Source organism: Mytilus trossulus, chromosome 11, assembly GCF_036588685.1.
Source record: "Mytilus trossulus isolate FHL-02 chromosome 11, PNRI_Mtr1.1.1.hap1, whole genome shotgun sequence".
NCBI lineage: Eukaryota > Metazoa > Mollusca > Bivalvia > Mytilida > Mytilidae > Mytilus > Mytilus trossulus.
Genome location: NC_086383.1, coordinates 53,177,512 through 53,249,600, shown reverse-complemented (window position 1 = coordinate 53,249,600; position 72,089 = coordinate 53,177,512). Strand labels below are relative to the sequence as shown.

Here is a 72,089-nt window from a genome sequence, read left to right as displayed (position 1 = left end):
TGTTTGTCTCATGAATGAGAGCACCCCCTGTATAAGGAACACATCGTGTTACTGCATGGGTTGTTTGTCTCATGAATGAGAGCACCCCCTGTATAAGGAACACATCGTGTTACTGCATGGGTTGTTTGTCTCATCAATGAGAGCACCCTCTGTATAAGGAACACATCGTTATACTGCATGGGTTGTTTGTCTCATCAATGAGAGCACCCCCTGTATAAGGAACACATCGTGTTACTGCATGGGTTTTTTGTCTCATCAATGAGAGCTCCCCCTGTATAATAAACACATCGTGTTACTGCATGGGTTGTTTCTCTCATCAATGAGAGCACCCCCTGTATAAGGAACACATCGTGTTACTGCATGGGTTGTTGGTCTCATCAATGAGAGCACCCCGTGTATAAGGAACACATCGTTATACTGCATGTGTTGTTTGTCTCATCAATAAGAGCAACCCCTGTATAAGGAACACATCGTGTAACTGCATGGGTTGTTTGTCTCATCAATGAGAACACCTCCTGTATAAGTAACACATCGTGTTACTGCATGGGTTGTTTGTCTCATCAAGGAGAGCACCCCCTGTATAAGGAACACATCGTGTTACTGCATGGGTTGTTTGTCTCATCAATGAGAGCACCCCCTGTATAAGGAACACATCGTGTTACTGCATGGGTAGTTTGTCTCATTAATGAGAGCACCCCCTGTATAAGGAACACATCATGTAACTGCATGGGTTGTTTGTCTCATCAATGAAAGCACCCCCTGTATTAGGAACACATCGTGTTACTGCATGGGTTGTTTGTATCATCAATGAGAGCACCCCCTGTATAAGGAACACATCGTACTACTGCATGGGTTGTTTGTCTCATCAATGAGAGCACCCCTTGTATAAGGAACACATCGTGTTACTGCATGGGTTGTTTGTCTCATCAATGAGAGCACCCCCTGTATAAGGAATACATCGTGTTACTGCATGGGTTGTTGGTCTCATCAATGAGAGCACCCCCTGTATAATAAACACATCGTGTTACTGCATGGGTTGTTGGTCTCATCAATGAGAGCACCCCCTGTATAAGGAACACATCGTGTTACTGCATGGATTGTTGGTTTCATCAATGAGAGCACCCCCTGTATAAGGAACACATCGTACTACTGCATGGGTTGTTTGTCTCATCAATGAGAGCACCCCTTGTATAAGGAACACATCGTGTTACTGCATGGGTTTTTTGTCTCATCAATGAGAGCTCCCCCTGTATAATAAACACATCGTGTTACTGTATGGGTTGTTGGTCTCATCAATGAGAGCACCCCGTGTATAAGGAACACATCGTTATACTGCATGTGTTGTTTGTCTCATCAATAAGAGCAACCCCTGTATAAGGAACACATCGTGTAACTGCATGGGTTGTTTGTCTCATCAATGAGAACACCTCCTGTATAAGTAACACATCGTGTTACTGCATGGGTTGTTTGTCTCATCAAGGAGAGCACCCCCTGTATAAGGAACACATCGTGTTACTGCATGGGTTGTTTGTCTCATCAATGAGAGCACCCCCTGTATAAGGAACACATCGTGTTACTACATGGGTTGTTTGTCTCATCAATGAGAGCACCTCCTGTATAAGGAACACATCGTGTTACTGCATGGGTTGTTTGTCTCATCAATGAGAGCACCCCCTGTATAAGGAACACATCGTGTTACTACATGGGTTGTTTGTCTCATCAATGAGAGCACCCCCTGTATAAGGAACACATCGTGTTACTGCATGGGTTGTTTGTCTCATCAATGAGAGCACCCCCTGTATAAGGAACACATCGTGTTACTGCATGGGTTGTTTGTCTCATGAATGAGAGCACCCCCTGTATAAGGAACACATCGTGTTACTGCATGGGTTGTTTGTCTCATCAATGAGAGCACCCCCTGTATAAGGAACACATCGTGTTACTTCATGGGTTGTTTGTCTCATCAATGAGAGCACCCTCTGTATAAGGAACACATCGTTATACTGCATGGGTTGTTTGTCTCATCAATGAGAGCACCCCCTGTATAAGGAACACATCGTGTTACTGCATGGGTTTTTTGTCTCATCAATGAGAGCTCCCCCTGTATAATAAGCACATCGTGTTACTGCATGGGTTGTTTCTCTCATCAATGAGAGCACCCCCTGTATAAGGAACACATCGTGTTACTGCATGGGTTGTTTGTCTCATCAATGAGAGCACCCCCTGTATAAGGAACACATCGTGTTACTGCATGGGTTGTTTGTCTCATCAATGAGAACACCTCCTGTATAAGTAACACATCGTGTTACTGCATGGGTTGTTTGTCTCATCAAGGAGAGCACCCCCTGTATAAGGAACACATCGTGTTACTGCATGGGTTGTTTGTCTCATCAATGAGAGCACCCCCTGTATAAGGAACACATCGTGTTACTGCATGGGTAGTTTGTCTCATTAATGAGAGCACCCCCTGTATAAGGAACACATCATGTAACTGCATGGGTTGTTTGTCTCATCAATGAAAGCACCCCCTGTATTAGGAACACATCGTGTTACTGCATGGGTTGTTTGTATCATCAATGAGAGCACCCCCTGTATAAGGAACACATCGTACTACTGCATGGGTTGTTTGTCTCATCAATGAGAGCACCCCTTGTATAAGGAACACATCGTGTTACTGCATGGGTTGTTTGTCTCATCAATGAGAGCACCCCCTGTATAAGGAATACATCGTGTTACTGCATGGGTTGTTGGTCTCATCAATGAGAGCACCCCCTGTATAATAAACACATCGTGTTACTGCATGGGTTGTTGGTCTCATCAATGAGAGCACCCCCTGTATAAGGAACACATCGTGTTACTGCATGGATTGTTGGTTTCATCAATGAGAGCACCCCCTGTATAAGGAACACATCGTTATACTGCATGGGTTGTTTGTCTCATCAATGAGAGCACCCCCTATATAAGGAACACATCGTGTTACTGCATGGGTTGTTTGTCTCATCAATGAGAGCACCCTCTGTATAAGGAACACATCGTGCTACTGCATGGGTTGTTTGTCTCATCAATGAGAGCACCCCCTGTATTAGGAACGCATCGTGTTACTGCATGGGTTGTTTGTATTATCAATGAGAGCACCCCCTGTATAAGGAACACATCGTACTACTGCATTGGTTGTTTGTCTCATCAATGAGAGCACCCCCTGTATAAGGAACACATCGTGTTACTGCATGGGTTGTTTGTCTCATCAATGAGAGCACCCCCTATATAAGGAACACATCGTGTTACTGCATGGGTTGTTGGTCTCCTCAATGAGAGCACCCCCTGTATAATAAACACATCGTGTTACTGCATGGGTTGTTTGTCTCATCAATGAGAGCACCCCCTGTATAAGGAACACATCGTGTTACTGCATGGGTTGTTGGTCTCATTAATGAGAGCATCCCCTGTATAAGGAACACATCGTTATACTGCATGGGTTGTTTGTCTTATCAATGAGAGCACCCCCTATATAAGGAACACATCGTGTTACTGCATGGGTTGATGTCTCATCAATGAGAGCACCCTCTGTATAAGGAACACATCGTGTTACTGCATGGGTTGTTTGTCTCATCAATGAGAGCACCCCCTGTATAAGGAACACATCGTGTTACTGCATGGTTTGTTTGTCTCATCAATGAGAGCACCCCGTGTATAAGGAACACATCGTGTTACTGCATGTGTTGTTTGTCTCATCAATGAGAGCACCCCCAGTTAAGGACCACATCGTGTTACTGCATGGGTTGTTTGTCTCATCAATGAGAGCACCCCGTGTATAAGGAACACATCGTGTTACTGCATAGGTTGTTTGTCTCATCAATGAGAGCACCCCGTGTATAAGGAACACATCGTGTTCCTGCATGTGTTGTTTGTCTCATCAATGAGAGCATCCCCTGTATAAGGAACACATCGTGTTACTGCATTGGTTGTTTGTCTCATCAATGAGAGCACCCCGTGTATAAGGAACACATCGTGTTCCTGCATGTGTTGTTTGTCTCATCAATGAGAGCATCCCCTGTATAAGGAACACATCGTGTTACTGCATGAGTTGTTTGTCTCATCAATGAGAGCACCCTCTGTATAAGGAACACATCGTGTTACTGCATGGGTTGTTTGTCTCATCAATGAGAGCACCCCCTGTATAATGAACACATCGTGTTACTGCATGGGTTGTTTGTCTCATCAATGAGAGCACCCTCTGTATAAGGAACACATCGTTATACTGCATGTGTTGTTTGTCTCATCAATAAGAGCAACCCCTGTATAAGGAACACATCGTGTTACTGCATGGGTTTTTTGTCTCATCAATGAGAGCTCCCCCTGTATAATAAACACATCGTGTTACTGCATGGGTTGTTTCTCTCATCAATGAGAGCACCCCCTGTATAAGGAACACATCGTGTTACTGCATGGGTTGTTGGTCTCATCAATGAGAGCACCCCGTGTATAAGGAACACATCGTTATACTGCATGTGTTGTTTGTCTCATCAATAAGAGCAACCCCTGTATAAGGAACACATCGTGTAACTGCATGGGTTGTTTGTCTCATCAATGAGAACACCTCCTGTATAAGTAACACATCGTGTTACTGCATGGGTTGTTTGTCTCATCAAGGAGAGCACCCCCTGTATAAGGAACACATCGTGTTACTGCATGGGTTGTTTGTCTCATCAATGAGAGCACCCCCTGTATAAGGAACACATCGTGTTACTACATGGGTTGTTTGTCTCATCAATGAGAGCACCCCCTGTATAAGGAACACATCGTGTTACTGCATGGGTTGTTTGTCTCATCAATGAGAGCACCCCCTGTATAAGGAACACATCGTGTTACTACATGGGTTGTCTGTCTCGTCAATGAGAGCACCCCCTGTATAAGGAACACATCGTGTTACTGCATGGGTTGTTTGTCTCATCAATGAGAGCACCCCCTGTATAAGGAACACATCGTGTTACTGCATGGGTTGTTTGTCTCATGAATGAGAGCACCCCCTGTATAAGGAACACATCGTGTTACTGCATGGGTTGTTTGTCTCATCAATGAGAGCACCCCCTGTATAAGGAACACATCGTGTTACTGCATGGGTTGTTTGTCTCATCAATGAGAGCACCCTCTGTATAAGGAACACATCGTTGTACTGCATGGGTTGTTTGTCTCATCAATGAGAGCACCCCCTGTATAAGGAACACATCGTGTTACTGCATGGGTTTTTTGTCTCATCAATGAGAGCTCCCCCTGTATAATAAGCACATCGTGTTACTGCATGGGTTGATGTCTCATCAATGAGAGCACCCTCTGTATAAGGAACACATCGTGTTACTGCATGGGTTGTTTGTCTCATCAATGAGAGCACCCCCTGTATAAGGAACACATCGTGTTACTGCATGGTTTGTTTGTCTCATCAATGAGAGCACCCCGTGTATAAGGAACACATCGTGTTACTGCATGTGTTGTTTGTCTCATCAATGAGAGCACCCCCAGTTAAGGACCACATCGTGTTACTGCATGGGTTGTTTGTCTCATCAATGAGAGCACCCCGTGTATAAGGAACACATCGTGTTACTGCATAGGTTGTTTGTCTCATCAATGAGAGCACCCCGTGTATAAGGAACACATCGTGTTCCTGCATGTGTTGTTTGTCTCATCAATGAGAGCATCCCCTGTATAAGGAACACATCGTGTTACTGCATTGGTTGTTTGTCTCATCAATGAGAGCACCCCGTGTATAAGGAACACATCGTGTTCCTGCATGTGTTGTTTGTCTCATCAATGAGAGCATCCCCTGTATAAGGAACACATCGTGTTACTGCATGAGTTGTTTGTCTCATCAATGAGAGCACCCTCTGTATAAGGAACACATCGTGTTACTGCATGGGTTGTTTGTCTCATCAATGAGAGCACCCCCTGTATAATGAACACATCGTGTTACTGCATGGGTTGTTTGTCTCATCAATGAGAGCACCCCCTGTATAAGGAATACATCGTTATACTGCATGGGTTGTTGGTCTCATCAATGAGAGCACCCCCTGTATAATAAACACATCGTGTTACTGCATGGGTTGTTGGTCTCATCAATGAGAGCACCCCCTGTATAAGGAACACATCGTGTTACTGCATGGATTGTTGGTTTCATCAATGAGAGCACCCCCTGTATAAGGAACACATCGTTATACTGCATGGGTTGTTTGTCTCATCAATGAGAGCACCCCCTATATAAGGAACACATCGTGTTACTGCATGGGTTGTTTGTCTCATCAATGAGAGCACCCTCTGTATAAGGAACACATCGTGCTACTGCATGGGTTGTTTGTCTCATCAATGAGAGCACCCCCTGTATTAGGAACGCATCGTGTTACTGCATGGGTTGTTTGTATTATCAATGAGAGCACCCCCTGTATAAGGAACACATCGTACTACTGCATTGGTTGTTTGTCTCATCAATGAGAGCACCCCCTGTATAAGGAACACATCGTGTTACTGCATGGGTTGTTTGTCTCATCAATGAGAGCACCCCCTATATAAGGAACACATCGTGTTACTGCATGGGTTGTTGGTCTCCTCAATGAGAGCACCCCCTGTATAATAAATACATCGTGTTACTGCATGGGTTGTTTGTCTCATCAATGAGAGCACCCCCTGTATAAGGAACACATCGTGTTACTGCATGGGTTGTTGGTCTCATTAATGAGAGCACCCCCTGTATAAGGAACACATCGTGTTACTGCATAGGTTGTTTGTCTCATCAATGAGAGCACCCCGTGTATAAGGAACACATCGTGTTCCTGCATGTGTTGTTTGCCTCATCAATGAGAGCATCCCCTGTATAAGGAACACATCGTGTTACTGCATGGGTTGTTTGTCTCATCAATGACAGCACCCCGTGTATAAGGAACACATCGTGTTCCTGCATGTGTTGTTTGTCTCATCAATGAGAGCATCCCCTGTATAAGGAACACATCGTGTTACTGCATGAGTTGTTTGTCTCATCAATGAGAGCACCCTCTGTATAAGGAACACATCGTGTTACTGCATGGGTTGTTTGTCTCATCAATGAGAGCACCCCCTGTATAATGAACACATCGTGTTACTGCATGGGTTGTTTGTCTCATCAATGAGAGCACCCTCTGTATAAGGAACACATCGTTATACTGCATGGGTTGTTTGTCTCATCAATGAGAGCACCCCGTGTATAAGGAACACATCGTGTTCCTGCATGTGTTGTTTGTCTCATCAATGAGAGCACCCCCAGTTAAGGACCACATCGTGTTACTGCATGGGTTGTTTGTCTCATCAATGAGAGCACCCCCTGTATAAGGAACACATCGTGTTACTGCATGGGTTGTTTGTCTCATCAATGAGAGCACCCCGTGTATAAGGAACACATCGTGTTACTGCATGTGTTGTTTGTCTCATCAATGAGAGCACCCCCAGTTAAGGACCACATCGTGTTTCTGCATGGGTTGTTTGTCTCATCAATGAGAGCACCCCGTGTATAAGGAACTCATCGTGTTACTGCATAGGTTGTTTGTCTCATCAATGAGAGCACCCCGTGTATAAGGAACACATCGTGTTCCTGCATGTGTTGTTTGTCTCATCAATGAGAGCATCCCCTGTATAAGGAACACATCGTGTTACTGCATGGGTTGTTTGTCTCATCAATGAGAGCACCCCGTGTATAAGGAACACATCGTGTTACTGCATGTGTTGTTTGTCTCATCAATGAGAGCACCCCCAGTTAAGGACCACATCGTGTTACTGCATGGGTTGTTTGTCTCATCAATGAGAGCACCCCCTGTATAAGGAACACATCGTGTTACTGCATGGGTAGTTTGTCTCATTAATGAGAGCACCCCCTGTATAAGGAACACATCATGTAACTGCATGGGTTGTTTGTCTCATCAATGAAAGCACCCCCTGTATTAGGAACACATCGTGTTACTGCATGGGTTGTTTGTATCATCAATGAGAGCACCCCCTGTATAAGGAACACATCGTACTACTGCATGGGTTGTTTGTCTCATCAATGAGAGCACCCCTTGTATAAGGAACACATCGTGTTACTGCATGGGTTGTTTGTCTCATCAATGAGAGCACCCCCTGTATAAGGAATACATCGTGTTACTGCATGGGTTGTTGGTCTCATCAATGAGAGCACCCCCTGTATAATAAACACATCGTGTTACTGCATGGGTTGTTGGTCTCATCAATGAGAGCACCCCCTGTATAAGGAACACATCGTGTTACTGCATGGATTGTTGGTTTCATCAATGAGAGCACCCCCTGTATAAGGAACACATCGTTATACTGCATGGGTTGTTTGTCTCATCAATGAGAGCACCCCCTATATAAGGAACACATCGTGTTACTGCATGGGTTGTTTGTCTCATCAATGAGAGCACCCTCTGTATAAGGAACACATCGTGCTACTGCATGGGTTGTTTGTCTCATCAATGAGAGCACCCCCTGTATTAGGAACGCATCGTGTTACTGCATGGGTTGTTTGTATTATCAATGAGAGCACCCCCTGTATAAGGAACACATCGTACTACTGCATTGGTTGTTTGTCTCATCAATGAGAGCACCCCCTGTATAAGGAACACATCGTGTTACTGCATGGGTTGTTTGTCTCATCAATGAGAGCACCCCCTATATAAGGAACACATCGTGTTACTGCATGGGTTGTTGGTCTCCTCAATGAGAGCACCTCCTGTATAATAAACACATCGTGTTACTGCATGGGTTGTTTGTCTCATCAATGAGAGCACCCCCTGTATAAGGAACACATCGTGTTACTGCATGGGTTGTTGGTCTCATTAATGAGAGCACCCCCTGTATAAGGAACACATCGTTATACTGCATGGGTTGTTTGTCTTATCAATGAGAGCACCCCCTATATAAGGAACACATCGTGTTACTGCATGGGTTGATGTCTCATCAATGAGAGCACCCTCTGTATAAGGAACACATCGTGTTACTGCATGGGTTGTTTGTCTCATCAATGAGAGCACCCCCTGTATAAGGAACACATCGTGTTACTGCATGGTTTGTTTGTCTCATCAATGAGAGCACCCCGTGTATAAGGAACACATCGTGTTACTGCATGTGTTGTTTGTCTCATCAATGAGAGCACCCCCAGTTAAGGACCACATCGTGTTACTGCATGGGTTGTTTGTCTCATCAATGAGAGCACCCCGTGTATAAGGAACACATCGTGTTACTGCATAGGTTGTTTGTCTCATCAATGAGAGCACCCCGTGTATAAGGAACACATCGTGTTCCTGCATGTGTTGTTTGTCTCATCAATGAGAGCATCCCCTGTATAAGGAACACATCGTGTTACTGCATTGGTTGTTTGTCTCATCGATGAGAGCACCCCGTGTATAAGGAACACATCGTGTTCCTGCATGTGTTGTTTGTCTCATCAATGAGAGCATCCCCTGTATAAGGAACACATCGTGTTACTGCATGAGTTGTTTGTCTCATCAATGAGAGCACCCTCTGTATAAGGAACACATCGTGTTACTGCATGGGTTGTTTGTCTCATCAATGAGAGCACCCCCTGTATAATGAACACATCGTGTTACTGCATGGGTTGTTTGTCTCATCAATGAGAGCACCCTCTGTATAAGGAACACATCGTTATACTGCATGGGTTGTTTGTCTCATCAATGAGAGCACCCCGTGTATAAGGAACACATCGTGTTCCTGCATGTGTTGTTTGTCTCATCAATGAGAGCACCCCCAGTTAAGGACCACATCGTGTTACTGCATGGGTTGTTTGTCTCATCAATGAGAGCACCCCCTGTATAAGGAACACATCGTGTTACTGCATGGGTTGTTTGTCTCATCAATGAGAGCACCCCGTGTATAAGGAACACATCGTGTTACTGCATGGGTTGTTTGTCTCATCAATGAGAGCACCCCCTGTATAAGGAACACATCGTGTTACTGCATGGGTAGTTTGTCTCATTAATGAGAGCACCCCCTGTATAAGGAACACATCATGTAACTGCATGGGTTGTTTGTCTCATCAATGAAAGCACCCCCTGTATTAGGAACACATCGTGTTACTGCATGGGTTGTTTGTATCATCAATGAGAGCACCCCCTGTATAAGGAACACATCGTACTACTGCATGGGTTGTTTGTCTCATCAATGAGAGCACCCCTTGTATAAGGAACACATCGTGTTACTGCATGGGTTGTTTGTCTCATCAATGAGAGCACCCCCTGTATAAGGAATACATCGTGTTACTGCATGGGTTGTTGGTCTCATCAATGAGAGCACCCCTGTATAATAAACACATCGTGTTACTGCATGGGTTGTTGGTCTCATCAATGAGAGCACCCCCTGTATAAGGAACACATCGTGTTCCTGCATGTGTTGTTTGTCTCATCAATGAGAGCACCCCCAGTTAAGGACCACATCGTGTTACTGCATGGGTTGTTTGTCTCATCAATGAGAGCACCCCCTGTATAAGGAACACATCGTGTTACTGCATGGGTTGTTTGTCTCATCAATGAGAGCACCCCGTGTATAAGGAACACATCGTGTTACTGCATGGGTTGTTTGTCTCATCAATGAGAGCACCCCCTGTATAAGGAACACATCGTGTTACTGCATGGGTAGTTTGTCTCATTAATGAGAGCACCCCCTGTATAAGGAACACATCATGTAACTGCATGGGTTGTTTGTCTCATCAATGAAAGCACCCCCTGTATTAGGAACACATCGTGTTACTGCATGGGTTGTTTGTATCATCAATGAGAGCACCCCCTGTATAAGGAACACATCGTACTACTGCATGGGTTGTTTGTCTCATCAATGAGAGCACCCCTTGTATAAGGAACACATCGTGTTACTGCATGGGTTGTTTGTCTCATCAATGAGAGCACCCCCTGTATAAGGAATACATCGTGTTACTGCATGGGTTGTTGGTCTCATCAATGAGAGCACCCCCTGTATAATAAACACATCGTGTTACTGCATGGGTTGTTGGTCTCATCAATGAGAGCACCCCCTGTATAAGGAACACATCGTGTTACTGCATGGATTGTTGGTTTCATCAATGAGAGCACCCCCTGTATAAGGAACACATCGTTATACTGCATGGGTTGTTTGTCTCATCAATGAGAGCACCCCCTATATAAGGAACACATCGTGTTACTGCATGGGTTGTTTGTCTCATCAATGAGAGCACCCTCTGTATAAGGAACACATCGTGCTACTGCATGGGTTGTTTGTCTCATCAATGAGAGCACCCCCTGTATTAGGAACGCATCGTGTTACTGCATGGGTTGTTTGTATTATCAATGAGAGCACCCCCTGTATAAGGAACACATCGTACTACTGCATTGGTTGTTTGTCTCATCAATGAGAGCACCCCCTGTATAAGGAACACATCGTGTTACTGCATGGGTTGTTTGTCTCATCAATGAGAGCACCCCCTATATAAGGAACACATCGTGTTACTGCATGGGTTGTTGGTCTCCTCAATGAGAGCACCCCCTGTATAATAAACACATCGTGTTACTGCATGGGTTGTTTGTCTCATCAATGAGAGCACCCCCTGTATAAGGAACACATCGTGTTACTGCATGGGTTGTTGGTCTCATTAATGAGAGCACCCCCTGTATAAGGAACACATCGTGTTACTGCATAGGTTGTTTGTCTCATCAATGAGAGCACCCCGTGTATAAGGAACACATCGTGTTCCTGCATGTGTTGTTTGTCTCATCAATGAGAGCATCCCCTGTATAAGGAACACATCGTGTTACTGCATGGGTTGTTTGTCTCATCAATGAGAGCACCCCGTGTATAAGGAACACATCGTGTTCCTGCATGTGTTGTTTGTCTCATCAATGAGAGCATCCCCTGTATAAGGAACACATCGTGTTACTGCATGAGTTGTTTGTCTCATCAATGAGAGCACCCTCTGTATAAGGAACACATCGTGTTACTGCATGGGTTGTTTGTCTCATCAATGAGAGCACCCCCTGTATAATGAACACATCGTGTTACTGCATGGGTTGTTTGTCTCATCAATGAGAGCACCCTCTGTATAAGGAACACATCGTTATACTGCATGGGTTGTTTGTCTCATCAATGAGAGCACCCCGTGTATAAGGAACACATCGTGTTCCTGCATGTGTTGTTTGTCTCATCAATGAGAGCACCCCCTGTATAAGGAACACATCGTGTTACTGCATGGGTTGTTTGTCTCATCAATGAGAGCACCCCGTGTATAAGGAACACATCGTGTTACTGCATGTGTTGTTTGTCTCATCAATGAGAGCACCCCCAGTTAAGGACCACATCGTGTTACTGCATGGGTTGTTTGTCTCATCAATGAGAGCACCCCGTGTATAAGGAACTCATCGTGTTACTGCATAGGTTGTTTGTCTCATCAATGAGAGCACCCCGTGTATAAGGAACACATCGTGTTCCTGCATGTGTTGTTTGTCTCATCAATGAGAGCATCCCCTGTATAAGGAACACATCGTGTTACTGCATGGGTTGTTTGTCTCATCAATGAGAGCACCCCGTGTATAAGGAACACATCGTGTTACTGCATGTGTTGTTTGTCTCATCAATGAGAGCACCCCCAGTTAAGGACCACATCGTGTTACTGCATGGGTTGTTTGTCTCATCAATGAGAGCACCCCGTGTATAAGGAACTCATCGTGTTACTGCATAGGTTGTTTGTCTCATCAATGAGAGCACCCCGTGTATAAGGAACACATCGTGTTCCTGCATGTGTTGTTTGTCTCATCAATGAGAGCACCCCTGTATAAGGAACACATCGTGTTACTGCATGGGTTGTTTGTCTCATCAATGAGAGCACCCCCTGTATAAGGAACACATCGTGTTACAGCATGGGTTGTTTGTCTCATCAATGAGAGCACCCCGTGTATAAGGAACACATCGTGTTCCTGCATGTGTTGTTTGTCTCATCAATGAGAGCACCCCCTGTATAAGGAACACATCGTGTTACTGCATGGGTTGTTTGTCTCATCAATGAGAGCACCCTCTGTATAAGGAACACATTGTTATACTGCATGGGCTGTTTGTCTCATCAATGAGAGCACCCCCTGTATAAGGAACACATCGTGTTACTGCATGGGTTGTTTGTCTCATCAATGAGAGCACCCCCTGTATAAGGAACACATCGTGTTACTGCATGGGTTGTTGGTCTCATCAATGAGAGCACCCCGTGTATAAGGAACACATCGTTATACTGCATGTGTTGTTTGTCTCATCAATAAGAGCAACCCCTGTATAAGGAACACATCGTGTAACTGCATGGGTTGTTTGTCTCATCAATGAGAACACCTCCTGTATAAGTAACACATCGTGTTACTGCATGGGTTGTTTGTCTCATCAAGGAGAGCACCCCCTGTATAAGGAACACATCGTGTTACTGCATGGGTTGTTTGTCTCATCAATGAGAGCACCCCCTGTATAAGGAACACATCGTGTTACTACATGGGTTGTTTGTCTCATCAATGAGAGCACCCCTGTATAAGGAACACATCGTGTTACTGCATGGGTTGTTTGTCTCATCAATGAGAGCACCCCCTGTATAAGGAACACATCGTGTTACTACATGGGTTGTTTGTCTCATCAATGAGAGCACCCCCTGTATAAGGAACACATCGTGTTACTGCATGGGTTGTTTGTCTCATCAATGAGAGCACCCCCTGTATAAGGAACACATCGTGTTACTGCATGTGTTGTTTGTCTCATCAATGAGAGCACCCCCAGTTAAGGACCACATCGTGTTACTGCATGGGTTGTTTGTCTCATCAATGAGAGCACCCCGTGTATAAGGAACTCATCGTGTTACTGCATAGGTTGTTTGTCTCATCAATGAGAGCACCCCGTGTATAAGGAACACATCGTGTTCCTGCATGTGTTGTTTGTCTCATCAATGAGAGCACCCCTGTATAAGGAACACATCGTGTTACTGCATGGGTTGTTTGTCTCATCAATGAGAGCACCCCCTGTATAAGGAACACATCGTGTTACAGCATGGGTTGTTTGTCTCATCAATGAGAGCACCCCGTGTATAAGGAACACATCGTGTTCCTGCATGTGTTGTTTGTCTCATCAATGAGAGCACCCCCTGTATAAGGAACACATCGTGTTACTGCATGGGTTGTTTGTCTCATCAATGAGAGCACCCTCTGTATAAGGAACACATCGTTATACTGCATGGGCTGTTTGTCTCATCAATGAGAGCACCCCCTGTATAAGGAACACATCGTGTTACTGCATGGGTTGTTTGTCTCATCAATGAGAGCACCCCCTGTATAAGGAACACATCGTGTTACTGCATGGGTTGTTGGTCTCATTAATGAGAGCACCCCGTGTATAAGGAACACATCGTTATACTGCATGTGTTGTTTGTCTCATCAATAAGAGCAACCCCTGTATAAGGAACACATCGTGTAACTGCATGGGTTGTTTGTCTCATCAATGAGAACACCTCCTGTATAAGTAACACATCGTGTTACTGCATGGGTTGTTTGTCTCATCAAGGAGAGCACCCCCTGTATAAGGAACACATCGTGTTACTGCATGGGTTGTTTGTCTCATCAATGAGAGCACCCCCTGTATAAGGAACACATCGTGTTACTACATGGGTTGTTTGTCTCATCAATGAGAGCACCCCTGTATAAGGAACACATCGTGTTACTGCATGGGTTGTTTGTCTCATCAATGAGAGCACCCCCTGTATAAGGAACACATCGTGTTACTACATGGGTTGTTTGTCTCATCAATGAGAGCACCCCCTGTATAAGGAACACATCGTGTTACTGCATGGGTTGTTTGTCTCATCAATGAGAGCACCCCCTGTATAAGGAACACATCGTGTTACTGCATGGGTTGTTTGTCTCATGAATGAGAGCACCCCCTGTATAAGGAACACATCGTGTTACTGCATGGGTTGTTTGTCTCATCAATGAGAGCACCCCCTGTATAAGGAACACATCGTGTTACTGCATGGGTTGTTTGTCTCATCAATGAGAGCACCCTCTGTATAAGGAACACATCGTTATACTGCATGGGTTGTTTGTCTCATCAATGAGAGCACCCCCTGTATAAGGAACACATCGTGTTACTGCATGGGTTTTTTGTCTCATCAATGAGAGCTCCCCCTGTATAATAAACACATCGTGTTACTGCATGGGTTGTTTCTCTCATCAATGAGAGCACCCCCTGTATAAGGAACACATCGTGTTACTGCATGGGTTGTTGGTCTCATCAATGAGAGCACCCCGTGTATAAGGAACACATCGTTATACTGCATGTGTTGTTTGTCTCATCAATAAGAGCAACCCCTGTATAAGGAACACATCGTGTAACTGCATGGGTTGTTTGTCTCATCAATGAGAACACCTCCTGTATAAGTAACACATCGTGTTACTGCATGGGTTGTTTGTCTCATCAAGGAGAGCACCCCCTGTATAAGGAACACATCGTGTTACTGCATGGGTTGTTTGTCTCATCAATGAGAGCACCCCCTGTATAAGGAACACATCGTGTTACTGCATGGGTAGTTTGTCTCATTAATGAGAGCACCCCCTGTATAAGGAACACATCATGTAACTGCATGGGTTGTTTGTCTCATCAATGAAAGCACCCCCTGTATTAGGAACACATCGTGTTACTGCATGGGTTGTTTGTATCATCAATGAGAGCACCCCCTGTATAAGGAACACATCGTACTACTGCATGGGTTGTTTGTCTCATCAATGAGAGCACCCCTTGTATAAGGAACACATCGTGTTACTGCATGGGTTGTTTGTCTCATCAATGAGAGCACCCCCTGTATAAGGAATACATCGTGTTACTGCATGGGTTGTTGGTCTCATCAATGAGAGCACCCCCTGTATAATAAACACATCGTGTTACTGCATGGGTTGTTGGTCTCATCAATGAGAGCACCCCCTGTATAAGGAACACATCGTGTTACTGCATGGGTTGTTTGTATCATCAATGAGAGCACCCCCTGTATAAGGAACACATCGTACTACTGCATGGGTTGTTTGTCTCATCAATGAGAGCACCCCTTGTATAAGGAACACATCGTGTTACTGCATGGGTTTTTTGTCTCATCAATGAGAGCTCCCCCTGTATAATAAACACATCGTGTTACTGTATGGGTTGTTGGTCTCATCAATGAGAGCACCCCGTGTATAAGGAACACATCGTTATACTGCATGTGTTGTTTGTCTCATCAATGAGAGCACCCCCTGTATAAGGAACACATCGTGTTACTGCATGGGTTGTTGGTATCATCAATGAGAGCACCCCGTGTATAAGGAACACATCGTTATACTGCATGTGTTGTTTGTCTCATCAATAAGAGCAACCCCTGTATAAGGAACACATCGTGTTACTGCATGGGTTTTTTGTCTCATCAATGAGAGCTCCCCCTGTATAATAAACACATCGTGTTACTGCATGGGTTGTTTCTCTCATCAATGAGAGCACCCCCTGTATAAGGAACACATCGTACTACTGCATGGGTTGTTTGTCTCATCAATGAGAGCACCCCTTGTATAAGGAACACATCGTGTTACTGCATGGGTTGTTTGTCTCATCAATGAGAGCACCCCCTGTATAAGGAATACATCGTGTTACTGCATGGGTTGTTGGTCTCATCAATGAGAGCACCCCCTGTATAATAAACACATCGTGTTACTGCATGGGTTGTTGGTCTCATCAATGAGAGCACCCCCTGTATAAGGAACACATCGTGTTACTGCATGGATTGTTGGTTTCATCAATGAGAGCACCCCCTGTATAAGGAACACATCGTTATACTGCATGGGTTGTTTGTCTCATCAATGAGAGCACCCCCTATATAAGGAACACATCGTGTTACTGCATGGGTTGTTTGTCTCATCAATGAGAGCACCCTCTGTATAAGGAACACATCGTGCTACTGCATGGGTTGTTTGTCTCATCAATGAGAGCACCCCCTGTATTAGGAACGCATCGTGTTACTGCATGGGTTGTTTGTATTATCAATGAGAGCACCCCCTGTATAAGGAACACATCGTACTACTGCATTGGTTGTTTGTCTCATCAATGAGAGCACCCCCTGTATAAGGAACACATCGTGTTACTGCATGGGTTGTTTGTCTCATCAATGAGAGCACCCCCTATATAAGGAACACATCGTGTTACTGCATGGGTTGTTGGTCTCCTCAATGAGAGCACCCCCTGTATAATAAACACATCGTGTTACTGCATGGGTTGTTTGTCTCATCAATGAGAGCACCCCCTGTATAAGGAACACATCGTGTTACTGCATGGGTTGTTGGTCTCATTAATGAGAGCACCCCCTGTATAAGGAACACATCGTGTTACTGCATAGGTTGTTTGTCTCATCAATGAGAGCACCCCGTGTATAAGGAACACATCGTGTTCCTGCATGTGTTGTTTGTCTCATCAATGAGAGCATCCCCTGTATAAGGAACACATCGTGTTACTGCATGGGTTGTTTGTCTCATCAATGAGAGCACCCCGTGTATAAGGAACACATCGTGTTCCTGCATGTGTTGTTTGTCTCATCAATGAGAGCATCCCCTGTATAAGGAACACATCGTGTTACTGCATGAGTTGTTTGTCTCATCAATGAGAGCACCCTCTGTATAAGGAACACATCGTGTTACTGCATGGGTTGTTTGTCTCATCAATGAGAGCACCCCCTGTATAATGAACACATCGTGTTACTGCATGGGTTGTTTGTCTCATCAATGAGAGCACCCTCTGTATAAGGAACACATCGTTATACTGCATGGGTTGTTTGTCTCATCAATGAGAGCACCCCGTGTATAAGGAACACATCGTGTTCCTGCATGTGTTGTTTGTCTCATCAATGAGAGCACCCCCTGTATAAGGAACACATCGTGTTACTGCATGGGTTGTTTGTCTCATCAATGAGAGCACCCCGTGTATAAGGAACACATCGTGTTACTGCATGTGTTGTTTGTCTCATCAATGAGAGCACCCCCAGTTAAGGACCACATCGTGTTACTGCATGGGTTGTTTGTCTCATCAATGAGAGCACCCCGTGTATAAGGAACTCATCGTGTTACTGCATAGGTTGTTTGTCTCATCAATGAGAGCACCCCGTGTATAAGGAACACATCGTGTTCCTGCATGTGTTGTTTGTCTCATCAATGAGAGCATCCCCTGTATAAGGAACACATCGTGTTACTGCATGGGTTGTTTGTCTCATCAATGAGAGCACCCCGTGTATAAGGAACACATCGTGTTACTGCATGTGTTGTTTGTCTCATCAATGAGAGCACCCCCAGTTAAGGACCACATCGTGTTACTGCATGGGTTGTTTGTCTCATCAATGAGAGCACCCCGTGTATAAGGAACTCATCGTGTTACTGCATAGGTTGTTTGTCTCATCAATGAGAGCACCCCGTGTATAAGGAACACATCGTGTTCCTGCATGTGTTGTTTGTCTCATCAATGAGAGCACCCCTGTATAAGGAACACATCGTGTTACTGCATGGGTTGTTTGTCTCATCAATGAGAGCACCCCCTGTATAAGGAACACATCGTGTTACAGCATGGGTTGTTTGTCTCATCAATGAGAGCACCCCGTGTATAAGGAACACATCGTGTTCCTGCATGTGTTGTTTGTCTCATCAATGAGAGCACCCCCTGTATAAGGAACACATCGTGTTACTGCATGGGTTGTTTGTCTCATCAATGAGAGCACCCTCTGTATAAGGAACACATTGTTATACTGCATGGGCTGTTTGTCTCATCAATGAGAGCACCCCCTGTATAAGGAACACATCGTGTTACTGCATGGGTTGTTTGTCTCATCAATGAGAGCACCCCCTGTATAAGGAACACATCGTGTTACTGCATGGGTTGTTGGTCTCATCAATGAGAGCACCCCGTGTATAAGGAACACATCGTTATACTGCATGTGTTGTTTGTCTCATCAATAAGAGCAACCCCTGTATAAGGAACACATCGTGTAACTGCATGGGTTGTTTGTCTCATCAATGAGAACACCTCCTGTATAAGTAACACATCGTGTTACTGCATGGGTTGTTTGTCTCATCAAGGAGAGCACCCCCTGTATAAGGAACACATCGTGTTACTGCATGGGTTGTTTGTCTCATCAATGAGAGCACCCCCTGTATAAGGAACACATCGTGTTACTACATGGGTTGTTTGTCTCATCAATGAGAGCACCCCTGTATAAGGAACACATCGTGTTACTGCATGGGTTGTTTGTCTCATCAATGAGAGCACCCCCTGTATAAGGAACACATCGTGTTACTACATGGGTTGTTTGTCTCATCAATGAGAGCACCCCCTGTATAAGGAACACATCGTGTTACTGCATGGGTTGTTTGTCTCATCAATGAGAGCACCCCCTGTATAAGGAACACATCGTGTTACTGCATGTGTTGTTTGTCTCATCAATGAGAGCACCCCCAGTTAAGGACCACATCGTGTTACTGCATGGGTTGTTTGTCTCATCAATGAGAGCACCCCGTGTATAAGGAACTCATCGTGTTACTGCATAGGTTGTTTGTCTCATCAATGAGAGCACCCCGTGTATAAGGAACACATCGTGTTCCTGCATGTGTTGTTTGTCTCATCAATGAGAGCACCCCTGTATAAGGAACACATCGTGTTACTGCATGGGTTGTTTGTCTCATCAATGAGAGCACCCCCTGTATAAGGAACACATCGTGTTACAGCATGGGTTGTTTGTCTCATCAATGAGAGCACCCCGTGTATAAGGAACACATCGTGTTCCTGCATGTGTTGTTTGTCTCATCAATGAGAGCACCCCCTGTATAAGGAACACATCGTGTTACTGCATGGGTTGTTTGTCTCATCAATGAGAGCACCCTCTGTATAAGGAACACATCGTTATACTGCATGGGCTGTTTGTCTCATCAATGAGAGCACCCCCTGTATAAGGAACACATCGTGTTACTGCATGGGTTGTTTGTCTCATCAATGAGAGCACCCCCTGTATAAGGAACACATCGTGTTACTGCATGGGTTGTTGGTCTCATTAATGAGAGCACCCCGTGTATAAGGAACACATCGTTATACTGCATGTGTTGTTTGTCTCATCAATAAGAGCAACCCCTGTATAAGGAACACATCGTGTAACTGCATGGGTTGTTTGTCTCATCAATGAGAACACCTCCTGTATAAGTAACACATCGTGTTACTGCATGGGTTGTTTGTCTCATCAATGAGAGCACCCCCTGTATAAGGAACACATCGTGTTACTGCATGGGTTGTTTGTCTCATCAATGAGAGCACCCTCTGTATAAGGAACACATTGTTATACTGCATGGGCTGTTTGTCTCATCAATGAGAGCACCCCCTGTATAAGGAACACATCGTGTTACTGCATGGGTTGTTTGTCTCATCAATGAGAGCACCCCCTGTATAAGGAACACATCGTGTTACTGCATGGGTTGTTGGTCTCATCAATGAGAGCACCCCGTGTATAAGGAACACATCGTTATACTGCATGTGTTGTTTGTCTCATCAATAAGAGCAACCCCTGTATAAGGAACACATCGTGTAACTGCATGGGTTGTTTGTCTCATCAATGAGAACACCTCCTGTATAAGTAACACATCGTGTTACTGCATGGGTTGTTTGTCTCATCAAGGAGAGCACCCCCTGTATAAGGAACACATCGTGTTACTGCATGGGTTGTTTGTCTCATCAATGAGAGCACCCCCTGTATAAGGAACACATCGTGTTACTACATGGGTTGTTTGTCTCATCAATGAGAGCACCCCTGTATAAGGAACACATCGTGTTACTGCATGGGTTGTTTGTCTCATCAATGAGAGCACCCCCTGTATAAGGAACACATCGTGTTACTACATGGGTTGTTTGTCTCATCAATGAGAGCACCCCCTGTATAAGGAACACATCGTGTTACTGCATGGGTTGTTTGTCTCATCAATGAGAGCACCCCCTGTATAAGGAACACATCGTGTTACTGCATGTGTTGTTTGTCTCATCAATGAGAGCACCCCCAGTTAAGGACCACATCGTGTTACTGCATGGGTTGTTTGTCTCATCAATGAGAGCACCCCGTGTATAAGGAACTCATCGTGTTACTGCATAGGTTGTTTGTCTCATCAATGAGAGCACCCCGTGTATAAGGAACACATCGTGTTCCTGCATGTGTTGTTTGTCTCATCAATGAGAGCACCCCTGTATAAGGAACACATCGTGTTACTGCATGGGTTGTTTGTCTCATCAATGAGAGCACCCCCTGTATAAGGAACACATCGTGTTACAGCATGGGTTGTTTGTCTCATCAATGAGAGCACCCCGTGTATAAGGAACACATCGTGTTCCTGCATGTGTTGTTTGTCTCATCAATGAGAGCACCCCCTGTATAAGGAACACATCGTGTTACTGCATGGGTTGTTTGTCTCATCAATGAGAGCACCCTCTGTATAAGGAACACATCGTTATACTGCATGGGCTGTTTGTCTCATCAATGAGAGCACCCCCTGTATAAGGAACACATCGTGTTACTGCATGGGTTGTTTGTCTCATCAATGAGAGCACCCCCTGTATAAGGAACACATCGTGTTACTGCATGGGTTGTTGGTCTCATTAATGAGAGCACCCCGTGTATAAGGAACACATCGTTATACTGCATGTGTTGTTTGTCTCATCAATAAGAGCAACCCCTGTATAAGGAACACATCGTGTAACTGCATGGGTTGTTTGTCTCATCAATGAGAACACCTCCTGTATAAGTAACACATCGTGTTACTGCATGGGTTGTTTGTCTCATCAAGGAGAGCACCCCCTGTATAAGGAACACATCGTGTTACTGCATGGGTTGTTTGTCTCATCAATGAGAGCACCCCCTGTATAAGGAACACATCGTGTTACTACATGGGTTGTTTGTCTCATCAATGAGAGCACCCCTGTATAAGGAACACATCGTGTTACTGCATGGGTTGTTTGTCTCATCAATGAGAGCACCCCCTGTATAAGGAACACATCGTGTTACTACATGGGTTGTTTGTCTCATCAATGAGAGCACCCCCTGTATAAGGAACACATCGTGTTACTGCATGGGTTGTTTGTCTCATCAATGAGAGCACCCCCTGTATAAGGAACACATCGTGTTACTGCATGGGTTGTTTGTCTCATGAATGAGAGCACCCCCTGTATAAGGAACACATCGTGTTACTGCATGGGTTGTTTGTCTCATCAATGAGAGCACCCCCTGTATAAGGAACACATCGTGTTACTGCATGGGTTGTTTGTCTCATCAATGAGAGCACCCTCTGTATAAGGAACACATCGTTATACTGCATGGGTTGTTTGTCTCATCAATGAGAGCACCCCCTGTATAAGGAACACATCGTGTTACTGCATGGGTTTTTTGTCTCATCAATGAGAGCTCCCCCTGTATAATAAACACATCGTGTTACTGCATGGGTTGTTTCTCTCATCAATGAGAGCACCCCCTGTATAAGGAACACATCGTGTTACTGCATGGGTTGTTGGTCTCATCAATGAGAGCACCCCGTGTATAAGGAACACATCGTTATACTGCATGTGTTGTTTGTCTCATCAATAAGAGCAACCCCTGTATAAGGAACACATCGTGTAACTGCATGGGTTGTTTGTCTCATCAATGAGAACACCTCCTGTATAAGTAACACATCGTGTTACTGCATGGGTTGTTTGTCTCATCAAGGAGAGCACCCCCTGTATAAGGAACACATCGTGTTACTGCATGGGTTGTTTGTCTCATCAATGAGAGCACCCCCTGTATAAGGAACACATCGTGTTACTGCATGGGTAGTTTGTCTCATTAATGAGAGCACCCCCTGTATAAGGAACACATCATGTAACTGCATGGGTTGTTTGTCTCATCAATGAAAGCACCCCCTGTATTAGGAACACATCGTGTTACTGCATGGGTTGTTTGTATCATCAATGAGAGCACCCCCTGTATAAGGAACACATCGTACTACTGCATGGGTTGTTTGTCTCATCAATGAGAGCACCCCTTGTATAAGGAACACATCGTGTTACTGCATGGGTTGTTTGTCTCATCAATGAGAGCACCCCCTGTATAAGGAATACATCGTGTTACTGCATGGGTTGTTGGTCTCATCAATGAGAGCACCCCCTGTATAATAAACACATCGTGTTACTGCATGGGTTGTTGGTCTCATCAATGAGAGCACCCCCTGTATAAGGAACACATCGTGTTACTGCATGGGTTGTTTGTATCATCAATGAGAGCACCCCCTGTATAAGGAACACATCGTACTACTGCATGGGTTGTTTGTCTCATCAATGAGAGCACCCCTTGTATAAGGAACACATCGTGTTACTGCATGGGTTTTTTGTCTCATCAATGAGAGCTCCCCCTGTATAATAAACACATCGTGTTACTGTATGGGTTGTTGGTCTCATCAATGAGAGCACCCCGTGTATAAGGAACACATCGTTATACTGCATGTGTTGTTTGTCTCATCAATGAGAGCACCCCCTGTATAAGGAACACATCGTGTTACTGCATGGGTTGTTGGTATCATCAATGAGAGCACCCCGTGTATAAGGAACACATCGTTATACTGCATGTGTTGTTTGTCTCATCAATAAGAGCAACCCCTGTATAAGGAACACATCGTGTTACTGCATGGGTTTTTTGTCTCATCAATGAGAGCTCCCCCTGTATAATAAACACATCGTGTTACTGCATGGGTTGTTTCTCTCATCAATGAGAGCACCCCCTGTATAAGGAACACATCGTACTACTGCATGGGTTGTTTGTCTCATCAATGAGAGCACCCCTTGTATAAGGAACACATCGTGTTACTGCATGGGTTGTTTGTCTCATCAATGAGAGCACCCCCTGTATAAGGAATACATCGTGTTACTGCATGGGTTGTTGGTCTCATCAATGAGAGCACCCCCTGTATAATAAACACATCGTGTTACTGCATGGGTTGTTGGTCTCATCAATGAGAGCACCCCCTGTATAAGGAACACATCGTGTTACTGCATGGATTGTTGGTTTCATCAATGAGAGCACCCCCTGTATAAGGAACACATCGTTATACTGCATGGGTTGTTTGTCTCATCAATGAGAGCACCCCCTATATAAGGAACACATCGTGTTACTGCATGGGTTGTTTGTCTCATCAATGAGAGCACCCTCTGTATAAGGAACACATCGTGCTACTGCATGGGTTGTTTGTCTCATCAATGAGAGCACCCCCTGTATTAGGAACGCATCGTGTTACTGCATGGGTTGTTTGTATTATCAATGAGAGCACCCCCTGTATAAGGAACACATCGTACTACTGCATTGGTTGTTTGTCTCATCAATGAGAGCACCCCCTGTATAAGGAACACATCGTGTTACTGCATGGGTTGTTTGTCTCATCAATGAGAGCACCCCCTATATAAGGAACACATCGTGTTACTGCATGGGTTGTTGGTCTCCTCAATGAGAGCACCCCCTGTATAATAAACACATCGTGTTACTGCATGGGTTGTTTGTCTCATCAATGAGAGCACCCCCTGTATAAGGAACACATCGTGTTACTGCATGGGTTGTTGGTCTCATTAATGAGAGCACCCCCTGTATAAGGAACACATCGTGTTACTGCATAGGTTGTTTGTCTCATCAATGAGAGCACCCCGTGTATAAGGAACACATCGTGTTCCTGCATGTGTTGTTTGTCTCATCAATGAGAGCATCCCCTGTATAAGGAACACATCGTGTTACTGCATGGGTTGTTTGTCTCATCAATGAGAGCACCCCGTGTATAAGGAACACATCGTGTTCCTGCATGTGTTGTTTGTCTCATCAATGAGAGCATCCCCTGTATAAGGAACACATCGTGTTACTGCATGAGTTGTTTGTCTCATCAATGAGAGCACCCTCTGTATAAGGAACACATCGTGTTACTGCATGGGTTGTTTGTCTCATCAATGAGAGCACCCCCTGTATAATGAACACATCGTGTTACTGCATGGGTTGTTTGTCTCATCAATGAGAGCACCCTCTGTATAAGGAACACATCGTTATACTGCATGGGTTGTTTGTCTCATCAATGAGAGCACCCCGTGTATAAGGAACACATCGTGTTCCTGCATGTGTTGTTTGTCTCATCAATGAGAGCACCCCCTGTATAAGGAACACATCGTGTTACTGCATGGGTTGTTTGTCTCATCAATGAGAGCACCCCGTGTATAAGGAACACATCGTGTTACTGCATGTGTTGTTTGTCTCATCAATGAGAGCACCCCCAGTTAAGGACCACATCGTGTTACTGCATGGGTTGTTTGTCTCATCAATGAGAGCACCCCGTGTATAAGGAACTCATCGTGTTACTGCATAGGTTGTTTGTCTCATCAATGAGAGCACCCCGTGTATAAGGAACACATCGTGTTCCTGCATGTGTTGTTTGTCTCATCAATGAGAGCATCCCCTGTATAAGGAACACATCGTGTTACTGCATGGGTTGTTTGTCTCATCAATGAGAGCACCCCGTGTATAAGGAACACATCGTGTTACTGCATGTGTTGTTTGTCTCATCAATGAGAGCACCCCCAGTTAAGGACCACATCGTGTTACTGCATGGGTTGTTTGTCTCATCAATGAGAGCACCCCGTGTATAAGGAACTCATCGTGTTACTGCATAGGTTGTTTGTCTCATCAATGAGAGCACCCCGTGTATAAGGAACACATCGTGTTCCTGCATGTGTTGTTTGTCTCATCAATGAGAGCACCCCTGTATAAGGAACACATCGTGTTACTGCATGGGTTGTTTGTCTCATCAATGAGAGCACCCCCTGTATAAGGAACACATCGTGTTACAGCATGGGTTGTTTGTCTCATCAATGAGAGCACCCCGTGTATAAGGAACACATCGTGTTCCTGCATGTGTTGTTTGTCTCATCAATGAGAGCACCCCCTGTATAAGGAACACATCGTGTTACTGCATGGGTTGTTTGTCTCATCAATGAGAGCACCCTCTGTATAAGGAACACATTGTTATACTGCATGGGCTGTTTGTCTCATCAATGAGAGCACCCCCTGTATAAGGAACACATCGTGTTACTGCATGGGTTGTTTGTCTCATCAATGAGAGCACCCCCTGTATAAGGAACACATCGTGTTACTGCATGGGTTGTTGGTCTCATCAATGAGAGCACCCCGTGTATAAGGAACACATCGTTATACTGCATGTGTTGTTTGTCTCATCAATAAGAGCAACCCCTGTATAAGGAACACATCGTGTAACTGCATGGGTTGTTTGTCTCATCAATGAGAACACCTCCTGTATAAGTAACACATCGTGTTACTGCATGGGTTGTTTGTCTCATCAAGGAGAGCACCCCCTGTATAAGGAACACATCGTGTTACTGCATGGGTTGTTTGTCTCATCAATGAGAGCACCCCCTGTATAAGGAACACATCGTGTTACTACATGGGTTGTTTGTCTCATCAATGAGAGCACCCCTGTATAAGGAACACATCGTGTTACTGCATGGGTTGTTTGTCTCATCAATGAGAGCACCCCCTGTATAAGGAACACATCGTGTTACTACATGGGTTGTTTGTCTCATCAATGAGAGCACCCCCTGTATAAGGAACACATCGTGTTACTGCATGGGTTGTTTGTCTCATCAATGAGAGCACCCCCTGTATAAGGAACACATCGTGTTACTGCATGTGTTGTTTGTCTCATCAATGAGAGCACCCCCAGTTAAGGACCACATCGTGTTACTGCATGGGTTGTTTGTCTCATCAATGAGAGCACCCCGTGTATAAGGAACTCATCGTGTTACTGCATAGGTTGTTTGTCTCATCAATGAGAGCACCCCGTGTATAAGGAACACATCGTGTTCCTGCATGTGTTGTTTGTCTCATCAATGAGAGCACCCCTGTATAAGGAACACATCGTGTTACTGCATGGGTTGTTTGTCTCATCAATGAGAGCACCCCCTGTATAAGGAACACATCGTGTTACAGCATGGGTTGTTTGTCTCATCAATGAGAGCACCCCGTGTATAAGGAACACATCGTGTTCCTGCATGTGTTGTTTGTCTCATCAATGAGAGCACCCCCTGTATAAGGAACACATCGTGTTACTGCATGGGTTGTTTGTCTCATCAATGAGAGCACCCTCTGTATAAGGAACACATCGTTATACTGCATGGGCTGTTTGTCTCATCAATGAGAGCACCCCCTGTATAAGGAACACATCGTGTTACTGCATGGGTTGTTTGTCTCATCAATGAGAGCACCCCCTGTATAAGGAACACATCGTGTTACTGCATGGGTTGTTGGTCTCATTAATGAGAGCACCCCGTGTATAAGGAACACATCGTTATACTGCATGTGTTGTTTGTCTCATCAATAAGAGCAACCCCTGTATAAGGAACACATCGTGTAACTGCATGGGTTGTTTGTCTCATCAATGAGAACACCTCCTGTATAAGTAACACATCGTGTTACTGCATGGGTTGTTTGTCTCATCAAGGAGAGCACCCCCTGTATAAGGAACACATCGTGTTACTGCATGGGTTGTTTGTCTCATCAATGAGAGCACCCCCTGTATAAGGAACACATCGTGTTACTACATGGGTTGTTTGTCTCATCAATGAGAGCACCCCTGTATAAGGAACACATCGTGTTACTGCATGGGTTGTTTGTCTCATCAATGAGAGCACCCCCTGTATAAGGAACACATCGTGTTACTACATGGGTTGTTTGTCTCATCAATGAGAGCACCCCCTGTATAAGGAACACATCGTGTTACTGCATGGGTTGTTTGTCTCATCAATGAGAGCACCCCCTGTATAAGGAACACATCGTGTTACTGCATGGGTTGTTTGTCTCATGAATGAGAGCACCCCCTGTATAAGGAACACATCGTGTTACTGCATGGGTTGTTTGTCTCATCAATGAGAGCACCCCCTGTATAAGGAACACATCGTGTTACTGCATGGGTTGTTTGTCTCATCAATGAGAGCACCCTCTGTATAAGGAACACATCGTTATACTGCATGGGTTGTTTGTCTCATCAATGAGAGCACCCCCTGTATAAGGAACACATCGTGTTACTGCATGGGTTTTTTGTCTCATCAATGAGAGCTCCCCCTGTATAATAAACACATCGTGTTACTGCATGGGTTGTTTCTCTCATCAATGAGAGCACCCCCTGTATAAGGAACACATCGTGTTACTGCATGGGTTGTTGGTCTCATCAATGAGAGCACCCCGTGTATAAGGAACACATCGTTATACTGCATGTGTTGTTTGTCTCATCAATAAGAGCAACCCCTGTATAAGGAACACATCGTGTAACTGCATGGGTTGTTTGTCTCATCAATGAGAACACCTCCTGTATAAGTAACACATCGTGTTACTGCATGGGTTGTTTGTCTCATCAAGGAGAGCACCCCCTGTATAAGGAACACATCGTGTTACTGCATGGGTTGTTTGTCTCATCAATGAGAGCACCCCCTGTATAAGGAACACATCGTGTTACTGCATGGGTAGTTTGTCTCATTAATGAGAGCACCCCCTGTATAAGGAACACATCATGTAACTGCATGGGTTGTTTGTCTCATCAATGAAAGCACCCCCTGTATTAGGAACACATCGTGTTACTGCATGGGTTGTTTGTATCATCAATGAGAGCACCCCCTGTATAAGGAACACATCGTACTACTGCATGGGTTGTTTGTCTCATCAATGAGAGCACCCCTTGTATAAGGAACACATCGTGTTACTGCATGGGTTGTTTGTCTCATCAATGAGAGCACCCCCTGTATAAGGAATACATCGTGTTACTGCATGGGTTGTTGGTCTCATCAATGAGAGCACCCCCTGTATAATAAACACATCGTGTTACTGCATGGGTTGTTGGTCTCATCAATGAGAGCACCCCCTGTATAAGGAACACATCGTGTTACTGCATGGATTGTTGGTTTCATCAATGAGAGCACCCCCTGTATAAGGAACACATCGTACTACTGCATGGGTTGTTTGTCTCATCAATGAGAGCACCCCTTGTATAAGGAACACATCGTGTTACTGCATGGGTTTTTTGTCTCATCAATGAGAGCTCCCCCTGTATAATAAACACATCGTGTTACTGTATGGGTTGTTGGTCTCATCAATGAGAGCACCCCGTGTATAAGGAACACATCGTTATACTGCATGTGTTGTTTGTCTCATCAATGAGAGCACCCCCTGTATAAGGAACACATCGTGTTACTGCATGGGTTGTTGGTATCATCAATGAGAGCACCCCGTGTATAAGGAACACATCGTTATACTGCATGTGTTGTTTGTCTCATCAATAAGAGCAACCCCTGTATAAGGAACACATCGTGTTACTGCATGGGTTTTTTGTCTCATCAATGAGAGCTCCCCCTGTATAATAAACACATCGTGTTACTGCATGGGTTGTTTCTCTCATCAATGAGAGCACCCCCTGTATAAGGAACACATCGTGTTACTGCATGGGTTGTTGGTCTCATCAATGAGAGCACCCCGTGTATAAGGAACACATCGTTATACTGCATGTGTTGTTTGTCTCATCAATAAGAGCAACCCCTGTATAAGGAACACATCGTGTAACTGCATGGGTTGTTTGTCTCATCAATGAGAACACCTCCTGTATAAGTAACACATCGTGTTACTGCATGGGTTGTTTGTCTCATCAAGGAGAGCACCCCCTGTATAAGGAACACATCGTGTTACTGCATGGGTTGTTTGTCTCATCAATGAGAGCACCCCCTGTATAAGGAACACATCGTGTTACTACATGGGTTGTTTGTCTCATCAATGAGAGCACCCCCTGTATAAGGAACACATCGTGTTACTGCATGGGTTGTTTGTCTCATCAATGAGAGCACCCCCTGTATAAGGAACACATCGTGTTACTACATGGGTTGTTTGTCTCATCAATGAGAGCACCCCCTGTATAAGGAACACATCGTGTTACTGCATGGGTTGTTTGTCTCATCAATGAGAGCACCCCCTGTATAAGGAACACATCGTGTTACTGCATGGGTTGTTTGTCTCATGAATGAGAGCACCCCCTGTATAAGGAACACATCGTGTTACTGCATGGGTTGTTTGTCTCATCAATGAGAGCACCCCCTGTATAAGGAACACATCGTGTTACTGCATGGGTTGTTTGTCTCATCAATGAGAGCACCCTCTGTATAAGGAACACATCGTTATACTGCATGGGTTGTTTGTCTCATCAATGAGAGCACCCCCTGTATAAGGAACACATCGTGTTACTGCATGGGTTTTTTGTCTCATCAATGAGAGCTCCCCCTGTATAATAAGCACATCGTGTTACTGCATGGGTTGTTTCTCTCATCAATGAGAGCACCCCCTGTATAAGGAACACATCGTGTTACTGCATGGGTTGTTGGTCTCATCAATGAGAGCACCCCGTGTATAAGGAACACATCGTTATACTGCATGTGTTGTTTGTCTCATCAATAAGAGCAACCCCTGTATAAGGAACACATCGTGTAACTGCATGGGTTGTTTGTCTCATCAATGAGAACACCTCCTGTATAAGTAACACATCGTGTTACTGCATGGGTTGTTTGTCTCATCAAGGAGAGCACCCCCTGTATAAGGAACACATCGTGTTACTGCATGGGTTGTTTGTCTCATCAATGAGAGCACCCCCTGTATAAGGAACACATCGTGTTACTGCATGGGTAGTTTGTCTCATTAATGAGAGCACCCCCTGTATAAGGAACACATCATGTAACTGCATGGGTTGTTTGTCTCATCAATGAAAGCACCCCCTGTATTAGGAACACATCGTGTTACTGCATGGGTTGTTTGTATCATCAATGAGAGCACCCCCTGTATAAGGAACACATCGTACTACTGCATGGGTTGTTTGTCTCATCAATGAGAGCACCCCTTGTATAAGGAACACATCGTGTTACTGCATGGGTTGTTTGTCTCATCAATGAGAGCACCCCCTGTATAAGGAATACATCGTGTTACTGCATGGGTTGTTGGTCTCATCAATGAGAGCACCCCCTGTATAATAAACACATCGTGTTACTGCATGGGTTGTTGGTCTCATCAATGAGAGCACCCCCTGTATAAGGAACACATCGTGTTACTGCATGGATTGTTGGTTTCATCAATGAGAGCACCCCCTGTATAAGGAACACATCGTTATACTGCATGGGTTGTTTGTCTCATCAATGAGAGCACCCCCTATATAAGGAACACATCGTGTTACTGCATGGGTTGTTTGTCTCATCAATGAGAGCACCCTCTGTATAAGGAACACATCGTGCTACTGCATGGGTTGTTTGTCTCATCAATGAGAGCACCCCCTGTATTAGGAACGCATCGTGTTACTGCATGGGTTGTTTGTATTATCAATGAGAGCACCCCCTGTATAAGGAACACATCGTACTACTGCATTGGTTGTTTGTCTCATCAATGAGAGCACCCCCTGTATAAGGAACACATCGTGTTACTGCATGGGTTGTTTGTCTCATCAATGAGAGCACCCCCTATATAAGGAACACATCGTGTTACTGCATGGGTTGTTGGTCTCCTCAATGAGAGCACCCCCTGTATAATAAACACATCGTGTTACTGCATGGGTTGTTTGTCTCATCAATGAGAGCACCCCCTGTATAAGGAACACATCGTGTTACTGCATGGGTTGTTGGTCTCATTAATGAGAGCACCCCCTGTATAAGGAACACATCGTTATACTGCATGGGTTGTTTGTCTTATCAATGAGAGCACCCCCTATATAAGGAACACATCGTGTTACTGCATGGGTTGATGTCTCATCAATGAGAGCACCCTCTGTATAAGGAACACATCGTGTTACTGCATGGGTTGTTTGTCTCATCAATGAGAGCACCCCCTGTATAAGGAACACATCGTGTTACTGCATGGTTTGTTTGTCTCATCAATGAGAGCACCCCGTGTATAAGGAACACATCGTGTTACTGCATGTGTTGTTTGTCTCATCAATGAGAGCACCCCCAGTTAAGGACCACATCGTGTTACTGCATGGGTTGTTTGTCTCATCAATGAGAGCACCCCGTGTATAAGGAACACATCGTGTTACTGCATAGGTTGTTTGTCTCATCAATGAGAGCACCCCGTGTATAAGGAACACATCGTGTTCCTGCATGTGTTGTTTGTCTCATCAATGAGAGCATCCCCTGTATAAGGAACACATCGTGTTACTGCATGGGTTGTTTGTCTCATCAATGAGAGCACCCCGTGTATAAGGAACACATCGTGTTCCTGCATGTGTTGTTTGTCTCATCAATGAGAGCATCCCCTGTATAAGGAACACATCGTGTTACTGCATGAGTTGTTTGTCTCATCAATGAGAGCACCCTCTGTATAAGGAACACATCGTGTTACTGCATGGGTTGTTTGTCTCATCAATGAGAGCACCCCCTGTATAATGAACACATCGTGTTACTGCATGGGTTGTTTGTCTCATCAATGAGAGCACCCTCTGTATAAGGAACACATCGTTATACTGCATGGGTTGTTTGTCTCATCAATGAGAGCACCCCGTGTATAAGGAACACATCGTGTTCCTGCATGTGTTGTTTGTCTCATCAATGAGAGCACCCCCAGTTAAGGACCACATCGTGTTACTGCATGGGTTGTTTGTCTCATCAATGAGAGCACCCCCTGTATAAGGAACACATCGTGTTACTGCATGGGTTGTTTGTCTCATCAATGAGAGCACCCCGTGTATAAGGAACACATCGTGTTACTGCATGGGTTGTTTGTCTCATCAATGAGAGCACCCCCTGTATAAGGAACACATCGTGTTACTGCATGGGTAGTTTGTCTCATTAATGAGAGCACCCCCTGTATAAGGAACACATCATGTAACTGCATGGGTTGTTTGTCTCATCAATGAAAGCACCCCCTGTATTAGGAACACATCGTGTTACTGCATGGGTTGTTTGTATCATCAATGAGAGCACCCCCTGTATAAGGAACACATCGTACTACTGCATGGGTTGTTTGTCTCATCAATGAGAGCACCCCTTGTATAAGGAACACATCGTGTTACTGCATGGGTTGTTTGTCTCATCAATGAGAGCACCCCCTGTATAAGGAATACATCGTGTTACTGCATGGGTTGTTGGTCTCATCAATGAGAGCACCCCCTGTATAATAAACACATCGTGTTACTGCATGGGTTGTTGGTCTCATCAATGAGAGCACCCCCTGTATAAGGAACACATCGTGTTACTGCATGGATTGTTGGTTTCATCAATGAGAGCACCCCCTGTATAAGGAACACATCGTTATACTGCATGGGTTGTTTGTCTCATCAATGAGAGCACCCCCTATATAAGGAACACATCGTGTTACTGCATGGGTTGTTTGTCTCATCAATGAGAGCACCCTCTGTATAAGGAACACATCGTGCTACTGCATGGGTTGTTTGTCTCATCAATGAGAGCACCCCCTGTATTAGGAACGCATCGTGTTACTGCATGGGTTGTTTGTATTATCAATGAGAGCACCCCCTGTATAAGGAACACATCGTACTACTGCATTGGTTGTTTGTCTCATCAATGAGAGCACCCCCTGTATAAGGAACACATCGTGTTACTGCATGGGTTGTTTGTCTCATCAATGAGAGCACCCCCTATATAAGGAACACATCGTGTTACTGCATGGGTTGTTGGTCTCCTCAATGAGAGCACCCCCTGTATAATAAACACATCGTGTTACTGCATGGGTTGTTTGTCTCATCAATGAGAGCACCCCCTGTATAAGGAACACATCGTGTTACTGCATGGGTTGTTGGTCTCATTAATGAGAGCACCCCCTGTATAAGGAACACATCGTGTTACTGCATAGGTTGTTTGTCTCATCAATGAGAGCACCCCGTGTATAAGGAACACATCGTGTTCCTGCATGTGTTGTTTGTCTCATCAATGAGAGCATCCCCTGTATAAGGAACACATCGTGTTACTGCATGGGTTGTTTGTCTCATCAATGAGAGCACCCCGTGTATAAGGAACACATCGTGTTCCTGCATGTGTTGTTTGTCTCATCAATGAGAGCATCCCCTGTATAAGGAACACATCGTGTTACTGCATGAGTTGTTTGTCTCATCAATGAGAGCACCCTCTGTATAAGGAACACATCGTGTTACTGCATGGGTTGTTTGTCTCATCAATGAGAGCACCCTCTGTATAAGGAACACATCGTTATACTGCATGGGTTGTTTGTCTCATCAATGAGAGCACCCCGTGTATAAGGAACACATCGTGTTCCTGCATGTGTTGTTTGTCTCATCAATGAGAGCACCCCCAGTTAAGGACCACATCGTGTTACTGCATGGGTTGTTTGTCTCATCAATGAGAGCACCCCCTGTATAAGGAACACATCGTGTTACTGCATGGGTTGTTTGTCTCATCAATGAGAGCACCCCCTGTATAAGGAACACATCGTGTTACTGCATGGGTTGTTTGTCTCATGAATGAGAGCACCCCCTGTATAAGGAACACATCGTGTTACTGCATGGGTTGTTTGTCTCATCAATGAGAGCACCCCCTGTATAAGGAACACATCGTGTTACTGCATGGGTTGTTTGTCTCATCAATGAGAGCACCCTCTGTATAAGGAACACATCGTTATACTGCATGGGTTGTTTGTCTCATCAATGAGAGCACCCCCTGTATAAGGAACACATCGTGTTACTGCATGGGTTTTTTGTCTCATCAATGAGAGCTCCCCCTGTATAATAAGCACATCGTGTTACTGCATGGGTTGTTTCTCTCATCAATGAGAGCACCCCCTGTATAAGGAACACATCGTGTTACTGCATGGGTTGTTGGTCTCATCAATGAGAGCACCCCGTGTATAAGGAACACATCGTTATACTGCATGTGTTGTTTGTCTCATCAATAAGAGCAACCCCTGTATAAGGAACACATCGTGTAACTGCATGGGTTGTTTGTCTCATCAATGAGAACACCTCCTGTATAAGTAACACATCGTGTTACTGCATGGGTTGTTTGTCTCATCAAGGAGAGCACCCCCTGTATAAGGAACACATCGTGTTACTGCATGGGTTGTTTGTCTCATCAATGAGAGCACCCCCTGTATAAGGAACACATCGTGTTACTGCATGGGTAGTTTGTCTCATTAATGAGAGCACCCCCTGTATAAGGAACACATCATGTAACTGCATGGGTTGTTTGTCTCATCAATGAAAGCACCCCCTGTATTAGGAACACATCGTGTTACTGCATGAGTTGTTTGTATCATCAATGAGAGCACCCCCTGTATAAGGAACACATCGTACTACTGCATGGGTTGTTTGTCTCATCAATGAGAGCACCCCTTGTATAAGGAACACATCGTGTTACTGCATGGGTTGTTTGTCTCATCAATGAGAGCACCCCGTGTATAAGGAACACATCGTGTTACTGCATGGGTTGTTTGTCTCATCAATGAGAGCACCCCCTGTATAAGGAACACATCGTGTTACTGCATGGGTTGTTGGTCTCATCAATGAGAGCACCCCGTGTATAAGGAACACATCGTTATACTGCATGTGTTGTTTGTCTCATCAATAAGAGCAACCCCTGTATAAGGAACACATCGTGTAACTGCATGGGTTGTTTGTCTCATCAATGAGAACACCTCCTGTATAAGTAACACATCGTGTTACTGCATGGGTTGTTTGTCTCATCAAGGAGAGCACCCCCTGTATAAGGAACACATCGTGTTACTGCATGGGTTGTTTGTCTCATCAATGAGAGCACCCCCTGTATAAGGAACACATCGTGTTACTGCATGGGTAGTTTGTCTCATTAATGAGAGCACCCCCTGTATAAGGAACACATCATGTAACTGCATGGGTTGTTTGTCTCATCAATGAAAGCACCCCCTGTATTAGGAACACATCGTGTTACTGCATGAGTTGTTTGTATCATCAATGAGAGCACCCCCTGTATAAGGAACACATCGTACTACTGCATGGGTTGTTTGTCTCATCAATGAGAGCACCCCTTGTATAAGGAACACATCGTGTTACTGCATGGGTTGTTTGTCTCATCAATGAGAGCACCCCCTGTATAAGGAATACATCGTGTTACTGCATGGGTTGTTGGTCTCATCAATGAGAGCACCCCCTGTATAATAAACACATCGTGTTACTGCATGGGTTGTTGGTCTCATCAATGAGAGCACCCCCTGTATAAGGAACACATCGTGTTACTGCATGGATTGTTGGTTTCATCAATGAGAGCACCCCCTGTATAAGGAACACATCGTTATACTGCATGGGTTGTTTGTCTCATCAATGAGAGCACCCCCTATATAAGGAACACATCGTGTTACTGCATGGGTTGTTTGTCTCATCAATGAGAGCACCCTCTGTATAAGGAACACATCGTGCTACTGCATGGGTTGTTTGTCTCATCAATGAGAGCACCCCCTGTATTAGGAACGCATCGTGTTACTGCATGGGTTGTTTGTATTATCAATGAGAGCACCCCCTGTATAAGGAACACATCGTACTACTGCATTGGTTGTTTGTCTCATCAATGAGAGCACCCCCTGTATAAGGAACACATCGTGTTACTGCATGGGTTGTTTGTCTCATCAATGAGAGCACCCCCTATATAAGGAACACATCGTGTTACTGCATGGGTTGTTGGTCTCCTCAATGAGAGCACCCCCTGTATAATAAACACATCGTGTTACTGCATGGGTTGTTTGTCTCATCAATGAGAGCACCCCCTGTATAAGGAACACATCGTGTTACTGCATGGGTTGTTGGTCTCATTAATGAGAGCACCCCCTGTATAAGGAACACATCGTTATACTGCATGGGTTGTTTGTCTTATCAATGAGAGCACCCCCTATATAAGGAACACATCGTGTTACTGCATGGGTTGATGTCTCATCAATGAGAGCACCCTCTGTATAAGGAACACATCGTGTTACTGCATGGGTTGTTTGTCTCATCAATGAGAGCACCCCCTGTATAAGGAACACATCGTGTTACTGCATGGTTTGTTTGTCTCATCAATGAGAGCACCCCGTGTATAAGGAACACATCGTGTTACTGCATGTGTTGTTTGTCTCATCAATGAGAGCACCCCCAGTTAAGGACCACATCGTGTTACTGCATGGGTTGTTTGTCTCATCAATGAGAGCACCCCGTGTATAAGGAACACATCGTGTTACTGCATAGGTTGTTTGTCTCATCAATGAGAGCACCCCGTGTATAAGGAACACATCGTGTTCCTGCATGTGTTGTTTGTCTCATCAATGAGAGCATCCCCTGTATAAGGAACACATCGTGTTACTGCATGGGTTGTTTGTCTCATCAATGAGAGCACCCCGTGTATAAGGAACACATCGTGTTCCTGCATGTGTTGTTTGTCTCATCAATGAGAGCATCCCCTGTATAAGGAACACATCGTGTTACTGCATGAGTTGTTTGTCTCATCAATGAGAGCACCCTCTGTATAAGGAACACATCGTGTTACTGCATGGGTTGTTTGTCTCATCAATGAGAGCACCCCCTGTATAATGAACACATCGTGTTACTGCATGGGTTGTTTGTCTCATCAATGAGAGCACCCTCTGTATAAGGAACACATCGTTATACTGCATGGGTTGTTTGTCTCATCAATGAGAGCACCCCGTGTATAAGGAACACATCGTGTTCCTGCATGTGTTGTTTGTCTCATCAATGAGAGCACCCCCAGTTAAGGACCACATCGTGTTACTGCATGGGTTGTTTGTCTCATCAATGAGAGCACCCCCTGTATAAGGAACACATCGTGTTACTGCATGGGTTGTTTGTCTCATCAATGAGAGCACCCCGTGTATAAGGAACACATCGTGTTACTGCATGGGTTGTTTGTCTCATCAATGAGAGCACCCCCTGTATAAGGAACACATCGTGTTACTGCATGGGTAGTTTGTCTCATTAATGAGAGCACCCCCTGTATAAGGAACACATCATGTAACTGCATGGGTTGTTTGTCTCATCAATGAAAGCACCCCCTGTATTAGGAACACATCGTGTTACTGCATGGGTTGTTTGTATCATCAATGAGAGCACCCCCTGTATAAGGAACACATCGTACTACTGCATGGGTTGTTTGTCTCATCAATGAGAGCACCCCTTGTATAAGGAACACATCGTGTTACTGCATGGGTTGTTTGTCTCATCAATGAGAGCACCCCCTGTATAAGGAATACATCGTGTTACTGCATGGGTTGTTGGTCTCATCAATGAGAGCACCCCCTGTATAATAAACACATCGTGTTACTGCATGGGTTGTTGGTCTCATCAATGAGAGCACCCCCTGTATAAGGAACACATCGTGTTACTGCATGGATTGTTGGTTTCATCAATGAGAGCACCCCCTGTATAAGGAACACATCGTTATACTGCATGGGTTGTTTGTCTCATCAATGAGAGCACCCCCTATATAAGGAACACATCGTGTTACTGCATGGGTTGTTTGTCTCATCAATGAGAGCACCCTCTGTATAAGGAACACATCGTGCTACTGCATGGGTTGTTTGTCTCATCAATGAGAGCACCCCCTGTATTAGGAACGCATCGTGTTACTGCATGGGTTGTTTGTATTATCAATGAGAGCACCCCCTGTATAAGGAACACATCGTACTACTGCATTGGTTGTTTGTCTCATCAATGAGAGCACCCCCTGTATAAGGAACACATCGTGTTACTGCATGGGTTGTTTGTCTCATCAATGAGAGCACCCCCTATATAAGGAACACATCGTGTTACTGCATGGGTTGTTGGTCTCCTCAATGAGAGCACCCCCTGTATAATAAACACATCGTGTTACTGCATGGGTTGTTTGTCTCATCAATGAGAGCACCCCCTGTATAAGGAACACATCGTGTTACTGCATGGGTTGTTGGTCTCATTAATGAGAGCACCCCCTGTATAAGGAACACATCGTGTTACTGCATAGGTTGTTTGTCTCATCAATGAGAGCACCCCGTGTATAAGGAACACATCGTGTTCCTGCATGTGTTGTTTGTCTCATCAATGAGAGCATCCCCTGTATAAGGAACACATCGTGTTAATGCATGGGTTGTTTGTCTCATCAATGAGAGCACCCCGTGTATAAGGAACACATCGTGTTCCTGCATGTGTTGTTTGTCTCATCAATGAGAGCATCCCCTGTATAAGGAACACATCGTGTTACTGCATGAGTTGTTTGTCTCATCAATGAGAGCACCCTCTGTATAAGGAACACATCGTGTTACTGCATGGGTTGTTTGTCTCATCAATGAGAGCACCCCCTGTATAATGAACACATCGTGTTACTGCATGGGTTGTTTGTCTCATCAATGAGAGCACCCTCTGTATAAGGAACACATCGTTATACTGCATGGGTTGTTTGTCTCATCAATGAGAGCACCCCGTGTATAAGGAACACATCGTGTTCCTGCATGTGTTGTTTGTCTCATCAATGAGAGCACCCCCAGTTAAGGACCACATCGTGTTACTGCATGGGTTGTTTGTCTCATCAATGAGAGCACCCCCTGTATAAGGAACACATCGTGTTACTGCATGGGTTGTTTGTCTCATCAATGAGAGCACCCCGTGTATAAGGAACACATCGTGTTACTGCATGTGTTGTTTGTCTCATCAATGAGAGCACCCCCAGTTAAGGACCACATCGTGTTACTGCATGGGTTGTTTGTCTCATCAATGAGAGCACCCCGTGTATAAGGAACTCATCGTGTTACTGCATAGGTTGTTTGTCTCATCAATGAGAGCACCCCGTGTATAAGGAACACATCGTGTTCCTGCATGTGTTGTTTGTCTCACCAATGAGAGCATCCCCTGTATAAGGAACACATCGTGTTACTGCATGGGTTGTTTGTCTCATCAATGAGAGCACCCCGTGTATAAGGAACACATCGTGTTACTGCATGTGTTGTTTGTCTCATCAATGAGAGCACCCCCAGTTAAGGACCACATCGTGTTACTGCATGGGTTGTTTGTCTCATCAATGAGAGCACCCCGTGTATAAGGAACTCATCGTGTTACTGCATAGGTTGTTTGTCTCATCAATGAGAGCACCCCGTGTATAAGGAACACATCGTGTTCCTGCATGTGTTGTTTGTCTCATCAATGAGAGCATCCCCTGTATAAGGAACACATCGTGTTACTGCATGGGTTGTGTGTCTCATCAATGAGAGCACCCCGTGTATAAGGAACACATCGTGTTCCTGCATGTGTTGTTTGTCTCATCAATGAGAGCACCCCTGTATAAGGAACACATCGTGTTACTGCATGGGTTGTTTGTCTCATCAATGAGAGCACCCCCTGTATAAGGAACACATCGTGTTACAGCATGGGTTGTTTGTCTCATCAATGAGAGCACCCCGTGTATAAGGAACACATCGTGTTCCTGCATGTGTTGTTTGTCTCATCAATGAGAGCACCCCCTGTATAAGGAACACATCGTGTTACTGCATGGGTTGTTTGTCTCATCAATGAGAGCACCCTCTGTATAAGGAACACATCGTTATACTGCATGGGTTGTTTGTCTCATCAATGAGAGCACCCCCTGTATAAGGAACACATCGTGTTACTGCATGGGTTGTTTGTCTCATCAATGAGAGCACCCCCTGTATAAGGAACACATCGTGTTACTGCATGGGTTGTTTGTCTCATCAATGAGAGCACCCTCTGTATAAGGAACACATCGTGTTACTGCATGGGTTGTTTGTCTCATCAATGAGAGCACCCTCTGTATAAGGAACACATCGTTATACTGCATGGGTTGTTTGTCTCATCAATGAGAGCACCCTGTGTATAAGGAACATATCGTTATACTGCAGCCATTGGTTGTATGTTTCACGAATCCATGACAGCTCCATCTCCAAAAGGAACACATTATGTTGTTATGGGTTATTTGGGTCATACATGAAAACTCAATCTTCATATGGAACACGTCGTATGCTTATTTAATATGGATTACACAGGAACTCCTTTGTTGTCGCTCTATTGTTAAATTTGACTTGAGGTATATGAACATGTCCATGGCATGAATCAGTGGTGCAATTCAAACCCACTTGTATGAGGATCTGTTTGGATTTACAAAATAGAGAATAATGAGCAAAAAGGACAGAATACATGGCAAATAAAATTTAAAAATTTTTTTAAAAAAAATAGGCAAAATTAATAAAGAATAGAGAATAATAGGCAAATGAGTTGTTCTCACATGATTCCGTGACAGCTCCACATGCATTAGAAACACATGTGTTGTTAATCTCGCCCAGGCACTTGTATCTGCTTTAGGAACACATCGTGTTACCGCATGAGTTGTTTGTCTCATCGATGACATCTCCATCTGTTTTAAGAACACATTGGATCTGTCATGGATGAGAGCAATAACACGATGTGTTCTTTTTGCAGATAGCGATGTCATAGACAGAACGGAGTGCAGTTGTAAAAAGTAAAATCACAAAAATACTGAACTTAGAGGAAAATCAATTCGGAAAGTCCATAATCACATGGCCAGAAATCAAATAACAAAACGCATAAAAAACGAATGGACAAGAACTGTCATATTCCTGACTTGGTACAGGCATTTTCAAATGTAGAAAATGGTGGATTAAACCTGGTTCTATAACGCTTTACCTTCTCACTTTAATGACAGTCTCATTAAATAAACAGACACAATAAATAAAATAGTCAAAACATGGGTACATCAGTCATCATCGTATAACAATTTTAAAAGGAACAATTTAACAGAACACAAAAACATCTACTGTCTACGAACACATTCATTGATTTGAGTGTCTGACGTCAGAAAATTGTATACGTCACATAAATTTGTCGTTCAATGTGCATACAAACAATTTAAAAATTTTAAAATTTACATAGGCAATGTTAGCATACAGGGTTAAAAATCAAAAGTATATAAGAATAAATTTCAGAAATAGACCGAGATTTAAACTAGTCCAAAAGTCATATATAGAATTTATAAGAATCCACAAATAGTTCATTCCACTACGTGATTGAATGATTTTGACGTTTGTGGTTCAACGTATATTGCAATTCATAATAAAAATATAACATAATGATATATTATAGAACAATATCAATAATATACTGACGGGATCTTTTAAAGTACAGAGTCACGTTATAAGAACAAAAGAAATACAAACAGTCGCATATACAAAACAAACCACCAAAAATTGAAAGACAATACAAACACATTGACGAGATGTATAGGTACCGAGCCACGTCAAACGGATATCAGTGTGACATAAAACCATTCAACAGTAAAAGTAATATTAATAATAGAACAAAGACAAATGAAAGAACTATAAAACACGTTGTTAAGATGATAAACAACTTCAGTACGCAGAATCTATACATCAAGACCATCGTGTATTTTTTGAGAAGTTGATAATGAATATTTATCAACAAGGTCTTGGTACCTTCCGATGTAAGGGTTTGCATTAAAAGGACCACATCATGTTACTGCATGAGCTGTTTGTCTCATCCATGACAGATCCATTGTGTTCTCATCATTTAACTGCATGGTTGTCTGTTTCAGGAATAAATGACGCTCCATCTGTATCAGGAACACAATTGAGCTATCATGGATGAGACAAACAACTCGAGTAGTAACACGATGTGTTCTTAATGCAGATGGCGATGTCATGAATCCGAACGCAGTTGTAAGGTTTTTCCCGTACAGTATCATGATGTGTTCCTAATGCAGAGGGCGTTGTCGTGGATACTAACGAAATGCAGTTGTCAGTTAGGTTCTTCACATGCAGTAATACGAGGTGTTCCGAATACAGAGTTATCAATCATGGACGAGACAAACAACCCGTGCAGTAACACGATGTGTTACGGTCCAAATGCAGATGAAGCTGTCATGGATTCCTGAGATAAACAACCGATAAAGTCTAAACTGAGAAATGTTAACTTGAAAGTGAGCAATGACAACTTCTAACTGACAACACGGTGGGTATGGTTGTCCTGTCCTGCGAGAGAACGTACTGTGCTGGTGATTCGGTCCTGACGGGTGCTGGTGATCAATGAAAAAATGTAAACAAAGACGAAAATGATGATTTTTGACGTTTTCACTCATAAAAAATGGAAGAAAACAGTTGAGATTTTTCAATTTCGTTTCTTATGGGTTCATATATAAACCATTAAAAAAATGACCCTCTAAACTGTTTCAGTAAGCGTAACACAAAAATGCTCATTTTCAGAAAATCTCGAACTGAAAAAATAAAACAAAAATGCTCATAGAGTCCGCTTTCTATACCGCAATCCACACGACAAAACAATTTTGTGAAAACACATTGCAATTTATTAAAATTTAGCATTTTCTCAATTTATTCATGTCCTGATACTGTGCTGGTGGGTCCTGTCATTGTGCTGGTGGGTCCTGATACGGTGCTGGTGATTTTGGATAAGAAGTTGGTCATATTTGAAACAAATGTTACAAAATCAATAAAATTAGCCAGATAATTGTTGCCAACAGGATCTATGACTCCTATTTTAGCTCTTGTGCATCCATTTGGCTGTTTAATATGTGTTTTCAAATAATCTGAACTTGTATTACAAAATAACATAAAAGGGCAACATTCTAGTCCAATATCAGATAACAATATATAGTATCTAAAATAAGTTAAAAATTCCACAATACTATATAATTCATTTTATGTGTCAATTTGTTCGAAAAAAGTCGAAAAGAAGACACTTTTTTTAATGTCATGATTATATGTCACTTTCTAGATCTATGCTTAGAAACGTCGCACGCTACTGGTGTTACTTTGGTGAAATCACGGACAAGGCACATTCATCTTGTTAATTTTTAAACATAAACAATGATATTATAAAGTGTTGTATATTATTTTAAAGCTTTTAAACTCTTCTTTCAGATTATTACAAATTTGTATATGTAACAGACCATTTTCATTAATAAAAACTGAATAAAAACTTTATTTTGCAATCTGATTTCCTTGTCCCGCGTTACACTTTTAGTTTTGTGAAATTCTGAATACCGTAAAAAACATATAATCTTTTTTACCAAACGATATAAAAGTTTGTCTAGAACAAGCAGTTTATAAGTGGGCGATGATGTATCGTCGATTTTTCTCTCTCGAAAAGACGGAAATATAAGAAAAAGGGATCAAGAGGATAAAAATTATGTGTCCCATACAAAAAAAGTTGCCGTAATTTTTTTTAAATTGTCCCAAAAAGGGAATTCCAGAGGAATCCCCATGTCGAAAGTAAATAATTCTTATACTAGTTTTTTGTACAAAGATCACACTTTCACCTCATGCAATAATTAGGAAATTTTAAAACAAATTCTTTTTATTCGAGTTGATTAGCAATGTCCGACATTTTGTCCCCTTCAAACCAAATTTAACGTAGGGTTACCTTTTCTGTATTTTCATGATGTTTATTTAATACAGTGCCATTCGCTACAGAATTTTTTTTATAATGAATAAAAGTACAAACATTTATCTCTATTTTAATATTAAATTCCCATAAATTAAATCTAATATACAAGATATTAGATAAAACTAAAATGTCCGATACAATATACCCACATACGATTTTGACGTTATTTTTAATAAAATATGCTTCTATTTTTCGTTCCGTCTAATTGTCATGATTGCAGTTTTCACAGACGATTTGGAATACGGCTATTTTATTTTGTTGCTTAATAAGAAAACTTTAAAATTAATGTTTTATTTTGAAGCTCTACCGATTCACAAAGAAGGGGTGGGGAGACTCGGAGATTTTCTCGTTGAACTGAAGTGTTTTACGGACTATAATAGTCGGATCCGCTAGAATACAAATTAATAGAAAAAAAAACCAGCTATAATAATTGTTCCCGCTAATTCCCTTGCATATATTCAAGTTGTGCAGAACTGCCATGCTAGATATGCCGTAGTCCTTTTGCCTTGACATTCTGGAGTGCATAACGAATGCATTTGCAGTGCATAGTTTATCCATAAAAAAAAGAAATCGATTGCCCTTATAATTAAAATGTATATAATTAAATGGTTTTAATTCAAGTTACTTTTTTATTTTTAATTTGTTAATAAAACTAAAGCTTCACATCTTTTATCTAAGAACAAAAATTCCTTCTTGGGAAAAAAAATCGCGTGTTATTGTTGATTGTTAAAGTCCTGAAAACGGATAGATGGAAACAAAAATGTTTGATATAAATGGCTTTAGATTCATTTTTTTTAAATATAAATTAAGGCTACATTTTAATATAATAATTCTATGAATTCACAATATAAAAAAAGCAGAAAAAAATATGAATGAAGTGAAATATCTTAGTAAGGAGTCATTACTACAGAGATGGTGTGTTTGACACACAAAACTTAAAAGCTTAGTGATATTACCAAAAAGTATATTTTAGTTGGGTATTTTTTCCATTTACTCATTTTCAATTATAATCAAGGCACATTTTATTTTTATTCATGACAAATATTTATATATAGAAAAGAAGGACACATATTTCACTTCCTCCCCCGTAATTCTTTATCAAAAATATATATTTGAAATGAAAAAAGCTAAGAAATCTTAATTTTATTAGTGTTCTCTAGGTTATCTCGTCTTCATTCATTCTCTGACATATTCTAGCCTGCCCTTTCATAAAATAGTGATTTTGTTGAGTGTTCTATCGAACTTTCGAAAAAAAAAATACCTGATAACCGTATAGACAAAAAAGAAATTGTTGGAAAAATCTTACAGCAAGTGATTCTTAATAGCTATAAGATACATTTTTCTTTTACAATACAACTTTTAAATCTTACGGGAAACTATTCCAAGCTTTCACTGTAACCTCGCTCTAACTTATCCCCATCCCTCACCCACCCCCACCCCACCCCAAAAAAAAAACCACACCAAACAAACAAACCCGCAATACTATTGTCATTCTTATAGTCAGCACTCAATTGTTCACAAACAAATGTGTTTTAAGCTGCTAAAGACATGATTCAAACGCTCAGAATGTCCTTTGTTCTATATTTTTGCTCTCCATTTTTATGCAAAACCTTTTACATTTTTATTTTATGGGTTATTGTTGAAGGTCGTACGATGACGTATGGTTGTTAACACATACTTCCTTTGGTTTCTTATGGAAATTTGTCCATTGACAACAAACATACCACATCATCTACTTTATATAAGTATTGTATAAATTACAACGTATTTTGGTGATCTTGCAAAATGATCGTAATCCCGAAAATCGTAAACATATTTTCTTATCTTAAAAGGGGGCAAGAAGGGTTCCATTAACAGGCCAATAAATAAGATTACAGTTAGTTAAAATTTATTTTTTTAAAATAGGGGTATTTTTTCTCTCATAATAACAGTAAACAGATTAACAACAATGTCAATTTCAAGAAAGCAGACAACAGTTAATAAGTCAATAACAGTACAGCAGCAATGATCTTTTATATATGCCACTTTTAACTAAAATATAAAAGCACAGAACCAGGACATAGGAGCACAGAACCAGGACCGTTTTTCGTATCACCAGCACAGCGTCAGGACAATTCCGTTTAACGAACTTGCACGACTTTTGCAATATAATATTGTTGTAATATACTTTGCATGGTACTAATGACACATCAGAGAAAAATTAAGCAACAAAACAGTCGTTTTATTGCCGTTCTGATACAATGTAAACAAACCCACCAGCACAGAATCAGGACCCACCAGCACCCGTCAGGACCAAATCACCAGCACAGTACGTTCTCTCGCAGGACAACCATACCCACCGTGGACAATGTCCAGGTGAAAGTAAGAAATATCACAACGTAAAAGAGAAATGTAAAAAAAGATTGTTCTAACAAGTATTTCGTAAAATTTAAAAAAACATCTTGTGCAAACATATACCTGTGTGTACTTCAAATCTAGAAAGAAACACATTTTCGCATTTTACCCTTTTAAACAACAGTCAATGACTGATTGAAAGTTAATCTCGCTAAATGTAAGAATCAATGATTTTAGAATTAAAATACGATGTTGACCGTTACATATTATACATACAAGTAAGAGTTTGGTGAAAGTTAATAAGACAGCAACCACGCGACCAAACAAACTCAGACATCTAGAGGTCAACGTTCATCACTGCTCCTGAAACTAACGAACATCTGCCAAATATGAAATATGTTTATCACTTCTATTATAATGTTTATATAGTTTGCCATGATTTATTACTGATGTTTATTAACCCTAAGCTTAGGTTACAAAGGATCAGTTCAATTTTCAAGTTGAAGACTGCTACTAAACTTAGTTTACAAGGAATTTTCCAATATTCAAGAAGACATCCTCCCCGAGATCTAGTTTGTCCTTGGAGAAGAAAAATATCTAAACTTCCAAACCTAAATAACATAGCTCTATCCAATGTTTACAATTTCTTTTTCCACATATGGTTGACCTAAAATCCCAGATGATCGCTATTTCAATTACTTGTTTCGTGTGTCATCGGCCTTATATTCAAACTGTTTACTTTTCTCGAACATAATTTTTACATACTAGATGTACCAATACTTAAGACGTTTATGCACTTTGGAACATAGATATTTTAGCTAGTTTAATTTTGCATAGAATTTTCTCAAAATCCAAGATGGTTAACCATCTGCAACCCATATGATGAAGACTTAATCTGTCGATCCGTTTTATTGACGTCTGGAGATGGCATGTCAGTAACTGCCATTAGTCTTTTGTTAATTCATGTTGATCATTGTAATTTTGCTTAGTTTTTTCAGTTACCTTTTTTAAAATCGGACTCGGACTTCTTTAAAACTGAGTTTTACTGTGCGTATTGCTGTGCATTTGTTTATTCCACATTGGATAAAAGTAAAGAGAAGGGTTAAGATCTCACAAAACATGTTTAAAACCGCCACATTTTTGTGCCTGTCCCAAGTCAGGAACCTGTAGACTTTGTTAGTCTTGTGTTTTTTGTTTATTTGTTTATTTGTATGTTTCGGAGTTTAGTGTAGCGTCCATTTTGCTGAACTAGTATACATTATTATTTAAGGGTCAGCTGAAGCCCGCCTCTGGGTGAAAGATTTTTTCGCTGTGTTAAACCATTGTTCGCCTTGGGCTATTTTTTGCTCTTTGGTCTGGTTGTTCTCTTTTTGACATAATTCCCGTTTCAATTCTCAATTCTACACCTAGCTCACACATGACAATCTAGAGATCAAAATATGGACTTAAAACATAAGACACAACTATATAGAAATTAGACCAATCTAGAAATCAAAATACGGACTTTAAACTTTAGACACAACTATATAGAAATTAAATCAATCTAGAGATCAAAATACAGACTTAAAACATAAGACACAACTTTATAGAAATAAGTTTAATCTAAAGAGGTCAAAATATGAATTTAAAACATTGGACACAAATACACAGAAATTAGACCAATCTTGATTTCAAAATACGGAATTAATACAAAAGACACAACTACAAAGAAATTAGACCAATCTTGAGATCAAAATGCGGACTTAAAACATTAGCCACAACTATATAGAAATTAAACCAATCTAACGAGATCAAATTACGGATTTACAACATTAACCACAACTATATAGAAAATAAACCAATCTAACGAGATCAAAATACGGACTTAAAACATTAACAACAACTATAAAGAAATTAAACCAATCTAGAAATCAAAATACGGACTTAAAACATTAGACACAACTATATAGAAATTAAACCAATCTAGAGATCAAAATATGGACTTAAAACATTAGACCAACTACATAGAAATTAGACCAATCTAGAGATCAAAATACAGATTAAAACATTAGACACAACTACACAGAAATTTAACCAATATAGAATTCAAAATATGGACTTAAAACATTAGACACAGCTATATAGAAATTAAACCAATCTAGACATCAGAATACGGACTTAAAACATTAGACACAACTACAAAAACTTTAGACATATCTTGTGATCAAAAATTTAATATGGACTTAAAACATTTGACATAGCTACAAAGAATTTAGACCATTCTAGAAATCAAAATATGGACCTGAAACATTAGACACTTCTACACAGAAATTAGTTTAATCTAAAGAGATCAAAATATGAACTTAAAACATTAGACACAACTACACAGAAATTAGACCAATCTTCAGATCAGAATACGGACCTTAAACATTAGACACAACTATAAAGAAATTAGACCAATCTTGAGATCAAATAACCGAGTTGAAATATTAGACACAACTACACAGAAATTAAACCAATCTAGAGATAAAAATACGGACTTAAAACATTAGACACAACTACACAGAAATTAGACCAATCTAGAGATAAAAATACGGACTTAAAACATTAGACACAACTACACAGAAATTAGTTTAATCTAAAGAGATCAAAATGTGGACCTTAAACATCAGACACAACTACACACAAACCAAACCAATCTAGAAATCAAAATACGGACTGAAAAACTAAACACTTAGTCTACTACACAGAAGTTAGACTAATCTATAGAGATCAAAATATGAAATTAAATCATTAGACATAACTACACAGAAATTAGACCAATTTTGATATCAAAATATGGACTTGAAACATTTAAAACAACTACACAGAAATGAGACCAATCATGAGATCAAAATATAGCATGAAACATTAGACACAACTACACAGAAAATAAACTAATGTAGAAATCAGATACGGACTAAAACGCTAGACACTAGACATAAACCAAACTAATCTAAAAATTTAAAAAAACCGGACGTTAAACATTTGGCAGAGTTCTCTTCAATATGTGGAGTATTTCATTGCCTCGAGTCTTGAATTAATTATATATCATTTGATTATGCTTCAAAAAGAGGAGTTTCAATAGTAATAACAGTTTATAGTGGTACATCATCATGTGTGTACTTTCAGGTCCCACATAACATATACGTTTCTAGTTGACATACTGATAATACGAGGTATTAAGGATTGATGAAGTTGACCTTCATTCGGTAAGCTGATATCAACAAAACGTTCCATGAAATAAGTACGTTGTTATATATGTATAAAACATTTGACTGAAAAGAGATCTAGGGTATACGTCACTGATCGTAAGATTGATTTGTGTTTGCTTAATGTCCAGTAGCAAATAGTTCATCCAGGATGAAGGGCAAGACATACTAATACTATAGGTAGGTGCTGCAAGGTACATGTAGGTCGACTAAGATAAAGAGCGGGAAATTTAGACTGCCACTGAAAAATGACGGGAATGTTTGAAACAGACAAAATGTTTCATTGTAACAGGTCGTAATAGACCCGTCAGACAGTTTATTATACCTGAATGAGACAGCAACTCAACAAAACAGAGAATTAACAGACAGATATTCTGTTTTAGAAAAACGGTGTTGATCTTTGGCGTATATCTGTATTAAGGTAAGTTACTATTTAAAAAAAACTAAACTGAATATTAAATTATGAAGTCAATTATCATATAAAGAGGCAACTGATGATTTGTTCCATGTGATTTTTTGTAGATTTTTCCTGCTTATTTTTGTTTTTTTACACTTTTATCTACATCTACAATAGTTTTCCTAAAAATGGTAAATGATCATCAGTTATGTGCAATCATTGACTTCCGTGAGGAGATGCCGGACTATTTCAACCTTGTTGACATATAAATAGGTCTTTACTTTCTTTTTATAGTCATCATCATACCGACCATACTGACAGTGCGAGGGCTGAAAAGCCAGTCAAGGTCGTTAAACACTTCCATAGATATAGGAAGATGTATTTATAGTCATCTGCAAACAAAATCCCAAAACTACTGGAAAAAAATATCATTCAAGGGATAAAGTCCAAACCTATGAGCTGAATGAATATTAAAGCAACGTTGACTTATTTGTACATCTAGTCTTGCCGATTATTTTAACTTTTTTTTCAGATTCTAGCCAAAATAAAATCATCCTTTAAAAGCAATCTCTCTTATAATGATGACTTAAGTTTCGCGTTAACCAACGAATAGATCTTCTCCTGCTGATAATATTTTTACAGTTTTGCTCTATCTGATAGTTACCACAAAAATACGAAAAATAGATAAAAATTGTCATTCAGGGGCAAAATGAAGTCGACAACCGATTTAAGTCTTTTGACTTTTTGATAGATGTTGTCCTGTTGCTCATTCTTGTTTCTTGCACTTGTTCGAATACAGTTTTCAAAAGTACACGTGTGCATGCAAATCTGTCAAAAATGGTAAAAAGGTATTAAAGGAAAATAAGTGGTCTGACAGCTTTTGTCTAAGACTTTCTTACCATCTCTGCAGCAGGTAGATTTGTATCTATAACAGTTTGCTAGGTAATAGACAACACTCCTGTTAACACATCTCTTCTATTGTTAACCTTGTCATTGAATATGGGACAACTCGGACAAAGTATCTACTAATAAGACCATTTAGACAGTCAACTCGGACCTTCTATAAAGAGACCGGTTAAGGGGGAGCAGGCTCCCTTATAGAGCTACATATATGGCTAACGCATAGACGTTTTGCATGTCCCATCAAAACGTTGGCCCCTTTCAAGCATCTGAATGTAATCCTGATCCCCTGGTGCCATGAACTCCTTTAAACAAGTGGTGGAACTAGCTGCTCCACAAGTGACATGAACTAGTTTGAACCTGTGGAGGAAATACTGATCCACAAGTGACACGAACTGGATAAATCCAGTATAGGAACGAGCTGCTCTACAAGGAACATGGACGCCTTTAAACTAAACCTGTGGAGAAACTAACTGCTTTGCTTGAAACACGAACTCCCTTAAACCCGAAGACGGACATGCTGCTTCAATTGTGATATGCACTCTATTAAACCTGTGTAGGAACTCGCTGTTTCAAAAGTGACATGAACTCCCTGAAATCAGAGGATGAACTAGCTATTCCACTAATGACATGAACTCCTAAAAGAGGAACTAGCTGTCCCACAAGTGACATGAACTCCATAAAACCAATGGACGAACTAACTGTTCCACTAGTGACATGTTTTCTCTAAAATAAAATCATTATTAATAAAATGCTTCGCCGAGCGCAGCCTGATACGACAGGAGAGGTCGAACCCTGAACAGTTAGGGCAAATTTTGACACTATATGCAAGCTTTAGGGGCCAGCTGTAGGACGCCTCCGAGTGCGGGAGTTTCTCGCTACATTGAAGACCCATTGGTGGCCTTCGGCTTTTGTTTGCTCTATGGTCGGATTGTTGTCGCTTTGACACATTCCCCATTTCCTTTCTCAATTTTGATACTGTCTGAATTTGGATTGTGATCAAATTTTTGACATAATATAGGTTTCTGAAACAAAATAAATGTGGTCAAAGATCTTACAAATCTATTGCGCAATACTGTGCAATTGAAAGTTTCTTTTTTTCTTTTTGAAACTTTTTAAACATTTGAAATTTGAAAAATAAAAAAATATGAACCCCTAAAAAAATTGGAACCCTCCAAACTTTTTGTATCCCTCCTTGGCACAATAACCCCCAAACTCAATCCCAGTCTTTCCTTTATAGTATGGAACCTTGTAGTACAATTTCAGAGAGATCCATTCACTTAAACACAAGTTATCTACAGGAAACTAGAAAAATGCTTGTTTTTGGCCCTTTTTGGCTCCTTATTCCTGCATGTTTTGGGTAATTACCCCAAACTCAATCCCAGACTTCCCTTTGTGATATGGAGCCTTATGGTACAATGTCAAAGAGATCCATACATTCAAACACAAGTAAGTGTCCGGAACTATTAAAATGCTTGTATTTGGCCCCTTCTTTGGCCCTTTTAATTCATAAACTGTTGGCCCATAACCCCAAAAATAAATCAAAACCTCTTACTTGTGGTATTAAACTTTGTGGGACAATTTCAGAGCAATCAAAATACTTATACACAAGTTATTGTCCTGAAACTAGAAAAATGTTTGTTTTGAAACCTCTTTTAAGCCCCTTATTCCTAACGGGTGGGACTATCATCCAATCATCAATCAATCCAAACCTTCTTAAAAATAATGCCATTCACTTAAACTAAGGTTATTGTCCGGAAACCTAATGTGTCATCGGACGACGACGCCGACGACGACATCATACCATTATACGATCCCAAATTTTTTTTAAAAAGCAATCTCTTTGTTAATCTTTTGCGGTCGTATAAAAAGCAATCTCTTTGTTAATCTTTTGCGGTTGTATAAAAAGCAATCGCTTTGTTAATCTTTTGCGGTCGTATACAAAGCAATCTCTTTGTTAATCTTTTGTGGTCGTATAAAAAGCAATCTCTTTGTTAATCTTTTGCGGTCGTATAAAAAGCAATCTCTTTGTTAATCTTTTGTGGTCGTATAAAAAGCAATCTCTTTGTTAATCTTTTGTGGTCGTATAAAAAGCAATCTCTTTGTTAATCTTTTGTGGTCGTATAAAAAGCAATCTCTTTGTTAATCTTTTGGGATCGTATAAAAAGCAATCTCTTTGTTAATCTTTTGCGGTCGTATAAAAAGCAATCTCTTTGTTAATCTTTTGTGGTCGTATAAAAAGCAATATCTTTGTTAATAATAGTTGATGTTTCATGCTAACTAAGCTAGTAGATCTTCTCCTGCTGAATTTTTTTTTTACAGTTTTTCTTAGATTCTTTTATGCTACATATATGGTTAAAACATAGATGTTTTATACTTCCCACTACAAATAGTGCCTAGTTTGGGGACCCAGACCCTTTGAAAATCCTCGATCCGCATCTTGAAGTAAACTTTTCTGTAATATCAACTCAGACAAAGTATAACAAGTGGGTTTCGACTATTTAAATGATAGTTACTTTTTTTTTCATTTCATAAAAAAAGTATCCTTTATAGTTACTTAATTCATAAAACGAAAAGTTTAGGCTGATTTTTTTTTAAATACTATTTTTTTGAAGCGTAATTTATTACCTTTTATGCATTTAAAAAAAAATCTCATGGCAAACTTATTTTGTATTTTACCAACAGTCATAACCATTCTTTTCATTGGGTTCATGTTGCTAAATCTTCAGTTTTCTGTGTTGTATTTGAAGACTGTGGTTTTCGTTTTGTTTGTTTTACTTTTGTATTGTTTTTGTTGACTCGAATATTCAGCTGGACTAAGTACTATGTAAACCAACAACAGAAGAACATGTTTTTATTTTAATGACACAATTAGTCAGACATGAGATGATTATAAATATGTGAGCAATCTACAACAATGATGGAATTAACAAATAAAATGAAATCAGAGGAGAAACAAGAGATTGGAAACATGCTGCTCCATCATGATTTGAACACCCTGAAATAAGAGGGGGAATTAGCTGCTCCACCAGGACATGAACTCCCTAAATCAGAGGAGTAACTAGCTGCTCCACAAGTGATACTATTTCTCTAAATTCAGAGGAGAAATTAGCTGCTCTACCAGGATATGATCTCCTAAAAATCAGACATGTAATTATATTCTCAGCAATTAATATCAACTCCCTTAAATCAGAGGAGTAATTAACTGCTCCACAAGTGCTATGATCTTCCTAAAATCAGAGCAGGAACTAGCTTCTCCACAAGTGACATGATCTCCCTCAAATCAGAGGAGTAACTAGCTGCTCTACAAGTGATATGATCTTCCTAAAATCAGAGCAGGAACTAGATTCTCCACAAGTAAAATGAACTCCCTAAAATCAGAAAGTAACTTACTGCTCCACAAGTGATATGAACTCCCTAAAATCAGAAGAGTAACTAGATGCTCGACAAGAGACATGGATTCCCAAATAATCAGAGGAGTAAATAGCTGCTCCACCAGGACATGAACTCCCTAAAATCAGAGGAGTAACTAGCTGCTCCACAAGTGATATGATCTTTCTATAATCAGAGGAGTAACTAGCTGTTCCACAAGTGATATTATCTCTCTAAATTCAGAGGAGAAACTAGATGCTCTACCAGGATATGATCTCCTTAAAATCAGATATGTAATTATATTCTCCGCAATTGATATCAACTCCCTTATATCAGAGGAGTAACTAGCTGCTCCACAAGTGATATGATCTTCCTAAAATCAGAGCAGGAACTAGCTTCTCCACAAGTGACATGATCTCCCTTAAACCAGAGTTGGAACTAGCTGCTCCACAAGTAAAATGAACTCCATAAAATCAGAGAAGTAGATTGCTGCTCCACAAGTGATATGAACTCCCTAAAATTAGAAGAGTAACTAGTTGCTTGACAAGTGACATGGATTCCCTAAAAATCAGAGGAGTAACTAGCTGCTCCACAAGTGATATGATCTCCTTAAAATCAGAGGAGTATTTAGTTATTCCACAAGTGACATGGATTCTCTAAGATCAGAGAAGTAACTAGCTGCTCCACAAGTGACATGGACTCCCAAAAATCAGAGGAGTAACTAGCTGCTCCACAAGTGAAGTCATCTCACTGAAATCAGAGGAGTAACTAGCTGCTCTACAAGTGATATGAACTCCCTAAATTACGAGAAATAACTAGCTCTTCCACAAGTGACATGGACTCCGTAAGTGCATAGGAGATACCAGCTGCCTCACTCTTAACATGTACTCCCTCAAGACAGCAGATGAACAAGCTGTCCCACTTTTGACATAAACACTACTAAACTTGTGGAGAAACTAGCTGCTTCTCTATGGACAAGAACTTTTTAAATCAAAGGAGAAACTTGCTCCTCTACTAGTGACATAAACTCCCTAAAACAAGTTGAGGAACTAGCTGCACCACTAGCAGTATGCACTCCCTTAAACCTGTGGATAAACTAGCCGATCGCATATTGACATGTACTCCCTTAAACCAGTTGAAAAACTAACTGCTCCACAAGTGACATGACCTCCATTAAATCAAAGGAGTAACTAGCTGCTCAACTTGTGACAGAAAATCTGTTAACCCTGTGGAGGAACAAGCTGCTGCACTAAGGACATGCACAGTTTTAAATCAAGAGGTAGTCGCTGCTGCACTTGTAACATGAATTCTCTTAAACCAGTGGACGAACTATCTGCTCTACTTGTGACAGGAAATCCATTAAACATGTGGAGGAACTAGCTGCTTCACTAGTGACATAAACTACCCAAAACCTTTGGAGGAATTAGCTGCTTCACTGGTGCATGAACTTCCTAAAACCATTGGCGGAACCAGCTGCCCCATAAGTGACGTGAACTGAATAATAAAATTGGACCGAAAAAGTTCATACGCGTTATGATCATTTTCAAATTCAGAGGTTGACAGGTATGGAACTCCCTAAAACCAGTAGAGAAACTAGATGCTCCATTTGGAACAGGAACTTCATTAAACCTGTGAAGGAACCAGCTGCTCCACTAGTGATATGAACTCCCTAAATCTGTGGAGGAACTATCTGCTTAGCTTTTGACATAAAATCCATTAAACCTGCAGAGAAACTAACTGCTTCACTTGGGACATGAACTCCCTAATATCCGAGGAGAAACTAGATATTCCACTAATGAGATGAATTTTTAATTAGAAGATGAACTAGCTGTTCAACTGTTGACATGAATTTCTTTAAACCTCTGGAGTAACTTACTTCTCAACATGCATGTGACATGAAATAAAAAAAAACTGAAGAAATAGCTGTTCCATAAGTTATATGAACTCCCTTTATCCTGTGTCAGAACTAACTGGTCCATAAGTTATATGAACTCCCTTTTTCCTGTGTCAGAACTAACTGTTCCACAAGTAATATGAACTCCATTAAGTCTGTGGATAAACAGCTCTATATGTGACATGAACTCATATAAACCTGTGGAGAAACTTGGGCTCACCTGGATTTACATGCTACACTATTGTTATATGAATTCTCTATGTACTGTCTTGTTAACAATGTTATGTTTCTTTTATTATTTTTGATATTTGTATGAACTAGGGGAGCTAATGAGCCTTTGTCACTACCCTGAATTTATAATGCTACACTACTGTTATGTAAATTTGCTATGTACTTTCTTAACATGCTTAATAACCATGTTTTGTTTCTTGATTTCGTGCTGATGAATGCTAACATTATTTAAATTAAGACCCCACCAAAAAGGATAACAATTGTTCCCTGAAACAACACACAAACATGCAACGGTATGACATACATCAATATTAAATCATATTGACTGAATAGTTTTAGTACTATTTCTTCTTCTGAAAAGGATTCATTTTTTTCATTAATGTCTTTAACTTTCCTTGTTTCTCCTCTTCAACCTTTTCTTGTGGAATATATTTCTTCACTCCTTTACTTTTGATGATCTCCTCCAAACACTTAGTACCTCTCCCAACATTTACCAAAGCATTGAAGAGAACACCTATGGTTGGCCTGACTCCCTGCTCTCTCCATTCATATAAAATGTCTTTACATTGTGCCACTAAGTTCCGATCATTATTATACAATATTATATCTAATGATGTTATTGGCAATTCTAATTCTATACCCAGTTGGAAGGATACAACTCCTATTACTTGTGCCAGTTCATCTAGTATTTCATCGGTTGGAATCAAATCCATGTATTCCTCGCTGATATCTGTAAATAAATAACAATAAAAAGACATAAATCTTTAGTTATGATGACATCTGAGTCTTCAAAATTATCTAGAACTAGAGGCTCTAAAGAGCCTGTGTCGCTCACCTTGGTCTATGTTAATATTAAACATTGTACACAGATGGATTCATGACAAAATTGTGTTTTGGTGATGGTGATGTGTTTGTAGATCTTACTTTACTAAACATTTTTGCTGCTTACAATTATCTCTATCTATAACAGTAGTTTCTGTGGAAAATCTTAGTGAAAATCTTCAAATTTTGTGAAAATTATTAAAAATTTACTATGAAGGGCAATAACTCCTTAGGGGGTCAATTGACTATTTTGGTCATGTTGACTTATTTTTAGTTCTTACTTTGCTGTACATTATTGCTGTTTACAGTTTATCACTATGTATAATAATATTCAAGATAATAACAAAAAAAACAGCAAAATTTCCTAATAAATTACCAATTCATGGGCAGCAACCTAACAACCGATAATTCAATTCATCTGAAAATTCCAGGGGAGATAGATCTTGACCTGATCAACAATTTTACTTCATGTCAGATTTACTCTTAATGCTTTGGTTTTTGAGTTATAAGCCAAAAACTGCATTTTACCCCTATGTTCTATTTTTAGATGTGGTGGCCATCTTGGTTGGTTGGCCGAGTCATCGGACACAATTTTCAAACTAGATACCCCAATGATGATTGTGGCCAAGTTTCAATTAATTTGGCCCAGTAGTTTCAGAGGAGAAGATAGTTCTAAAAGATTACTAAGATTTACGAAAAATGGTTAAAAATTGGCTATAAAGGGCAATAACTCCTAAAGTGGTCAACTGAACATTTTGGTCATGTTGACTTATTTGTAGATCTTACTTTGCTGAACATTATTGCTGTTTACAGTTTATCTCTATCTAAAATAATATTCAAGATAATAACCAAAAACAACAAAATTTCCTTAAAATTACCAATTCAGGGGCAGCAACCTAACAACCGAAAGTCAGATTCATCTTAAAATTTCAGGGCAGATAGATCTTAACCGGATAAACAATATTATCCATGTCAGATTGCTCTAAATGCTTTGGTTTTTGAGTTATAAGCCAAAAACTGCATTTTACCCCTATGTTCTATTTTTAGCCATGGCGGCCATTTTGGTTGGTTGGCGGGGTCACCGGACACAATTTTTGAACTAGATACCCAAATGATGATTGTGGCCAAGTTTGGTTAAATTTGGCCCAGTAGTTTCAGAGGAGAAGATTTTTGTAAAAGTTAACGCCGGACGCAGGACGACGGACGACGGACGCCAAGTGATGAGAAAAGCTCACTTGGTCCTTTGGGCCAGGTGAGCTAAAAAAACACATCATATCAACATAAAATTAAATAGAAATTTATAATTGACAAGGTTTAATGTTCTCAACGGTGAACCGAGCAATTAAATACAGTTTTTAAAAGGAACATGACAAAATTAGATAGGTCATCAAAATGATTAAATGGATACATTATAATATTTTTAACTATACAGCTCAGTTTGTAAAGGGTTCTGCGGAACTCCTTGTGTCGCCTTCGAATAACCCCTGCTTTAAGTGCAAATGTGTCAATTTATCAACAAAATACAGAATTTAAAAAAAAATCTAAATTTCTGTTTTTTCTTGAACTTTAAGATTATCTTTTGTCCAAGTTTTGTTACAATGCATAAAGGTGTACAAACATATTGTATATATTATGTCGAAAAAATAATCAAATCATTGAAATGTTAACCCCAAAAAACTAAATCATCTTTCTTTAAAAGATAAAAGAAATATAGTTTCAAAATTCACTGTATATATCATCTCTTAAATTAAAAGTGACTTCATCGAAAATCAAACTTTGCCTGTATTTTATGGTAATAAATACTGTATACAAGTTTCATTACTTTTTGTTAAGGCAAACTTAGTAAAGGAACAGGGGAAAAAGATTAGCAATGTTTCCATTTTTATAAGATTATAACTCTATAACGTGAAGTTAAAGAGTGAAAACTAATTTCTGTACGAATAAAAGTCCCTTTCCAAATAGGTGGTGAACATACCAAATTTGTTTAGTATGTTGCTCTGGATAATATCTGGTAATTTACATTATGTTCTAAATGTATACCGAACATTTGCGATATAAATAAATATCAAATACAAATAATTTACAGGGTTACCATGAGTATGTATACCTGATTATGTAAGGTTCGTGTTGCTCAGTCTAATGTGTTCTGTGTTGTGGTTTGTGTTTAGTGTGTCTGTTCATCATTTTTTCGTTTTTACCATGGTTTTGTGAGTTTGTTTTCGACTTTTTTAATATCTCATCAGTGGCTGTCAACTCTCGTTTTTGGACTAAAATGTGTTGATTACAATATACAGAAAACCAAGTGATCCATCTAATATCACTACGCCAACCAATCCAAACAATTTGTTTTTGTACAAAAATAGGAATTTTAGTAACCAGGTATATAACAAGCCGACCTCACTACTTGTTTCTTGTCACGAAATTGTTGTTTATGTGTATGTATGTACTTTTATGCCTCATGTGAAAAATTTATTGAAATGCAAGGTCTTAAAGCACCTGACCCATGCTAGACTATATCTAACAGCCCGAATGTTGACTAGTTACAGATAGAGACATTTGATATCTTGGAGCACTATCATTTGTTATTAATCAATCAATGAATATATGTAGTAACCAAGGTAACATAGGGAGGTATTGTATTGCACGACAAAAAATCATTATAAAAAATTAAGAATGGAATGGCTCTTCATAGTCGTGACAAACTCCCACACCTAGCTTGCGCCGTACCCTTAAAACAAGGTCAAATCCACCCCACACATAACTCAGAAAAACATTAATGAACAAAGACCAAAAAAGCGCACATGACTAACACAGACTGGAGGTTCCTGACTGGCGAATGCATGCTAAGGGATTAAATATGTTCTGTTAGATCCCAACCCCTGCCTAACCTCTGTTCAATATGGGAAAAAAAGACACATGCAAAAAACAAATAGCATATATAGTGATTTCATTTCTGATATATACGATACAGTTTAAGACATCACTGCAAGTACACAACGGTTAGGGCAGAATGTATTATCCTAAATAAGACATCTATTTTCATTTTCAATGTAGTAGTATATAAATTGCCGTCAAAGACAATTATGAACAAATAAACAGATATTAAAGTACTACATACCGTACTCTCCTTTTCTTATTCTTTTAACCTACAAAATTTTGTAAAAATCGAATTACATTTTTTTTAAATAATTCCCCTTCAATTTGTCACATTTGAATGTGTTTAATTTTGAGCAACTGATTTTAAAAATATTCCAAACAAAGGGAAGTAATTCTACACGGGTCGTTCAAATTAAAACATCTCATATCTTTGAAAGAAATGACAATGATTATGTTTGATACCCATATGTGATTCAATCAAAAGCATGTTGCTGTCACATTAAAGCAACTGTCAAAGAGAGACAACATGAGTGGTGCAAAACATGCGTGTGACCTTTACATGTTAATGTCTGTGTCATTTTGGTCTCTTGTGGAGAGTCTTCTCATTGACAATTACACCACATCTTTTTTTTTATATGTAATGTTTTAAAAGAGACGGAGATTGAGTTAAGATGAAACTGAGGGCTCTACAGATCCTGCATCGTTCACCTGCAATTTCAACAATGTGCATGTTTAAGTTAAATTCATCATAACCGTTAAAATTAAATAATAGAAAGAAAATGTTTGCACTTATGATCAAGGTTCAGCTTTCACAATGCTATAACAGATATACTTCTTGCACTCTTTACGAACATAATCCATGTCTATGATTTACCTAAAGAATTATGTGGTCCATAAATTTCTTTTTAAGTATAATATACAACTGAGGTCTTCAAAAAAAATAAAACGGTCAACATATTGTTTGATCTTACAACAGTCAGTCATAACAAAATTCTTTATAGTAAAATGTTTTTTGTTATGCTAGACAGCAACTATTTCATTTTCCGGGGAGCGGCTTTTGGTTGTTTTCTATTTAGATTTTTGACTGTATCAATCAAAATATGTTTTTCCGAATTAACAATATAAGGTATAATAAAATCTTAATTTTATTGTACCTTTTACTTATTACGAATAATTTTCATCTGCTTGACCAGAATATTTTTTAACAAATTTGGGATCGGGATTATTTTTCAGGAAAACCATTAACATATCCCCCAGGGCTGACATTTAAATGATTGTTCCCTTTAGTGTATCAGAATAGTTTACCTGACAAAGGTTATGAGTCGATACATCCATATCTGTTAAAGCTTTTGCTAGGTTGCGGAATCTTCCTGAGTTTTTTTCCCGCCAGTTGACTAGTATTCTATACTTAACAATATCAATCCAACGATAATCAGTTACGAGTTTTTCCCATTCTTTCAGAGTCATACCAAGATGTATGGCCAACTTTTGTACTGTTGATTCGTCACAACCTGATGAGAATCGTTGAAGCTCAACATCACTTGGAATTTGATTCAAAGCATCATCTCGTAAACCTATAATTATACAAACTTTCATAGTATAGTGAATCGAGCCCTTTAAAGACAAGTGTTATATGTTTGGTTCACAACAGATGAAAATGCATTTACTACATATTGTAGCCTTTGGTAAAAAAAATTAAACGGAGGCATACAAAATCAAAAGGACATTAAATTTGCATTATAAGTGGAGGAGAAACTGCCATTAAAATGGCAAAACTTAGAAGAATACAAAGACAAACAACACCTTTCAAAACATTATGTAAACAAAATGGAGATTGGTCCGTGGAACACAGATGATGCCCCAGATGCATATACAATAATAAAGCAGCATAACCTGAGAACGGTAAAAGTGACGCCACCCGAAGTAGAAGGTGGATGATTGGAAATACACATAGTGTATCAGTTTTATAACACTTATTTGAGGCAACCAAAGTTAGAGACGGAAAACAAACAAATTGTGGACATATATACAGAGGGACAAGGATTATTGGAACATAACTGTGTTAAACAGTGACAAAGATATTCAACAAATACCAATCCAACTACTTAGAAACTGACACAGATGTTAATATTGGATGAAACTTTGAAATTTAAATTTCCCTTATAATTGTAAAGACATATATTTTAAAAAGTATGTAGAGAAATACAACATATGACCAAGGATGAAAATAGCTAACATGGTCTTAAAACTTTATTACACAGTTACCTTTACACAATGCCTATGTCAAACGATAAACACATTATCGCCTTTAGGTTTGGATTAACAAACACATCATGCAAATTATCTACCTGTTACAGATTTTACCAAAGAAAAATATTACCTTGACAGTTCTGTTCACACTGTTCTTGTTCTTTTTCCTGTGAAAAGAGTTATATACAAATGAATAATAAAAATCAAACAGGACCAAAACAGAATAGCCAATAACCATATACTATGAACGCATGTGCTTCTATATTACACAGACATTTGATGATGCACCGATTTTTGGTTTCTCTTTGATGTAATAATTATAACATTAACTTGAGTGTTTACTACTCGCTGATTTGGTGGGAAATGCAGATTTAATAATAACACTACTCTTTTTTTTTATTTAGGTAATGATTCTGCTAACTTCATAAGAAATTGGTTTAAAAAGTCATTTTTAAGTTTTCTATCTTGTTGTTATTTTCCTTGTTATTTATTTACTAATAATATTACCATATCATACACCTTATACCAATGAATGTATACCTTATCTTGATTCCAAACAGCGAAGTGTCCTGCTCTGTGTGTTTGTTTATGTTCGTCACAAACCCATTCGTTGGTCTGCAAAGCTTCTTCTTCACTGATGAGGCATTTCAGATTTGAACATGAATATTCAATATGGAAAGGTGATTGTTGGCTGCGTTTCACATTGATTGTGGACTGATAGAAATCTGATATTCTCTCCATTGTTGTAACCAAACATTCCTTAACTCCAGTAGCTATATCTGGTACTATCAGTCCAGCGGCGGTTTTATGGACTATGTACAGAAGAATTTTGTTGCCTTCAACACATACTAAAATATCATGTGCCTTGTCAAATGAGACTACAATGAATCCTGAAAAGAGGAGTTTTCTCCCTTCATACTGCTTCAAAGTCCACATGCTCAAACACGCACTGATCAGACGATTGGGCAAAGCTGGTGGTATAACAGTTCCTTTAAAAACAAATGCCAAACATATAGCTTTCTCTGGTGTACATTCTGTGTTCATGAAGCTGGTGGTATTTCTTTGTGTGACCATACAGGGAACAAAGAAGTTCTCTACTGGTAACCGACTTCCAGTTGCTGTGTCATATCTTCGTTGCTCTGCCAGAATATCCAAATGAATGAGGATATTGAATATAAACTCTTTGTATCGTAAAATTGGACGGAAGTGTTTTTGTTCCCAAATCTGATAAAGGTCTTCTCGGCGTATGATACCACTTTCTGACATTCTACTGAAAATTACTTGCATTCTTCTTTTCTTTGGCCAAAACCCTATGTCTGAAAATAAACATACAGTGATAGATCACCCACTAAGGACGAAAAATATTGGTTAATTGTATGGTATCCATTTGTTTTACACTTTTCAATCCAATACTCATCCTTGTTTTATTGTGCTTTTTGGTGTATGTTTTTAAATTTGTTTGTCAATTGAAAATGGTGACTTAAAAAAACAAATACTTCTTCAATTTGATACCAATTATATCATTTTGGTCATTTTATTTATAAATTGGGGCATGAGCTATATTGATATTTAACACTAAGGTAATAAATATTGACACGAGAAATTAATTTGGAATTGTATCTTAAAAAAGCGTAAACAAAAAAAAACAGATCCCCATTGCAAATTAACCAAAACATATTGATTTTTAACCAGAAAACTAGTAGGATGACTACAACTTTTGATATGAATTTTCTACAAAATGATAAAAACATCTAGATGAAAAGATTATTCCAAAACAAGACCCATTAATAATCTTCAAAACACCAAGCTTTCAGTTGAAAAAAAAACCCAGTAAAATTGAACTATAAAATTGACAAAACATTGTTTGACTGGCTATTTGTGTTTGTTCATAAACATGCGAGTTTCAATTCTCTGTTGTCAAGTAAAGTGTATTAAACATCTGAATTACAAACAAACAAACTTACAATGAAATTCATGTAGAAAAGTCAGAGGAAAAATCAGTACGAAAACACATGAAAAAGTTAAAAATACATTTTGATTTGTCAGTGTTCTTTTGACCAAAGCATTGTCTATTTTAATATTAATTATTATTGTTCACATCTTCTCTTTTTGTATATTGTATGATGTCACAGATGACACCAATAACATTTACACAAAAATCGACTGTTACATAATTTACAATGTATAACTACCTGTCACGAATGATCTCATAACCTCCACCATGAGAAGTGGGTTAATTATAACATAATCCCGGAGCTGAAGAGTATCAATGTAGATTAGCTTCCCAAGAGAATGTTGGAAGTGTAGGAAGTCATTAAGTTGTTCTAAATCCAGAACGGACACCTTGCTGATTGAATTCAATTCTTCAAGTTCTACCAATGACAATATTTGCTTTCCTGCAGCTACCATTTCAGCAATCTCCAGTTCAAGGGGGACACAAGCATTCGGCATGTCCTCCCCCCAACATGGATGATCGAAAGTAAGCTCGGTGATGGCTTTCTTCAGGGATTCAATTTCTTGATCATCTTTATCAGTTGCATTGACAAATATTTGTTTGTCAAGGACAAGATGATTTCTTCCTTCGTGGTCCTTAAATAATTCCTCTACTTCACTGTACAATAGTGCACGTCTGGTTTCCACATTCTCCTGGCAAAAAATAACCATCATTAAAAACAGGTTTGGAGGCTGAATATGAAGTTGTAAAACAAAATGGTTGACGTCATACTTAATTTCTTTTTTTTCTAGTCAAAAATATGCGATAGTGCTTATAACAGACTGTTGATACATTGTATAATCAAATTATACAGACAGTACCAACAACACTAGTAACTTTTTTTTGACAACTTTGTTTCTACATGCATGTACATGCAATACTTTAAAACTATTATAGTTATGATGTATTACTTGTGCTTATAGTCTCTCCTTTGGTACCTTTGAGAATTGTGACAGTTTCGTTCACCCGAAAATGGGGATGAATTTTTCATTTTGAATTGATTCAAAAATAAATGGGGGATGTGTTCATGGGACACATATGACTGCTTACATAATATATACAATTTTAAAAGGATGTAACTGAAGAATTATAAAGGTGACAACACCCAAATTTGTTTTTAATCTGATATTTGTGGTATTGTTTATACCCAAGTCAAACTGAACTGCTATTATTAGCTGTTTTTTAGCTTTTTTCACCAGTTCTTCATATTTTTAGCAGTCCTTTAGCTGTTCTAAGCATTCAATCTAATAGCAGTTTGATAAACTGCCACATTTCACCATTTCTTAGCATTCTGCTTAGCATTCATCTTAGCATTCGTCTTAGCATTCATCTTAGCATTCGTCTTAGCATTCATCTTAGCATTGGTCTTAGCATTCATCTTAGCATTCCTCTTAGCAGTCGGGACAACAGTTATGACAGCAGTTCGATAGCAGTTGACCTATTAATCTTTGTTATAAAAATGCTTGGATCTGGCTATGTTTTCAGCTTGAAGTTAAACATTTATTTGAAGATAATTTGATCATTTTTAAATGTGCATTTTGGCTCCATGTTGTGTGGAAATACTTGCCAGTGAAAAACTGTATTTTTGTCAATTATAAGCTTAACTTTGGATGAATTGAATACTTTTACACACCTGCAGTACAGTAAGATGAAAGTTACAGTTAGTGCTTGTGTATATTCTGACATAACTTTGTAGGGGAAACAGAAATCATACAGAAAGCCCCCAAAAAGGGGGGATAGTTGTTTATTTAAATAGAATATTTGATGTTGACAGGATTGTAATAGAATTCTAGCATATATATACTTACAGTTCAAGATGTTATTTGAAAAAAAATAGATATGATTATTTTAATCTATTATTTTGTTTAATAACAATCCTAATCATATTCGAGAGTTGAAAAAAGGGGGAGGGAATTCAAAGGTAAACCTAGACTGTGAATAGCTGATTGGTTAAAATTTTCCAAACAATCTATTTAATGAAATAAAGTTATTATATATAATTTTACTTTAGTTTGTATCAGAAAAAAGAAACATAATATATATTACATGTATCAAGAATTCATTTGTTTAAATCCAAAAGAGAAAGAGGATATAACTGTTGTCTTTTAGTCCACATTTAATAAAATAAAAACAGTATATTTGGCATGTTTGGTAATAAAATAATGATAACAATGAAATAACTTCTTATTTGAAAATCACTTAGTCAAGGTAGTAATTAGCCTCTTAGCAGTAATAGCTCTTTTAAAATAAGTTGCTTTTTTAAAAGTCTTGATCATGTTGATAATTAAAGTGCATTTTTAATTGTTAATATATCATTACAGCCACTTACATAATTAATAAAGGGTCTAAGACCAGCTAAAGTAAGTGCTACTCACAATTTGTTTTACATTCCCTTAATATTAAGTCTGTTATTAGATTGTATAGTTTCTGCTCTAATTACAAAAAAGTACAACTTTTTAGAATTCTAATAATTTTTACTTTCATATCTTGTACACTGTATATTGATTATTCATGTGTCACCTTTGTATTGCAACTTTTGGCAGATCTGATAGCATTACACAATGGTTATTAGCAGTTTATAAAACCATATTAGGATGAAAAACTTAGCAGTTGGCATGACTATTTATTATTGACAGCTGTTATTATAGCAGTTCTCATGAATATTCATTATTTGATAGCTGTTATTATAGCAGTTCTCATGAATATTCAGATCTCATTTATATAAATTTTTCGTTAAAAATAACTGCCAAAGAACTGTGAAGGCTAAATAAACTGCTAAGAAACAGCTATGGAATGCCTTTATGCAAATTATTCATTGCCTTATATTTGGTAACTGTGAATGCTAAAAAACTGCAAAAGAACTGCTGTCATGTGGAAACTGTGAATGCTAATAAACTGCCAAATAACTGCTGTCAAGTGGGAACTGTGAATGCTAATGAACTGCTAAAGAACTGCAGTTCACTTAGACTTGGGTTATATGTTTCATTATATTTGTTAGAGGCAAATCAGCAAGTTTTTCATTTTCAAAGAGGCATAACACTAGATCAATAAAAGTGATACCCCCATAATTCAAAATTGATCTGTTGTTTGTGTTAAGAAGCATTGTGTATAAGTGTCATAGCATTTGGTTAAACCAAACTAAAATAAGAGAACAGAAACGAACAATTCAGCATGTTTTTCATTTGTAAAGGGTCATACATTGTAACTCTAGAACAGTTAAAGTGCCACTACCCAAATTCAAACTTGATTTGTGCTTTGTAGTGATAAGCATTGTGTATAAGTGTCATACCATTTGCTTGAGGAAAACTTAAGTTAGAGAACGGAGATCGACTTTAAGACAGACGTACGAACGGACGTTTGAACAGACAAGGGTAAAACTTAATGCCCCCTTCGCTTCGGTGGGGGCATACCAATCATAAGACACTGTATGAAATGTTTATGTCATCAAATTTATATACATTTTATATGACCATAACACGCATACATTATGCTTGGTTCTAAATTTGAGGGAACTTTAATTTGTTGCTCCTTTAAACATATTTAAAAAAAATTCATGATTTGATGGTAACAGATTAAAACTAGTATACTCCCCTCTCGAATATGAGTTATAAAACAATTCCAACTACAGTCCTTGGATGTTGTAAACTTTCCAAAATCAAAGCACCAAAGGCGCTGTAGGCAGTTAAATATAAAAAGCAGAGGCAAACTTGGCAGAAGTTAAGACGAATATTGTTGAAAAATTGGTGAAAATATTATCTCTGCTATTTCTCAAGTATTGAATAATGTTTGTACCCTAAAATTTTCACTATCCAATCCCGCCACTTTCAAAAGTTATGTCCAATTATTTATTTTAACATTTTTATTAGTTTTTATTGTTTAACATTTGTAATTCCTGGTCTTTTAAAGCTTACTATGCAGTATACATGTAGGTTTTGCTAATAGTTTCAAGCTGCATGGAGGAATATACAACTGCTTACCAAATACCATTGACTTTTCATAAGTTGTCCTTTTTGAACAAACCTTTCGTTTTCTAGTTTGAATGGTTTTACACTAGTAATTTCTGGGCCCTTTATAGCTTGTTGTTCGGTGTGAGCCAAGAAATTAAAAGTGACAAAGTTTATCCAACTGCACACCAAATATCATAAATAACTGACCTAATCAAAAACTAATACATATTAGTCAATAGACCATGAAAAAGGGGGTGGGCTAAATATTCTGGTAATGAGATATACCTACATAATTTTTGTATGTTCCTGTCCCAAGTCAGGAGCCTGTAATTCAGTAGCTGTCGTTTGTTTATGTGTTACATACCATAGAAAGGGGTGTATAGTCCGCAGTTTTTTACCCTGGAAATGAAATTGATGGATGGGGTGCGGACTATGCAGTACTATAGGATTTCATGACATTTTTTTCCTGAGGTTTGGCCTAGTAAACAGAAACATCATGTGTTGTCAATGTTATAAGGCAGCAATCATTTGATTTTCTTGGGGGGTGGGGGGGTGGGGTGGGGGGGGGGGGGGCTATGGTTTTTTTTGGAAAAAAAAGTTTGATTCCAGTTTTTGGAGAAAAAAATAATTTGTTTTTGATTCTGAGAAAAAAAAATTGTTTGTTTCACCCTCAGCTGCCACTATATGTTATGCTAAAATTGAAAGAAAAAACTTGTTTTCGACATGTCGTGAAAAAAATAGATTGTTTTGTCCAGAAAAAAAAACCCATAGCCCCCCACCCCCCCGAAAATCAAATGGTTGCTGCCTAATGTATTCTTGACAACTCTTTGTATTTTTTAGAAATAAAAGTAAAGTATTCTTGACTACTCTTTGTTATTATTTTTAAATAAAATATCTAACAGTGTTGACTTAGTAATTTGCATAAAAATCAGCCTTTAATTGAATGTCCGCTTCGTTTCGGATTTGGTAAAATTTGTGTCATTGCATTTTAACAGTGTAGCTGAATCCTGAATATCAATAAAAGATGAACCCTTCAATGGTGAAACCATTCTAGTCAAGATAAAACCTAGTGAAATCTTCCCAAGATCGTTTCGTTTAATGTTATTCACGTGTGTACAAGAAAACCACGATGCGCCATTTTGAATATTTGTGATCAAATTATCAAAAATTTTCGTATCCGACTTTTTGTGTTTAACTCTTAACTTGTCGACTTAAATAAATCAAGACCTAACATTTTTAAATTTTAAATTGTAACCATTAATACTGAAATTGTAAACCTGAAAGAAGTGGAATTTTGTATACGAAACTATATTTCCAGGTGAAAGGTCACATTGTACAGGTGTATCGTCTTACATGAATGAGTTTACAGGTTTGTGTGTAAAGCAATTAATTAACCATGTCAACTTTAGATGTTCCTCTAAGTTCAGTATTTTTGTGATTTTACTTTAAACTAAAACACGATGAAGGAAACCATCTTGAAATGACCTTAATTGATATCGAAAAAAATCTATAAATACGTATTCAAATGAGGTCCAGATTGAAATTGTAACGGCCCTGATCGAGTATTATGTTGGGGGTTTACACGATAAATAGCAAGTACGGAGAGACACGATGACAAATAATAACATCAGCTTGCATTAAATAATTAAATAAAATACATATCTTCATACAATGTAGAAATAAAATAATCAAGTATTCTTACAAATCCAAGACTTATACAGAGAGGAAGTAAGACAATGTTTTAAATATTTACCTTTAGTAGGATGGAATCAACCAAATTCAACGGCGCAGGGGTTAAAAAATCCACTAGCCCGACGCCCGGGACTAGACATTTACGTCTCGGGCAACCAAAACTTATAACCCAGTATGCCCGACGGACTAGTAACAAAAAATTCTTGGCGTGTCTAAAATAGAAAGTGGAAAATCCCTTCATCACTTTTCTGTCTTAGCCAATCAGATTCAATTACGTCATCCGGGATTCCATGAAATTGAACTGGTTTGTACAGGTCCTCACCTCATGCACAGTAACATGTTTTAAAAATAGAACAAATAACTCCGGGTGGCCCGGTATCATGTATTGATCGCAGTTATTGTACTTTCAATATCGATTTCTCGTTATATGTTATATCGGGGATATTTTTCATTGGTTCTGTCGAGTTTTTCAATTAACAATTAACGGTACCGGGGGGGGGGGGGGGGGGGGGGGGGTATAATGTATTGATAGGTATTGATCCGTCTATACTCTTGTCGGACAACTGTTTAAGCAGGGAGCACGAAACTATGTCAATGCAACAAAATATATCAACAAATTTTACTACGGCAAGCTCAGAAACTTCATCAACTTCAAGTTCAAAGCGAAAATCGGCAAATGAAGGGGATTCTAATGAGGCTGATACATCTAAAAAAAATAGAAAGTACGATCGGGACAAGCGAAAACGAACGTTCATAGCGACATGGAATGAAAGATTCCCGTGGGCAAGGTCGGTTGTTGAGGATGAAAAGCCCGAGACTATGTACTGTGAATACTGTCGGTGTTTTCCCGAGTATGCAAATAAAAAATCCGCCTTGTATGTGGGGACATCAAACATAAGAATTGATCCACTTGTTTCCCATGCTAAAACAAATGAACATGTTTTCTGTGCAATAAAATATTTAACGGCCCGGCAAAGTACTACAACAGATAAAAACGAACAAGTTTATAGAAATAAAGTGACTCCTGTCGAAAAGCATATTTTTAAAGCTTTAGTGAAATTATCTGACAAAGAAAAAAACAAAATGAGATATCTGTTTATATCCTTGTTATAATTAAAAAATAAAACATAAACCTCATTTGATTTATTTTATTAAATTATAGTGTACAAATGCCCTTTCAACACATGACACGCATTCCCAGCGTCTTATGCAGCACACACTGAGTGATTTGTAAGTGATACTTGGGCTAGCAGGTTGGATTTGATGGGCTAGCAGTTCTTGAAACAGGGCTAGTAAAATCCTCCTGCCAAAAAGTCCTGGGCTAGTTAGCTGTAACAAAATTTTTTAACCCCTGCGGCGTAATAGCCGCAAAATAATACCCATGCGCCATTCATGCCATTTAGCAAATTTTAATGCCTTCATTACAAATATTTTCGGCGATGAAATTATTCTTACAATAGTTCACTTACATCTTCCTCAAAAGCACAGACGATAAAAAGCTATGCTTAACTTTTTAATTAGCACTTTTTCAAATGGGGAACATTAATTATTTT

The 72,089-nt window shown here is 39.9% G+C and overlaps 1 protein-coding gene across 1 annotated transcript; it reads right to left on the bottom strand.

The window, feature by feature from the left end:
* Positions 1 to 54,295: 54,295 nt before the first annotated feature.
* On the bottom strand, positions 54,296 to 70,812 carry LOC134691306 (uncharacterized). Its single transcript, XM_063551758.1, has 7 exons — positions 70,598 to 70,812; positions 65,097 to 65,550; positions 63,445 to 64,220; positions 63,035 to 63,071; positions 61,960 to 62,228; positions 60,896 to 60,923; positions 54,296 to 57,685 (listed from the first exon to the last, which is right to left on the bottom strand). Exons 1-7 carry the CDS (start codon positions 70,775 to 70,777, stop codon positions 57,297 to 57,299), a joined length of 2,133 nt encoding a protein of 710 aa, XP_063407828.1. The 5' UTR covers positions 70,778 to 70,812; the 3' UTR covers positions 54,296 to 57,296.
* Positions 70,813 to 72,089: the final 1,277 nt, after the last annotated feature.

What these genes read in the sequence shown, in the direction of transcription:
- LOC134691306 (XM_063551758.1), bottom strand. Translation starts at nt 70,777, where the DNA reads ATGAAGGGATTTTCCACTTTCTATTTTAGACACGCCAAGAATTTTTTG. An exon ending in TATGAGATCATTCGTGACAG is followed by an intron (nt 64,221 to 65,096) that starts GTAGTTATACAT and finishes GTTTATTTTCAG; the next exon opens with ACATAGGGTTTTGGCCAAAG. An exon ending in GTGTGAACAGAACTGTCAAG is followed by an intron (nt 62,229 to 63,034) that starts GTAATATTTTTC and finishes GTATAATTATAG; the next exon opens with GTTTACGAGATGATGCTTTG.